The following is a 72,089-nucleotide window of genomic DNA, read 5'->3' as shown; positions in this document are numbered from 1 at the left end:
AACATATAGCACGTTGCTTTCAGCAAGCACTTTCTCATTCCAACTAGCAAGTTACGATGTAGGAACAAGTTTGTATAGGTATATCAAAGATGCCCAGAACTGAGCTAAACTTGGTATGTCTCCAACTCCTAGAAATGACTTCATGCCCCATCTCCCTTACTTCTAGCTAGTAAGGATCACATAATTTCTAACAGAGTTTTGACACAGATTCCCAATTCGGGCATTCAGAACATATAGCACGTTGCTTTATTCAAGCACTTTCTCATTCCAACTAGCAAGTTACTATCTAGGAACAAGTTTGTATAGGACTTTCAAAGATCCCCAGAACTGAGCTAAAGTGGGTATATCTCCAACTCCTAGAAATAACTTCATGCCCCATCTCCCTTACTTCCAGCTAGTAAGGATCACATAATTCCTAACAAAGATTTGACACAGATTCCCAATTCGGGCATTCAGAACATACAGCACGTTGCTGTAAGCAAGCACTTTCTCATTCCAACTAGCAAGTTACTATGTAGACACAAGTTGGTATAGGCATTTCAAAGATCCCCAGAACTGAGCTAAAGTGGGAATGTTTCCAACTCCTAGAAATAACTTCATGCCCCATCTACCTTACTTCAAGCTACTAAGGATCACATAATTCCTAACAAAGTTTTGACACAGAGTCCCAATTCGGGTATTCAGATCATATAGCACGTTGCATTAAGCAAGCACTTTCTCATTCCAAGTTGCAGGTTTCTATGAAGGAACAGGTTTGCATAGGACGTTCAAAGAAAACCAGAACTTAGTTTAAGTGGGTATGTCACCAACTTCTAGAAATAACTTCATGTACCATCGCCCTTACTTTCAGCTAGTAAGGATCACATAATTCCTAACAAAGTTTTGACAGAGATTCCCAATTCGGGCATTCAGAACATATAGCAGCAAGCACTTTCTCTCTCCAAGTAGCAAGTTACTATGTAGGAACAAGTTTGTATAGGACTTTAAATGATGCCCAGAACTGAGCTAAACTTGGTATGTCTCCAACTCCTAGAAATAACTTCATGTCCCATCTCCCTCACTTCCAGCTACTCATTCCAACTAGCAAGTTGTTCCAGCTGGTAAACATCACATAATTCCTAGCAAAGTTTCGACACAGATTCCCAATTCTGGCATTCAGATCATATAGCACGTTGCTGTAAGCAAGCACGTTCTCATTCCAAGTTGCAAGTTACTATGTAGGAACATGTTTGTATAGGACTTTCAAAGATCCCCAGAACTGAGCGAAACTTGATATGTCTCCAACTCCTAGAAATAACTTCATGCCCCATCTCCCTTACTTCCAGCTAGTAAGGATCACATAATTCCTAACAAATTTTTGACACAGATTCCCAATTCGAGCATTCAGAACATATAGCACGTTGCTGTAAGCAAGGACTTTCTCATTCCAACTAGCAAGTTACTATCTAGGAACAAGCTTGTGAAGGACTTCAAAGAACCCCAGAACTGAGCTAAAGTGGGTATGACTCCAACTCCTAGAAATAACTTCATGCCCCATCTCCCTTACTTCCAGCTAGTAAAGATCACATAATTCCTAACAAAGTTTTGACACAGATTCCCAATTCGGGCATTCAGAACATATAGCACGTTGCTTTAAGCAAGCACTTTCTCATTCCAACAAGCAAGTTACCATCTAGGAACAAGTTTGTGAAGGACTTTCAAAGATCCCTAGAACTGAGGTAAAGTGGGTATGTCTCAAACTCCTAGAAACAACGTCATGCCACATCTCCCTTACTTCCAGCTAGTAAGGGTCACATAATTCCTAACAAAGTTTTCACACAGATTCCCAATTCGGGCATTCAGAACATATAGCACGTTGCTTTAAGCAAGCACTTTCTCATTCCAACAAGCAAGTTACTATGTAGGAACAAGTTTTTATAGGTATTTCAAAGAAGCCCAGAACTAAGCTAAACTTGGTATGTCTCCAACTGCTAGAAATAACTTCATGCCCCATCTCCCTCACTTCCAGCTACTAAGGCTCACATAATTCCTAACAAAGTTTTGACACAGATTCCCAATTCGGGCATTCAGAACATATAGCACGTTCTTTTAAGCAAGCACTTTCCCATTCCAACTAGCATGTTACTATCTAGGAACAAGTTTGTGTAGGACTTTCAAATATCCCCAGAACTTAGCTAAAGTGAGTATGTTTCCAACTCCTATAAATAACTTCATGCCCCATCTCCCTTACTTCCAGCTAGTAAGGATCACATAATTCCTAACAAAGTTTTGACACAGATTCCCAATTAGGGCATTCAGAACATAAGACGTTGCTTTAAGCAAGCACTTTCTCATTCCAAGTAGCAAGTTACTTTGTAGGAACAAGTTTGTATAGGTATTTCAAAGAAGCCGAGAACTGAGCTAAACTTGGTATGTCTTCAACTCCTAGAAATAAATTCATGCCCCATCTCCCTTACTTCCAGCTAGTAAGGATCACATAATACCTAACAAAGTTTTGACACAGATTCCCAATTCGGACATTCAGAACATATAGCAGGTTGCTTTAAGCAAGTACTTTCTCATTCCAACTAGCAAGTTACTATGTAGGAACAAGTTTGTATATGTAATTCAAAGAAGCCCAGAACTCAGCTAAACTTGGTATGTCTCCAACTCCTAGAAATAACTTCCTGCCCCATCTCGCTTACTTTCAGCTAGTAAGGATGACATAATTCCTAACAAAGTTTTGACAGAGATTCCAAATTCGGGCATTCAGAACATATAGCACGTTGCTTTGAGCAAGCACTTTCTCATTCCAACTAGCAAGTTACTAGGAAGGAACAAGTTTGTATAGGAATTTCAAAGAAGCCCAGAACTGAGCTAAACTTGGTATGTCTCCAACTCCTAGAAATAACATCATGTCCCATCTCCCTTACTTCCAGCTAGTAAGGATCACATAATTCCTAACAAGTTTTGACACAGATTCCCAATTCGGGAATTCAGAACATAAAGCACGTTGCTTTAAGCAAGCACTTTCTCATTCCAACTAGCAAGTTACTATGTAGGAACAAGTTTGTATAGGTATTTCAAAGATGCCCAGAACTGAGATAAACTTGGTATGTCTCCAACTCCTAGAAATAACGTCATGTCCCATCTCCCTCACTTCCAGCTACTAGGGATCACATAATTCCTAACAAAGTTTTGACACAGAGTCCCAATTCCGGCATTCAGAACATATAGCACGTTGCTTTACGCAAGCACTTTCTCATTCCAAGTAGCAAGTTACTATGTAGGAACAAGTTTGTATAGGTATTTCAAAGAAGCCCAGAATTGAGCGAAACTTGGTATGTCTCCAACTCCTAGAAATAACTTCATGCCCCATCTCCCTCACTTCCAGCTAGTAAGGATCACATAATTCCTAACAATGATTTGACACAGATTCCCAATTTGGGCATTCAGAACATATAGCACGTTGCTTTAAGCAAGCACTTTCTCATTCCAAGTAGCAAGTTACTATGTAGGAACAAGTTTGTATAGGTAATTCAAAGAAGCCCAGAACTGAGCTAAACTTGGTATGTCTCCAACTCCTAGAAATAACTTCATGCCCCATCTCCCTTATTTCCAGCTAGTAAGGTTGACATAATTCCTAACAAAGTTTTGACACAGAATCCCAATTCGGGCATTCAGAACATATAGCACGTTGCTTTAAGCAAGCTCTTTCTCATTCCAAGAAGCAAGTTACTATGCAGGAACCAGATTGCATAGGTATTTCCAAGATGCCCCTTACTGAGCTAAAATGGGTATGTCTCCAACTCCTAGAAATAACTTCATGCCCCATCTCCCTTACTTCCAGCTAGTAAGGATCACATAATTCCTAACAAAGATTCGACACAGATTCCCAATTGGGGAATTCAGAACATATAGCACGTTGCTTTCAGCAAGCACTTTCTCATTCCAACTAGCAAGTTACGATGTAGGAACAAGTTTGTATAGGTATATCAAAGATGCCCAGAACTGAGCTAAACTTGGTATGTCTCCAACTCCTAGAAATGACTTCATGCCCCATCTCCCTTACTTCTAGCTAGTAAGGATCACATAATTTCTAACAGAGTTTTGACACAGATTCCCAATTCGGGCATTCAGAACATATAGCACGTTGCTTTATTCAAGCACTTTCTCATTCCAACTAGCAAGTTACTATCTAGGAACAAGTTTGTATAGGACTTTCAAAGATCCCCAGAACTGAGCTAAAGTGGGTATATCTCCAACTCCTAGAAATAACTTCATGCCCCATCTCCCTTACTTCCAGCTAGTAAGGATCACATAATTCCTAACAAAGATTTGACACAGATTCCCAATTCGGGCATTCAGAACATACAGCACGTTGCTGTAAGCAAGCACTTTCTCATTCCAACTAGCAAGTTACTATGTAGACACAAGTTGGTATAGGCATTTCAAAGATCCCCAGAACTGAGCTAAAGTGGGAATGTTTCCAACTCCTAGAAATAACTTCATGCCCCATCTACCTTACTTCAAGCTACTAAGGATCACATAATTCCTAACAAAGTTTTGACACAGAGTCCCAATTCGGGTATTCAGATCATATAGCACGTTGCATTAAGCAAGCACTTTCTCATTCCAAGTTGCAGGTTTCTATGAAGGAACAGGTTTGCATAGGACGTTCAAAGAAAACCAGAACTTAGTTTAAGTGGGTATGTCACCAACTTCTAGAAATAACTTCATGTACCATCGCCCTTACTTTCAGCTAGTAAGGATCACATAATTCCTAACAAAGTTTTGACAGAGATTCCCAATTCGGGCATTCAGAACATATAGCAGCAAGCACTTTCTCTCTCCAAGTAGCAAGTTACTATGTAGGAACAAGTTTGTATAGGACTTTAAATGATGCCCAGAACTGAGCTAAACTTGGTATGTCTCCAACTCCTAGAAATAACTTCATGTCCCATCTCCCTCACTTCCAGCTACTCATTCCAACTAGCAAGTTGTTCCAGCTGGTAAACATCACATAATTCCTAGCAAAGTTTCGACACAGATTCCCAATTCTGGCATTCAGATCATATAGCACGTTGCTGTAAGCAAGCACGTTCTCATTCCAAGTTGCAAGTTACTATGTAGGAACATGTTTGTATAGGACTTTCAAAGATCCCCAGAACTGAGCGAAACTTGATATGTCTCCAACTCCTAGAAATAACTTCATGCCCCATCTCCCTTACTTCCAGCTAGTAAGGATCACATAATTCCTAACAAATTTTTGACACAGATTCCCAATTCGAGCATTCAGAACATATAGCACGTTGCTGTAAGCAAGGACTTTCTCATTCCAACTAGCAAGTTACTATCTAGGAACAAGCTTGTGAAGGACTTCAAAGAACCCCAGAACTGAGCTAAAGTGGGTATGACTCCAACTCCTAGAAATAACTTCATGCCCCATCTCCCTTACTTCCAGCTAGTAAAGATCACATAATTCCTAACAAAGTTTTGACACAGATTCCCAATTCGGGCATTCAGAACATATAGCACGTTGCTTTAAGCAAGCACTTTCTCATTCCAACAAGCAAGTTACCATCTAGGAACAAGTTTGTGAAGGACTTTCAAAGATCCCTAGAACTGAGGTAAAGTGGGTATGTCTCAAACTCCTAGAAACAACGTCATGCCACATCTCCCTTACTTCCAGCTAGTAAGGGTCACATAATTCGTAACAAAGTTTTCACACAGATTCCCAATTCGGGCATTCAGAACATATAGCACGTTGCTTTAAGCAAGCACTTTCTCATTCCAACAAGCAAGTTACTATGTAGGAACAAGTTTTTATAGGTATTTCAAAGAAGCCCAGAACTAAGCTAAACTTGGTATGTCTCCAACTGCTAGAAATAACTTCATGCCCCATCTCCCTCACTTCCAGCTACTAAGGCTCACATAATTCCTAACAAAGTTTTGACACAGATTCCCAATTCGGGCATTCAGAACATATAGCACGTTCTTTTAAGCAAGCACTTTCCCATTCCAACTAGCATGTTACTATCTAGGAACAAGTTTGTGTAGGACTTTCAAATATCCCCAGAACTTAGCTAAAGTGAGTATGTTTCCAACTCCTATAAATAACTTCATGCCCCATCTCCCTTACTTCCAGCTAGTAAGGATCACATAATTCCTAACAAAGTTTTGACACAGATTCCCAATTAGGGCATTCAGAACATAAGACGTTGCTTTAAGCAAGCACTTTCTCATTCCAAGTAGCAAGTTACTTGGTAGGAACAAGTTTGTATAGGTATTTCAAAGAAGCCGAGAACTGAGCTAAACTTGGTATGTCTTCAACTCCTAGAAATAAATTCATGCCCCATCTCCCTTACTTCCAGCTAGTAAGGATCACATAATACCTAACAAAGTTTTGACACAGATTTCCAATTCGGACATTCAGAACATATAGCAGGTTGCTTTAAGCAAGTACTTTCTCATTACAAGAAGCAAGTTACTATGTAGGAACAAGTTTGTATAGGTATTTCAAAGATGCCCAGAACTGAGCTAAAATTGGTATGTCTCTAACTCCTAGAAATAATTTCATGCCCCATCTCCCTTACTTCCAGCTAGTAAGGATCACATAATTCCTAACAAAGTTTCGACAAAGATTCCCAATTCTGGCATTCAGAACATATAGCACGTTGCTGTAAGCAAGCACATTCTCATTCCAAGTTGCAAGTTACTATGTAGTAACAAGTTTGTATAGGACTTTCAAAGTCCCCAGAACTGAGCTAAACTTGGTATGTCTCCAACTCCTAGAAATAACATCATGCCCCATCTCCCTTACTTCCAGCTAGTAAAGATCACATAATTCCTAACAAAGTATTGACACAGATTCCCAATTCGGGCATTCAGAACATATAGCACGTTGCTGTAAGCAAGCACTTTCTCATTCCAAGTAGCAAGTTACTATGTAGGAACAAGTTTGTATAGGACTTTCAAAGATGCCCAGAACTGAGCTAAACTTGGTATGTCTCCAACTCCTAGAAATAACTTCATGCCCCATCTCCTTTATTTCCACCTAGTAAGGATCACATAATTCCTAACAAAGTTTTGACACAGATTCCCAAATCGGGCATTAAGAACATATAGCACGTTGCTTTAAGGAAGCATTTGCTCATTCCAACTACCAAGTTACTATGTAGGAACAAGTTTGTATAGGTATTTCAAAGATGCCCATAACTGAGCTCAACTTGGTATGTCTCCAACTCCTAGAAATAACTTCATGCCCCATCTCCCTTACTTCCAGCTAGTAAGGATCACATAATTCCTAACAAAGTTTTGACACAGATTCCCAATTCGGGCATTCAGAATATATAGCACGTTGCTGTAAGCAAGAACTTTCTCATTCCAACTAGCAAGTTACTATCTAGAAACAAGTTGGTATAGGACTTTCAATGATCCCCAGAACTGAGCTAAAGTGCGTGTGTTTCCAACTCCTAGAAATAACTTCATGCCTCATCTCCCTTACTTCCAGCTAGTAAGGATCACATAATTCCTAACAAAGTTTTGACACAGATTCCCAATTCGGACATTCAGAACATATAGCATATTGCTTTAAGCAAGCACTTTCTGATTCCAAGTAGCAAGTTTCTGTGTAGGAACAAGTTTGTATAGGTATTTCAATGATGCCCAGAACTAAGCTAAACTTGGTATGTCTCCAACTCCTAGAAATAACTTCATGCCCCATCTCCCTTACCTTCAGCTAGTAAGGATCACATAATTCCTAACAAAGTTTTGACACAGAGTCCCAATTCGGGTATTCAGAACATTTAGGACGTTGCATTAAGCAAGCACTTTCTCATTCCAAGTTGCAGGTTACTATGAAGGAACAGGTTTGTATAGGACGTTCAAAGATCACCAGAACTTAGTTAAAGTGGGTATGTCTCCAACTTCTAGAAATAACTTCATGTCCCATCGCCCTTACTTTCAGCTAGTAAGGATCACATAATTCCTAACAAAGTTTTGACAGAGATTCCCAATTCGGGCATTCAGAACATATAGCAGCAAGCACTTTCTCATTCCAAGTTGCAAGTTACTATGTAGGAACAAGTTTGTATAGGTATTTCAAAGATGCCCAGAACTGAGCTAAACTTGGTATGTCTCCAACTCCTAGAAATAACTTCATGCCACATCACCCTTACTTCCAGCTGGTAAACATCACATAATTCCTAGCAAAGTTTCGACACAGATTCCCAATTCTTGCATTCAGAACATATAGCACGTTGCATTAAGCAAGCACTTTCTCATTCCAAGTAGCAAGTTACTATGTAGGAACAAGTTTGTATAGGTATTTCAAAGAGGCCCATAACTGAGCTAAACTTGGTATGTCACCAACTCCTAGAAATAACTTCATGCCCCAATTCCCTTACTTCCAGCTAGTAAGGATCACATAATTCCTAACAAAGTTTCGACACAGATTCCCAATTCTGGCATTCAGATCATATAGCACGTTGCTGTAAGCAAGCACGTTCTCATTCCAAGTTGCAAGTTACTATGTAGGAACATGTTTGTATAGGACTTTCAAAGATCCCCAGAACTGAGCTAAAGTGGGTATGTCTCCAACTCCTAGAAATAACTTCATGCCCCATCTCCCTTACTTCCAGCTAGTAAGCATAACATAATTCCTAGCAAAGTTTTGACTAGATTCCCAATTCGGGCATTCAGTACATATAGCACGTTGCTTTAAGCAAGCACTTTCTCATTCCAAGATGCAAGTTACTATCTAGGAACAAGTTTATGTAGGACTTTCAAAGAGACCCAGAACTTAGCTAAAGTGGGTATGTCTCCAACTCCTAGAAATAACTTCATGCCCCAGCTCCCTTACTACCAGCTAGTAAGGATCGCATAATTCCTAACAAAGTTTTGACAAGATTCCCAATTCGGGCATTCAGAACATATACCAGGTTGCTTTAAGCAAGCACTTTCTTTGTCCAAGTAGCATGTTACTATGTAGGAACAAGTTTGTATAGGAGTTTCAAAGATCCCCAGAATAGAGCTAAAGTGGGTATGTCTCCAAATCTTATAAATAACTTCATGCCCCATCTCCCTTACTTCCAGCTGGTAAGGATCACATAATTCCTAACAAAGTTTTGTCACAGATGCCCAATTCGGGCATTCAGAACATATAGCACGTTGCTGTAAGCAAGCACTTTATCATTCCAAGATGCAAGTTACTATGTAGGAACAAGTGTGTATAGGACTTTCAAAGATTCCCAGAATGGAGCTAGAGTGAGCATGTTTCCAACTCCTAGAAATAACTTCATGCCCCATCTCCCTTACTTCCAGCTAGTAAGGATCGCATAATTCCTAACAAAGTTTTGACAACATTCCCAATTCGGGCATTCAGAACATATAGCCCGTTGCTGAAAGCAAGCACTTTCTCATTCCAACTAGGAAGTTACTATCTAGGAACCAGTTTATGTAGGACTTTCAAAGATCCCCAGAACTGAGCTAAAGTGGGTATGTCTCCAACTCCTAGAAATAACTTCAGGCCCCATATCCCTTACTTCCCTCTAGAAAGGATCACATAATTCCTAACAAAGTTTTGACACAGATTCCCAATTCGGGCATTAAGAACATATAGCACGTTGCTGTAAGCAAGCACTTTCTCATTCAAAGTTGCAAGTTACTATCTACGAACAAGTTTGTATAGGACTTTCAAATATCCCCAGAACTGAGCTAAAGTGGGTATGTCTCCAACTCCTAGAAATAACTTCATGCCCCATCTCCCTTACTTACAGAAAGTAAGGATCACATAATTTCTAACAAAGTATTGACACAGAATCCCAATTCGGGCATTCAGAACATATAGCACGTTGCTTTAAGCAAGCACTTTCTCATTCCAAGTAGCAAGTTACTATGTAGATACAAGTGTGTATAGGACTTTCAAAGATCCCCAGAACTGAGCTAAAGTGGGTATGTCTCCAACTCCTAGAAATAACTTCATGCCCCATCTCCCTTACTTCCAGCTAGTAAGGATCACATAATTCCTAACGAAGTTTTGACACAGAATACCAATAAGGGCATTCAGAACATATAGCACGTTGCTTTAAGCAAGCACTTTCTCATTCCAACTAGCAAGATACTATCTAGGAACATGTTTGTGAAGGACTTTCAAACATCCCTAGAACTGAGCTAAAGTGGTTATGTCTCCAACTCCTAGAAATAACTTCATGCCCCATCTCCCTTACTTCCAGCTGTTAAGGATGACATAATTCCTAACGAACTTTTGACACAGATTCCCAATTCGGGCATTCAGAACATATGGCACGTTGCTGTAAGCAAGCACTTTCTCATTCAAAGCTGCAAGTTTCTATCTACAAACAAGTGTGTATAGGACTTTCAAAGATCCCCAGAACTGAGCTAAAGTGGGTATGTCTCCAACTCCTACAAATAACTTCATGCCCCGTCTCCCTTACTTCCAGCTAGTAAGGATCACATAATTCCTAACAAAGATTTGACACAGAATCCCAATTGGGGAGTTCAGAACATATAGCACGTCGCTATAAGAAAGCACTTTCTCATTCCAACTAGCAAGTTACTATCTAGGAACAAGTTTATTAAGGACTTTCAAAGATCCCTAGAACTGAGCTAAAGTGGTTATGTCTCAAACTCCTAGAAATAACTTCATGCCCCATCTCCCTTACTTCCTGCTATTAAGGATCACATAATTCCTAACAAAATTTTGACACAGATTCACAATTCGGGCATTCAGAACATATAGCACGCTGCTTTAAGCAAGCACTTTCTCATTCCAACTAGCAAGTTACTATGTAGGAACAAGTTTGCATAGGACTTTCAAAGATCCCCTGACCTGAGCTAAAGTTGGTATGTCTCCCACTCCTAGAAATAACTTCATGTCCCATCTACCTTACATCCAGCTAGTAAGGATCACATAATTCCTAACAAAGATTTGACACAGATTCCCAATTCGTGCATTCAGAACATATAGCACGTTGCTCTACACAAGCACTTTCTTATTCCAACTTGCTGGTTACTATGTAGGAACAAGTTTGTATAGGACTTTCAAAGATCTCTAGAACTGAGGTAAATTGAGTATATCTCCAACTCCTAGAAATAACTTCATGCCCCAACTCCCTTACTTCCAGCTTGTAAGGATCACATAATTCCTAACAAATTTTTGACACAGATTCCCAATTCAGGCATTCAGAACATAAAGCATGTAGCTTTAAGCAAGCAGTTTCTCATTTCAAGTAGCACGTTACTATCTAGGAACAAGTTTGTATAGAACTCTCAAAGATCCCCAGAACAGAGGTAAAGTGGGTATGTCTCCAACTCCTAGAAATAACTTCATGCCCCATCTCCCTTACTTCCAGCTAGTAAGCATAACATAATTCCTAGCAAAGTTTTGACAAGATTCCCAATTCGGGCATTCAGTACATATAGCACGTTGCTTTAAGCAAGCACTTTCTCATTCCAAGTTGCAAGTTACTATCTAGGAACAAGTTTATGTAGGACTTTCAAAGAGACCCAGAACTTAGCTAAAGCGGGTTGTCTCCAACTCCTAGAAATAACTTCATGCCCCAGCTCCCTTACTACCAGCTAGTAAGGATCGCATAATTCCTAACAAAGTTTTGACAAGATTCCCAATTCGGGCATTCAGAACATATAACAGGTTGCTTTAAGCAAGCACTTTCTTTGTCCAAGTAGCATGTTACTATGTAGGAACAAGTTTGTATAGGAGTTTCAAAGATCCCCAGAATAGAGCTAAAGTGGGTATGTCTCCAACTCTTAAAAATAACATCATGCCCCATCTCCCTTACTTCCAGCTGGTAAGGATCACATAATTCCTAACAAAGTTTTGTCACAGATGCCCAATTCGGGCATTCAGAACATATAGCACGTTGCTGTAAGCAAGCACTTTATCATTCCAAGATGCAAGTTACTATGTAGGAACAAGTGTGTATAGGACTTTCAAAGATTCCCAGAATGGAGCTAGATTGAGCATGTTTCCAACTCCTAGAAATAACTTCATGCCCCATCTCCATTACTTCCAGCTAGTAAGGATCGCATAATTCCTAACAAAGTTTTGACAACATTCCCAATTCGGGCATTCAGAACATATAGCCCGTTGCTGTAAGCAAGCACTTTCTCATTCCAACTAGGAAGTTACTATCTAGGAACAAGTTTATGTAGGACTTTCAAAGATCCCCAGAATTGAGCTAAAGTGGGTATGTCTCCAACTCCTAGAAATAACTTCAGGCCCCATATCCCTTACTTCCCTCTAGAAAGGATCACATAATTCCTAACAAAGTTTTGACACAGATTCCCAATTCGGGCATTAAGAACATATAGCACGTTGCTGTAAGCAAGCACTTTCTCATTCAAAGTTGCAAGTTACTATCTACGAACAAGTTTGTATAGGACTTTCAAATATCCCCAGAACTGAGCTAAAGTGGGTATGTCTCCAACTCCTAGAAATAACTTCATGCCCCATCTCCCTTACTTACAGAAAGTAAGGATCACATAATTTCTAACAAAGTATTGACACAGAATCCCAATTCGGGCATTCAGAACATATAGCACGTTGCTTTAAGCAAGCACTTTCTCATTCCAAGTAGCAAGTTACTATGTAGATACAAGTGTGTATAGGACTTTCAAAGATCCCCAGAACTGAGCTAAAATGGGTATGTCTCCAACTCCTAGAAATAACTTCATGCCCCATCTCCCTTACTTCCAGCTAGTAAGGATCACATAATTCCTAACAAAGTTTTGACACAGATTCCCAATTAGGGCATTCAGAACATATAGCAGGTTTCTTTAAGCAAGCACTTTTTCATTCCAACTAGCAAGTTACTATCTAGGAATAAGTTTGTGAAGGACTTTCAAAGATCCCTAGAACAGAGCAAAAGTGGGTATGTCTCCAACTCCTAGAAATAACTTCATGCCCCATCTCCCTTACTTCCAGCTAGTAAGCATCGCATAATTCCTAACAAAGTTTTGACAACATTCCCAATTCGGGTATTTAGAACATATAGCAAGTTGCTGTAAGCAAGCACTTTCACATACCAACTTGCAGGTTACTATGTAGGAACAAGTTTGTATAGAACTTTCAAAGATCTCCAGATGTGAGCTAAATTGGGTATGTCTCCAACTCCTAGAAATAAATTCATGCCCCATCTCCCTTACTTCCAGCTAGTAAGGATCACATAATTCCTAACAAAGTTTTGACAAGTTTCCTATTCGGGCATTCAGAACATATAGCACGTTGCTTTAAGCAAGCACTTTCTCATTACAACTACGAAGTTACTATCTAGGAACAAGTTTGTGAAGGACTTTCAAAGATCCCCAGAACTGAGCTAAAGTGGGTATGTCTCCAACTTCTAGAAATAACTTCAGGCCCCATCTCCCTTAATTCCCTCTAGTAAGGATCACATATTTCCTAACAAAGTTTTGACACAGATTCCCGATTCGGGCATTCAGAACATATAGCACGTTGCTGTAAGCAAGCACTTTCTCATTCCAAGTTGCAAGCTACTATCTAGGAACAAGTTTGTATAGGACTTTCAAAGATCCCCAGAACTGAGCTAAAGTGGGTATGTTTCCAACTCCTAGAAATAACTTCATGCCCCATCTCCCTTACTTCCAGCTAGTAAGGGTCACATAATTCCTAACAGTTTTTGACACATATTCCCAATTCGGGCATTCAGAACATATAGCACGTTGCTGTAAGCAAGCACTTTCTCATTCCAAGTTGCAAGTTACTATCTAGGAACAAGTTTGTATAGGACTTTCAAACATCCCCAGAACTGAGCTAAAGTGGGTATGTTTCCAACTCCTAGAAATAACTTCGTGCCCCATCTCCCTTACTTCCAGCTAGTAAGGATCACATAATTCCTAACAGTTTTTGACACATATTTTCAATTCGGGCATTCAGAACATATAGCAGGTCGCTTTAAGCACGCACTTTCTCATTCCAACTAGCAAGTTACTATCTAGGAATAAGTTTGTGAAGGACTTTCAAAGATCCCTAGAACTGAGCTAAAGTGGTTATGTCTCCAACTCCTAGAAATAACAACATTCTCCATCTCACTTACTTTCAGCTAGTAAGGATCACATAATTCCTAACAAAGTTTTGTCACAGATTCCCAATTAGGGCATTCAGAATATACAGCAGGTTGCTTTAAGCAAGCACTTTTTCATTCCAACTAGCAAGTTACTATCTAGGAATAAGTTTGTGAAGGACTTTCAAAGATCCCTAGAACAGAGCTAAAGTGGGTATGTCTCCAACTCCTAGAAATATCTTCATGCCCCATCTCCCTTACTTCCAGCTAGTAAGGATCACAGAATTCCTAACAAAGTTTTGACACATATTCCCAATTCAGGCATTCAGAACATATAGCAGGTAGCTCTAAGCAAGCACTTTCTCATTCAAAGTTGCATGTTACTATCTAGAAACAAGTTTGTATAGGACATTCAAAGAACCCCAGAACTGAGATAAAGTGGGTATGTCTCCAACTCCTAGAAATAACTTCATGCCCGATCTCACTTACTTTCAGCTAGTAAGGATCACATAATTCCTAACAAAGTTTTGACACAAATTCCCAATTCGGGCATTAAGAACATATAGCAGGTTGCTTTAAGCAAGCACTTTCTCTTTCCAAGTACCATGTTACTATGTAGGACCAAGTTTGTATGGGACTTTCAAAGATCCCCAGAACAGAGCTAAAGTGGGTATGTCTCCAACTCTTAGAAATAACTTCATGCCCCATCTCCCTTACTTCCAGGTAATAAGGATCACATAATTCCTAACAAAGTTTTGACACAGATTCCCAATTCTGGCATTCAGAACATATAGCACGTTGCTGTAAGCAAGCACTTTCTCATTCCAAGTTTCAAGTTACTATGTAGGAACAAGTGTGTATAGGACTTTCAAAGATTCCCAGAACGGAGCTAGAGTGAGTATGTTTCCAACTCCTAGAAATAACTTCATGCCCCATCTCCCTAACTTCCATCTAGTAAGGATCACATAATTCCTAACAAAGTTTTGACACAGATTCCAAATTCGAGCATTCAGAACATATAGCACGTTGCTTTAAGCAAGCACTTTCTCATACCAAATTGCAATTTGCTATCTAGGAACAAGTTTGTGAAGGACTTTAAAAGATCACTAGAACTGAGCTACAGTGGTTATGTCTCCAACTCTTACAAATAACTTCATGCCCCATCTCCCTTACTTCCAGCTAGTAAGGATCACATAATTCCTAACAAAGTTTTGACACAGATTCCCAATTAGGGCATTCAGAACATATAGCAGGTTTCTTTAAGCAAGCACTTTTTCATTCCAACTAGCAAGTTACTATCTAGGAATAAGTTTGTGAAGGACTTTCAAAGATCCCTAGAACAGAGCTAAAGTGGGTATGTCTCCAACTCCTAGAAATAACTTCATGCCCCATCTCCCTTACTTCCAGCTAGTAAGGATCGCATAATTCCTAACAAAGTTTTGACAACATTCCCAATTCGGGTATTTAGAACATATAGCAAGTTGCTGTAAGCAAGCACTTTCTCATTCCAACTTGCAGGTTACTATGTAGGAACAAGTTTGTATAGAACTTTCAAAGATCTCCAGATGTGAGCTAAATTGGGTATGTCTCCAACTCCTAGAAATAAATTCATGCCCCATCTCCCTTACTTCCAGCTAGTAAGGATCACATAATTCCTAACAAAGTTTTGACAAGTTTCCTATTCGGGCATTCAGAACATATAGCACGTTGCTTTAAGCAAGCACTTTCTCATTACAACTACGAAGTTACTATCTAGGAACAAGTTTGTGAAGGACTTTCAAAGATCCCCAGAACTGAGCTAAAGTGGGTATGTCTCCAACTTCTAGAAATAACTTCAGGCCCCATCTCCCTTACTTCCCTCTAGTAAGGATCACATATTTCCTAACAAAGTTTTGACACAGATTCCCGATTCGGGCATTCAGAACATATAGCACGTTGCTGTAAGCAAGCACTTTCTCATTCCAAGTTGCAAGCTACTATCTAGGAACAAGTTTGTATAGGACTTTCAAAGATCCCCAGAACTGAGCTAAAGTGGGTATGTTTCCAACTCCTAGAAATAACTTCATGCCCCATCTCCCTTACTTCCAGCTAGTAAGGGTCACATAATTCCTAACAGTTTTTGACACATATTCCCAATTCGGGCATTCAGAACATATAGCACGTTGCTGTAAGCAAGCACTTTCTCATTCCAAGTTGCAAGTTACTATCTAGGAACAAGTTTGTATAGGACTTTCAAACATCCCCAGAACTGAGCTAAAGTGGGTATGTTTCCAACTCCTAGAAATAACTTCGTGCCCCATCTCCCTTACTTCCAGCTAGTAGGATCACATAATTCCTAACAGTTTTTGACACATATTTTCAATTCGGGCATTCAGAACATATAGCAGGTCGCTTTAAGCACGCACTTTCTCATTCCAACTAGCAAGTTACTATCTAGGAATAAGTTTGTGAAGGACTTTCAAAGATCCCTAGAACTGAGCTAAAGTGGTTATGTCTCCAACTCCTAGAAATAACATCATTCTCCATCTCACTTACTTTCAGCTAGTAAGGATCACATAATTCCTAACAAAGATTTGACACAGATTCCCAATTAGGGCATTCAGAATATACAGCAGGTTGCTTTAAGCAAGCACTTTTTCATTCCAACTAGCAAGTTACTATCTAGGAATAAGTTTGTGAAGGACTTTCAAAGATCCCTAGAACAGAGCTAAAGTGGGTATGTCTCCAACTCCTAGAAATATCTTCATGCCCCATCTCCCTTACTTCCAGCTAGTAAGGATCACAGAATTCCTAACAAAGTTTTGACACATATTCCCAATTCAGGCATTCAGAACATATAGCAGGTAGCTTTAAGCAAGCACTTTCTCATTCAAAGTTGCATGTTACTATCTAGAAACAAGTTTGTATAGGACATTCAAAGATCCCCAGAACTGAGATAAAGTGGGTATGTCTCCAACTCCTAGAAATAACTTCATGCCCGATCTCACTTACTTTCAGCTAGTAAGGATCACATAATTCCTAACAAAGTTTTGACACAGATTCCCAATTCTGGCATTCAGAACATATAGCACGTTGCTGTAAGCAAGCACTTTCTCATTCCAAGTTTCAAGTTACTATGTAGGAACAAGTGTGTATAGGAATTTCAAAGATTCCCAGAACGGAGCTAGAGTGAGTATGTTTCCAACTCCGAGAAATAACTTCATGCCCCATCTCCCTAACTTCCATCTAGTAAGGATCACATAATTCCTAACAAAGTTTTGACACAGATTCCAAATTCGAGCATTCAGAACACATAGCACGTTGCTTTAAGCAAGCAGTTTCTCATTCCAAATTGCAATTTGCTATCTAGGAACAAGTTTGTGAAGGACTTTAAAAGATCACTAGAACTGAGCTACAGTGGTTATGTCTCCAACTCTTACAAATAACTTCATGCCCCATCTCCCTTACTTCCAGCTAGTAAGGATCACATAACTCCTAACAAAGTTTTGACACAGATTCCCAATTCGGGCATTCAGAACATATAACACGCTGCATTAAACAAGCACTTTCTCATTCCAAGTAGCAAGTTACTATCTAGGAACAAGTTTGTGTAGGACTGTCAATGATCCCCAGAACTGAGATAATGGGGGAATGTCTCCAACTCCTAGAAATAACTTCATGCCCCATCTCCCTTACTTCCAGCTAGTAAGGATCGCATAATTCCTAACAAAGTTTTGACAACATTCCCAATTCGGGCATTCGGAACATATAGCACGTTGCTGTAAGCAAGCACTTTCTCATTCCAAGTTGCAGGTTACTATGTAGGAACAAGTTTGTATAGAACTTTCAAAGATCTCCAGAACTGAGCTAAAGTGGGTATGTCTCCAACTCCTAGAAATAACTTCATGCCCCATCTCCCTTACTTCCAGCTAGTAAGGATCACATAATTCATAAAAAAGTTTTGACACAGATTCCCAATTCGGGCATTCAGAACATATAGCACCTTGCGATAAGCAAGCACTTTCTCATTCCAACTAGCAAGTTACTATCTAGGAACAAGTTTATGTAGGACATTCAAAGATCCCCAGAACTGAGCTAAAGTGGGTATGTCTCCAACTCCTAGAAATATTTTCATGCCCCATCTCCCTTACTTCCAACTAGTAAGGATCACATATTTCCTAACAAAGTTTTGACATAGTTTCCCGATTCGGGCATTCAGAACATATAGCACGTTGCTCTAAGCAAGCACTTTCTCACTCCAAGTTGCAAGTTACTATCTAGGAACAAGTTTGTATAGGACTTTCAAAGATCCCCAGAACTGATCTAAAGTGGGTATGTTTCCAACTCCTAGAAATAACTTCATGCCCCATCTCCCTTACTTCCAGCTAGTAAGGATCACAGAATTCCTAACAAAGTTTTGACACAGATTCCCAATTCAGGCAATCAGAACATATAGCAGGTTGCTTTAAGCAAGCATTTTCTCATTCCAACTAGCAAGTTACTTTTTAGGAATAAGTTTGTGAAGGACTTTCAAAGATCCCTAGAACTGAGCTAAAGTGGTTATGTCTCCAACTCCTAGAAATAACTTCATTCCCCATCTCACTTACTTCCAGCTAGTAAGGATCACAAAATTCCTAACAAAGTTTTGACACAGATTCCCAATTCGGGCATTCAGAACATATAGCAGGTTCCTTTAAGCAAGCACTTTTTCATTCCAACTAGCAAGTTACTGTCTAGGAATAAGTTTGTGAAGGACTTTCAAAGATCCCTAGAACAGTGCTAAACTTGGTATGTCTCCAACTCCTAGAAATAACTTCATACCCCATCTCCCTTACTTCCAGCTAGTAAGGATCACATAACTCCTAACAAAGTTTTGACACAGATTCCCAATTCGGGCATTCAGAACATATAACACGCTACTTTAAACAAGCACTTTCTCATTCCAAGCAGCAAGTTACTATCTAGGAACAAGTTTGTATAGGACTTTCAAAGATCCCCAGAACTGAGCTAAAGTGGGTATATCAGCAACTCTTAGGAATAACTTCATGCCCCATCTCCCTTACTTCCAGCTAGCAAGGATCACATAATTCTTAACAAAGTTTTTACAAGATACCCAATTCGGACATTAAGAACATATAGCAGGTTGCTGTAAGCAAGCACTTTCTCACTCAAAATTGCAAGATACTATCTAGGAACAAGTTTGTATAGGACTTTCAAAGATCCCCAGAACTGAGCTAAAGTGGGTATATCTCCAACTCCTAGAAATAACTTCATGCCCCATCTCCCTTACTTCCAACTAGTAAGGATCACATAATTCCTAACAAAGTTTTGACACAGATTCCCAATTCGGACTTTCAGAACATATAACACGCTGCTTTAAAGAAGCACTTTCTCATTCCCACAAGCAAGTTAATATCTAGGAACAAGTTTGTGTAGGACTGTCAATGATCCCCAGAACTGAGCTAAAGGGGGAATGTCTCCAACTCCTAGAAATAACTTCACGACCCATCTCTCTTACTTGGAGCTAGTAAGGAACACATATTTCCTAACAAAGTTTTGACAAGATTCCCAATTCGGGCATTCAGAACATATAGCACGTTGCTTTAAGCAAGCACTTTCTCATTCCAAGTAGCAAGTTACTATCTAGGAACAAGTTTGTATAGGACTTTCAAATATCCCCAGAACTGAGCTAAAGTTGATATGTCTCCAACTCCTAGAAGTAACATCAGGCCCCATCTCCCTTACTTCCAGCTAGTAAGGATCACATAATTCCTAACAATGTTTTGACACAGATTCCCAATTCGGGCATTCAGAACATATAGCACGTTGCTTTAAGCAAGCAGTTTCTCATTCCATCTAGCAAGTTACTATCTAAGAACTAGTTTGTATAGAAATTTCAAAGACGCCCAGAACTGAGCTAAAGTGGATGTGTTTCCAACTCCTAGAAATAACTTCATGCCCCATCTCCCTTACTTCCAGCTACTAAGGATCACATAATTCCTAACAAATTTTTGAGAAGATTCCCAATTGGGGCATTCAGAACATATAGCACGTCGCTGTAAGCAAGCACTTTCTCATTCAAAGTTTCAACTTACTATCTAGGAACAAGTTTGTATAGGACTTTCAAAGATCCCCAGAACTGAGCTAAAGTGGGTATATCTCCAACTGCTAGAAATAACTTCATGACCCATCTCCCTTACTTCCATCTAGTAAGGATCACATAATTCCTAACAAAGTTTTGACACAGATTCCCATTTGGGCATTCAGAAGATATAGCACGTTGCTTTAAGCAAGCACTTTCTCATTCCAAGTTGCAAGTTACTATGTAGGAACAAGTTTGTATAGGTATTTCAAAGATGCCCAGAACTGAGCTAAATTTGGTGCGTCTCCAACTCTTAGAAATAACTTCATGTCCCATATCCCTTACTTCCAGTTAGTAAGGATCACATAATTCCTAACAAAGTTTTGACACAGTGTCCCAATTCGGGCATTCAGAACATATAGCACGTTGCTTTAAGCAAGCACTTTCTCATTCCAACTAGCAAGTTACTATGTGGGAACAAGTTTGTATAGGTATTTCAAGAAGACCAGAACTGAGATAAAGTGGGTTTGTCCCCAACTCCTAGAAATAACTTCATGCCCCATCTCCCATACATCCAGCTAGTAAGGATCTCATAATTTCTAACAAAGTTTTGACACAGATTCCCAATTCGGGCTTTCAGAACATATAGTACGTTGCTTTAAGCAAGCAGTTTCTCATTCCAAGTAGCATGTTACTATGTAGGAAAAAGTTTGTATAGGCATTTCAAAGAAGCCCAGAACTGAGCTAAACATGGTATGTCTCCAACTCCTAGAAATAACTTCATGCCCCATCTCCCTTACTTCCAGCTAGTAAGGATCACATAATTCCTAACAAAGTTTTGACACAGATTCCCAATTCGGGCATTCAGAACATATAGCACATTGCTTTAAGCAAGCACTTTATCATTCCAACTAGCAAGTTACTATGTAGGAACAAGTTTGTATAGGACTTTCAAAGATTCCCAGAACTGATCTAAAGTGGGTATGTTTCCAACTCCTAGAAATAACTTCATGCCTCATCTCCCTTACTTCAAGCTACTAAGGATCACATATTTCCTAACAAAGTTTTGACAAGATTCCCAATTCTGGCATTCAGAACATATAGCACGTTGCTGTAAGCAAGCACTTTCTCATTCAAAGTTGCAAGTTACTATCTATTAACATGTTTGTATAGGACTTTCAAAGATTCCCAGAACTGAGCTAAAGTGGGTTTGTTTCCAACTCCTACAAATTACTTCATGCCCCATGTCCCTTACTTCCAGCTAGTAAGGGTCACATAATTACTAAGAAAGTTTTGATACAGATTCCCAATTCGGGCATTCAGAACATATAGCACGTTGCTGTAAGCAAGCACTTTCTCATTCCAAGTTGCAGGTTACTATGTAGGAACAAGTTTGTATAGAACTTTCAAAGATCTCCAGAACTGAGCTAAAGTGCGTATGTCTCCAACTCCTAGAAATAACTTCATGCCCCATCTCCCTTACTTCCAGCTGGTAAGGAACACATAATTCATAACAAAGTTTTGACACAGATTCCCAATTCGGGCATTCAGAACATATAGCACCTTGCGATAAGCAAGCACTTTCTCATTCCAACTAGCAAGTTACTATCTAGGAACAAGTTTATGTAGGACTTTCAAAGATCCCGAGAGCTGAGCTAAAGTGGGTATGTCTCCAACTCCTAGAAATATTTTCATGCCCCATCTCCCTTACTTCCAGCTAGTAAGGATCACATATTTCCTAACAAAGTTTTGACACAGTTTCCCGTTTCGGGCATTCAGAACATATAGCACGTTGCTCTAAGCAAGCACTTTCTCACTCCAAGTTGCAAGTTACTGTCTAGGAACAAGTTTGTATAGGACTTTCAAAGATCCCCAGAACTGATCTAAAGTGGGTATGTTTCCAACTCCTAGAAATAACTTCATGCCCCATCTCCCTTACTTCCAGCTAGTAAGGATCACAGAATTCCTAACAAAGTTTTGACGCATATTCCCAATTCAGGCATTCAGAACATATAGCAGGTAGCTTTAAGCAAACACTTTCTCATTCTAAGTTGCAAGTTACTATCTAGGAACAAGTTTGTATAGGACATTCAAAGATCCCCAGAACTGAGCTAAAGTGGGTATGTCTCCAACTCCTAGAAATAACTTCATGCCCGATCTCACTTACTTCCAGCTAGTAAGGATCACATAATTCCTAACAAAGTTTTGACACTGATTCCCAATTCAGGCAATCAGAACATATAGCAGGTTGCTTTAAGCAAGCATTTTCTCATTCCAACTAGCAAGTTACTTTTTAGGAATAAGTTTGTGAAGGACTTTCAAAGATCCCTAGAACTGAGCTAAAGTGGTTATGTCTCCAACTCCTAGAAATAACTTCATTCCCCATCTCACTTACTTCCAGCTAGTAAGGATAACATAATTCCTAACAAAGTTTTGACACAGATTCCCAATTCGGGCATTCAGAACATATAGCAGGTTCCTTTAAGGAAGCACTTTTTCATTCCAACTAGCAAGTTACTGTCTAGGAATAAGTTTGTGAAGGACTTTCAAAGATCCCCAGAACAGGGCTAACCTTGGTATGTCTCCAACTCCTAGAAATAACTTCATGCCCCATCTCCCTTACGTCCAGCTAGTAAGGATCACATAATTCCTAACAAAGTTTTGACACAGAGTCCCAATTCGTGCATTCAGAACCTATAGCACAGTGCTTTAAGCAAGCACTTTCTCATTCCAACTTGCAGGTTACTATATAGGAACAGGTTTGTATAGGACGTTCAAGGATCACCAGAACTTAGTTAAAGTGGGTATGTCTCGAACTCCTAGAAATAACTTCATGCCCCATCTCCCTTACTTCCAGCTGGAAAGGATCACATAATTCTTAACAATGTTTTGACACAGATTCCCAATTCGGGCATTCAGAATATATAGCGCGTTGCGATAAGCAAGCATTTTCTCATTCCATCTAGCAAGTTACTATCTAGGAACTAGTTTGTATAGCATTTTCAAAGACGCTCAGAACTGAGCTAAAGTGGGTATATCTCCAACTGCTAGAAATAACATCATGCCCCATCCCCCTTACTTCCAGCTAATAAGGATCACATAATTCCTAACATACATTTGACACATATTCCCAATTCGGGCATTCAGAACATATAGCAGGTTCCATTAAGCAAGCACTTTCTCATTCCAAGTACCAAGTTACTATGTAGGAACAAGTTTATGTAGGACATTCAAAGATCCCCAGAACTGTGCTAAAGTGGGTATGTCTCCAACTTCTAGAAATAACTTCATACCCCATCTCCCTTACTTCCAGCTAGTAAGGATCACATAATTCCTAACAAACTTTTGACAAGATTCCCAATTCGGGCATTGAGAACATATAGCACATTGCTGTAAGCAAGCACTTTCTCATTCAAAGTTGCAAGTTATTATATAGGAACAAGTTTGTATAGGACGTTCAAAGATCCCCAGAACTGAGCTAAAGTGGGTATGTCTCCAACTCTTAGAAATAACTTCGTGCCCCATCTCACTTACTTTTAGCTAGTAAGGATCACATAATTCCTAACAAAGCTTTGACACAGATTCCCAATTCGGGCATTCAGAATATATAGTACGTTGCTTTAATCAAGCACTTTCTCATTCCAGCTAGCAAGTTACTATCTAGGAACAAGTTTGTGAAGGACTTTCAAAGAACCCCAGAACTGAGCTAAAGTGAGTATGTCTCCAAACCTAGAAATAACTTCATGCCCCATCTCCCTTACTTCTAGCTAGTAAGGATCACAAAATTCCTAACAAAGTTTTGACACAGATTCCCAATTTGGGCATTCAGAACATATAGCACGTTGCTGTAAGCAAGCATTTTCTCATTCAAAGTTGCAACTTACTATCTAGGAACAAGTTTGTATAGGACTTTCAAAGATCCACAGAACTGAGCTAAAGTGGGTATATCTCCAACTCCTATAAATAACTTCATGCCTCATCTCCCTTACTTCCAGCTAGTAAGGATCACATAATTCATAACAAAGTTTCGACAAAGATTCCCTATTCGTGCATTCACAACATACAGCACGTTGATTTAAGCAAGCACTTTCTCATTCCAAGTAGCAAGTTACTATGTAGGAACAAGTTTGTATAGGACTTTCAAAGATACCCAGAACTCATCTAAAGTGGGTATGTTTCCAACTCCTAGAAATAACTTCATGCCTCATCTCCCTTACTTCCAGCTAGTAAGGATCACATAATTCCTAACAAAGTTCTGACAAGATTCCCAATTCGGGCATTCAGAACATATAGCAGGTTGCTGTAAGCAAGCACTTTCTCATTCCAAGTAGCACGTTACTATGTAGGAACAAGTTTGTATAGGTATTTCAAAGATGCCCAGAACTGAGCTAAACTTGGTATGTCTCCAAATGCTAGAAATAACTTCATGTCCCATCTCCCTCACTACCAGCTACTAAGGATCACATAATTCCTAACAAAGTTTTAACTCAGAATCCCAATTCAGGCATTCAGAACATATAGCACATTGCTTTAAGCAAGCACTTTCTCATTCCAAGTAGCACGTTACTATGTAGGAACAAGTTTGTATAGGTATTTCAAAGAAGCCCAGAACTGAATTAAACTTGGTGTGTCTCCAACTCCTAGAAATAACTTCATGTCCCATCTCCCTTACTTTCAGCTAGTAAGGATCACATAATTCCTAACAAAGTTTTGACAAGATTCCCAATTCGGAAATTCAGAACATATAGCAGGTTGCTGTAAGCAAGCACTTTCTCACGCAAAATTACAAGTTACTATCTAGGAAGAAGTTTGTATAGCACTTTCAATGATCCCCGGAACTGAGCTAAAGTGGGTGTATATCCAACTCCTAGAAATAACTTCATGCCCCATCTCCCTTACTTCCAGCTAGTAAGGATCACATAATTCCTAACAAAGTTTTTACACAGAGTCCCAAATCGGGCATTCAGAACATATAGCACGTTGCTTTAAGCAAGCACTTTCTCATTCCCAGTTGCAGGTTATTATGTAGGAACAGGTTTGTATAGGACGTTCAAAGATCACCAGAACTTAGTTTAAGTGGGTATGTCTCCAACTCCTAGAGATAACTACATGCCCTATCTCCCTTAATTCCAGCTAGTAAGGATCACATAATTCCTAACAAAGTTTTGACACACATTCCCAATTCGGGCATTTAGAACATATAGCACGTTGCTTTAAGCAAGCTCTTTCTCATTCGAAGTAGCAAGTTACTATGTAGGAACAAGTTTGTATAGGACTTTCAAAGATCCCCAGAACTGATCTAAAGTGGGTATGTTTCCAACTCCTAGAAATAACTTCATGCCCCATCTCCCTTACTTCCAGCTAGTAAGGATCACATAATTCCTAACAAAGTTTTGACACAGAGTCCCAAATCGGGCATTCAGAACATATAGCACGTTGCTTTAAGCAAGCACTTTCTCATTCCCAGTTGCAGGTTATTATGTAGGAAGAGGTTTGTATAGGACGTTCAAAGATCACCAGAACTTAGTTTAAGTGGGTATGTCTCCAACTCCTAGAGATAACTTCATGCCCCATCTCCCTTAATTACAGCTAGTAAGGATCACATAATTCCTAACAAAGTTTTGACACACATTCCCAATTCGGGCATTTAGAACATATAGCACGTTGCTTTAAGCAAGCTCTTTCTCATTCGAAGTAGCAAGTTACTATGTAGGAACAAGTTTGTATAGGACTTTCAAAGATCCCCAGAACTGATCTAAAGTGGGTATGTTTCCAACTCCTAGAAATAACTTCATACCTCATCTCCCTTACTTCCAGCTAGTAAGGATCACATAATTCCTAACAAAGTTTTGACAAGATTCCCAATTCGGGCATTCAGAACATATAGCACGTTGCAGTAAGCAAGCACTTTCTCATTCCAAGTAGCACCTTACTATGTAGGAACAAGTTTGTATAGGAATTTCAAAGATGCCCAGAACTGAGCTAAACTTGGTATGTCTTCAACTCCTAGAAATAACTTCATATCCCATCTCCCTCACTACTAGCTACTAAGGATCACATAATTCCTAACAAAGTTTTGACACAGATTCCCAATTCAGGCATTCAGAACATATAGCACATTGCTTTAAGCAAGCATTTTCTCATTCCAAGTAGCATGTTACTATGTAGGAACAAGTTTGTATAGGTATTTCAAAGATGCCCAGAACTGAGCTAAACTTGGTGTGTCTCCAACTCCTACAAATAACTTCATGTCCCATCTCCCTTAATACCAGCTAGTAAGGATTACATATTTCCTAAAAAACTTTTGACACAGATTCCCAATTCGGGCATTCAGAACATATAGCACATTGTTTTAAGCAAGCGCTTTCTCATTCCAACTAGCAAGTTACTATGTAGGAACAAGTTTGTATAGGTATGTAAAAGAAGCCCAGAACTGAGCTAAACTTGGTATGTCTCCAACTCCTAGAATTAACTTCATGCCCCATGTCCCTTACTTCCAGCTAGTAAGGATCACATAATTCCTAACAAAGTTTTGACACAGAGTCCCAATTCGGGCATTCAGAACTTATAGCACGTTGCTTTAAGCAAGCACTTTCTCATTCCACGTTGCAGGTTACTATGTAGGAACAGGATTGTATAGGACGTTCAAAGATCACCAGAACTTAGGTAAAGTGGGTATGTCTCCAACTTCTAGAAATAACATCATGTCCCACCTCCCTTACTTCCAGCTAGTAAGGATCACATAATTCCTAACAAAGTTTTGACACACAGTCCCAATTCGGGCATTCAGAACATGTAGCACATTGCTTAAAGCAATCTCTTTATCATTCCAACTAGCAAGTTACTATCTAGGAACAAGTTTGTATCGGACTTTCAAAGATTCCCAGAACTGATCTAAAGTGGGTATGTTTCCAACTCCTAGAAATAACTTCATGCCCCATCTCCCTTACTTCAGCTACTAAGGATCACATAATTCCTAACAAAGTTTTGACAAGATTCCCAATTCGGACATTCAGAACATATAGCACGTTGCTGTAAGCAAGCACTTTCTCATTCAACGTTGCAAGTTACTATCCAGGAACTAGTTTGTATACGACGTTCAAAGATCCCCAGAACTGATCTAAAGTGGGTATATCTCCAACTCCAAGAAATAACTTCATGCCCCATCTTCCTTAATTCCAGCTAGTAAGGATCACATAATTCCTAACAAAGTTTTGACACAGTGTCCCAATTCGGGCATTCAGAGCATATAGCACGTTGCTTTAAGCAAGCAGTTTCTCATTCCAAGTAGCATGTTACTATGTAGGAAAAAGTTTGTATAGGCATTTCAAAGAAGCCCAGAACTGAGCTAAACTTGGTATGTCTCCAACTCCTAGAAATAACTTCATGGCCCATCTCCCTTACTTCCAGCGAGTAAGGATCACATAATTCCTAACAAAGTTTTGACACACAGTCCCAATTCGGGCCTTCAGATCATATAGCACGTTGCTGTAAGCAAACACTTTCTCATTCCAACTAGCAAGATACTATCTAGGAACAAGTTTGTGTAGAACTTTCAAAGATCCCCAGAATAGAGCTAAAGTGGGTATGTCCCCAACTCCTAGAAATAACTTCATGCCCCCTCTCCCTTACTTCCATCTTGTAAGGATCACATAATTCCTAAAAAATTTTTGACACATATTCCCAATTCGGGCATTCGGATCATATAGCCCGCTGCTTTAAGCAAGCATTTTCTCATTCCAACTAGCAAGATACTATCTAGGATCAAGGTTGTGTTGGACTTTCAAACTTCCCCAGAACTGAACTAAAGTGGGTATGTCTCCAACTCCTAGAAATAACTTCATGCCCCATCTCCCTTACTTCCAGCTAGTAAGGATCTCATAATTCCTAACAAAGTTTTGACACAGATTCCCAATTCGGGCATTCAGAACATATAGTACGTTGCTTTAAGCAAGCACGTTCTCATTCCAAGTAGCATGTTACTATGTAGGAAAAAGTTTGTATAGGCATTTCAAAGAAGCCCAGAACTGAGCTAAACTTGGTATGTCTCCAACTCCTAAAAATAACTTCATGCCCAATCTCCCTTACTTCCAGCTAGTAAGGATCACATAATTCCTAACAAAGATTTGACACAGATTCCCAAGTCGGGCATTCAGAACATATAACACGCTGCTTTCAGCAAGCACTTTCTCATTCCAACCAGCAAGTTACTATCTAGGAACAAGTTTGTGCAGGACTTTCAAAGATCCCCGGAACTGAACTAAAGTGGGTAAGTCTCCGATTCCTAGAAATAACTTCAGGCCCCATCTCCCTTACTTCCAGTTAGTAAGGATCACATAATTCCTAACAAAGTTTTGACAAGATTCCCAATTCGGGCATTCAGAACATATAGCACGTTGCTGTAAGCAAGCACTTTCTCATTCAAAGTTGCAAGTTACTATCTAGGAACAAGTTTGTATAGGACTTTCAAAGATCCCCAGAACTGAACTAAAGTGGGTATATCTCCAACTCCTAGAAATAACTTCATGCCCCATCTCCCTTACTTCCAGCTAGTAAGGATCACATAATTCCTAACAAAGTTTTGACACAGATTCCCAATTAGGGCATTCAGAACATATAGCACGTTGCTGTAAGCAAGCACTTTCTCATTCAAAGTTGCAAGTTACTATGTAGGAACAAGTTTGTATAGGACTTTCAAAGAGCCCCAGAACTGAACTAAAGTGGGTATGTCTCCGACTCCTAGAAATAACTTCATGCCCCATCTCCCTTACTTCCAGCTAGTAAGGATCACATAATTTCTAACAAAGTTTTGACAAGATTCCCAATTCGGGCATTAAGAACATATAGCACGTTGCTGTAAGCAAGCACTTTCTCATTCAAAGTTGCAAGTTGCTATCTAGGAACATGTTTGTATAGGACTTTCAAAGATCCCCAGAACTGAGCTAAAGTGGGTATGTTTCCAACTCCTAGAAATAACTTCATGCCCCATCTCACTTACTTCCAGCTAGTAAGGGTCACATAATTCCTAACAAAGTTTTGACACAGATTCCCAATTCGGGCATTCAGAACATATAGCAGGTAGCTTTAAGCAAGCACTTTCTCATTCAAAGTTGCAAGTTACTATTTAGGAACAAGTTTGTATAGAACTTTCAAAGATCCACAGAACTGAGCTAAAGTGGGTATGTCTCCAACTCCTAGAAGTAACTTCATGCCCCATCGCACTTACTTTCAGCTAGTAAGGATCACAGAATTCCTAACAAATTTTGGACACAGATTCCCAATTCGGGCATTCAGAATATATAGCACGTTGCTTTAATCAAGCGCTTTCTCATTCCAACTATCAAGTTACTATCTAGGAACAAGTTTGTATAGGAATTTCGAGATCCCCAGAACTGAGCTAAAGTGGGTATGTCTCCAACTCCTAGAAATAACTTCATGCCCCATCTCCCTTACTTCCAGCTAGTAAGGATCACATAATTCCTAACAAAATTTTGACGCAAATTCCCAATTCGGGCATTCAGAACATATAGCACGTTGCTTTAAGCAAGCGCTTTCTCATTCAAAGTTGCAAGTTACTATCAAGGAACAAGTTTGTATAGGACTTTCAAAGATAACCAGAACTGAGGTAAAGTGGGTATGTCTCCAACTCCTAGAAGTAACTTCATGCCCCATCTCACTTACTTTAAGCTAGTAAGGATCACATAATTCCTAACAAAGTTCTGACACAGATTCCCAATTCGGGCATTCAGAATATATAGCACGTTGCTTTAATCAAGCACTTTCTCATTCCAACTATCAAGTTACTATCTAGCAACAAGTTTGTGTAGTACTTTCAAAGATAGCCAGAACTGAGCTAAACTTTGTATGTCTCCAACTCCTAGAAATAACTTCATGCCCCACCTCCCTCACTTCCAGCTAATAAGGATCACATATTTCCTAACAAAGTTTTGACACAGATTCCCAATTCCGGCATTCAGAACATATAGCACGCTGCTTTAAGCAAGCACTTTCTCATTCCAACTAGCAAGTTACTATCTAGGAACCAGTTCGTGTAGGACTTTCAAAGATCCCCAGAACTGAGCTAAAGTGGGTATGTTTCCAACTCCTAGAAATAACTTCATGCCCAATCCCCCTTACTTCCAGCTAGTAATGATCACATAATTCCTAACAAAGTTTTGACAAGATTCCTAATTCGGGCATTGAGAACATATAGCACGTTGCTTTAAGCAAGCACTTTGTTATTCAAAGTTGCAAGTTACTAAGTAGAAACAAGTTTGCATAGGACTTTCAAAGATCCCCAGAACTGAGCAAAAGTGGGTATGTCTCCAAGTCGTAGAAATAACTTCATGTCCCATCTCCCTTACTTCCAGCTAGTAAGGATCTCATAAATCCTAACAAAGATTTGACACAGATTCCCAATTCGGGCATTCAGAACATATAGTACGTTGCTTTAAGCAAGCAGTTTCTCATTCCAAGTAGCATGTTACTATGTAGGAAAAAGTTTGTATAGGCATTTCAAAGAAGCCCAGAACTGAGCTAAACTTGGTATGTCTCCAACTCCTAGAAATAACTTCATGCCCCATCTCCCTTACTTTCAGCTAGTAAGGATCACATAATTCCTAACAAAGATTTGACACAGATTCCCAATTCGGGCCTTCAGAACATATAACTCGCTGCTTTCAATAAGCACTTTCTCATTCCAATCAGCAAGTTACTATCTAGGAACAAGTTTGTGCAGGACTTTCAAAGATCCCCGGAACTGAACTAAAGTGGTTATGTCTCCAACTCCTAGAAATAACTTCATGCCCCATGTCCCTTACTTTCAGCTTGTAAGGGTCACATAATTCCTAACAAAGTTTTGACACAGATTCCCAATTCGGGCATTCAGAACATATAGCAGGTTGCTTTAAGCAAGCACTTTCTCATTCCACGTTGCAGCTTACTATGTATGAACAGGATTGTATAGGACGTTCAAAGATCACCAGAACTTAGTTAAAGTGGTTATGTCTCCAACTCCTAGAAATAATTTCATGCCCCATCTCCCTTACTTCCAGCTAGTAAGGATCACCTAATTCCTAACAAATTTTTGACACAGATTCCCAATTCGGGCATTCAGAACATATAGCACATTGCCTTAAGCAAGCACTTTATCATTCCAACTAGCAAGTTACTATGTAGGAACAAGTTTGTATAGGATTTTCAAAGATCACCAGAACTGAGCTAAAGTGTGTATGTTTCCAACTGCTAGAAATAACTTCAAGCCCCATCTCCCTTACTTCCAGCTAGTAAGGATCACATAATTCCTAACAAAGTTTTGACACAGGTTCCCAATTCGAGCATTCAGAACATAAAACACGTTGCTTTAAGCAAGCAATTTCTCATTCCAAATAGCAAGTTACTATCTAGGAATAAGTTTGTGGAGAACTTTCAAAGATCCCCAGAACTGAGCTAAAGTGGGTATATCTGCAACTCCTAGGAATAACTTCATGCCCCATCTCCCTTACTTCCAGCTAGCAAGGATCACATAATTCCTAACAAAGTTTTGACAAAATTCCCAATTTCCACATTAAGAACATATAGCAGGTTGCTGTAAGCAAGCACTTTCTCACTCAAAATTGCAAGATACTATCTAGGAACAAGTTTGTGTAAGACATTCAAAGATAGCCAGAACTGAGCTAAACTTGGTATGTCTCCAACTCCTAGAAATAACTTCATGTCCCATCTCCCTAACTTCCAGCTACTGAGGATCAGATAATTCCTAACAAAGTTTTGACACAGATTCCCAATTCCGGCATTCAGAACATATAGCACGCTGCTTTAAGCAAGGACTTTCTCATTCCAACTAGCAAGTTACTATCTAGGAACAAGTTCGTGTAGGACTTTCAAAGATCCCCAGAACTGAGCTAAAGTGGGTATGTTTCCAACTCCTAGAAATAACTTCATGCCCGATCCCCCTTACTTCCAGCTAGTAAGGATCACATAATTCTTAACAAAGTTTTGACAAGATTCCTAATTCCGGCATTGAGAACATATCGCACGTTGCTTTAAGCAAGCACTTTCTTGTTCAAAGTTGCAAGTTACTAAGTAGGAACAAGTTTGCATAGGACTTTCAAAGATCCCCAGAACTGAGCTAAAGTGGGTATGTCTCCAACTCGTAGATATAACTTCATGTCCCATCTCCCTTACTTCCCGCTAGTAAGGATCACATAATTCCTAACAAAATTTTGACACAGATTCCCAATTCGGGCATTCAGAACATATAGAACGTTGCTTTAAGCAAGCACTTTCTCATTCCAAGTAGCAAGTTACTATGTAGGAACAAGTTTGTGAAGGACTTTCAAAGATCCCCAGAACTGAGCTAAAGTGGTAATGTCTCCAACTCCTAGAAATAATTTCATGCCCCATCTCCCTTACTTCCAGCTAGTAAGGATCACATAATTCCTAACAAAGTTTTGACACAGATTCCCATTTCGGGCATTCAGAATATATAGTACGTTAGTTTAATCAAGTGCTTTCTCATTCCAACTAGCAAGTTACTATCTATGAACAAGTTTGTATAGGACTTTCAAAGATCCCCAGAACTGACAAAAGTGGGTATGTTTCCAACTCCTAGAAATAACTTCATGCTCCATCTCCCTTACTTCCAGCTAGTAAGGATCACATAATTCCTAACAAAGTTTTGTCAAGATTCCCAATTCGGACATTCAGAGCATATAGCACGTTGTTGTAAGGAAGCACTTTCTCATTTAAACTAGCAAGTTACTATATAGGAACCACTTTGTTAGGACTTCAAACATAAGCAGAACTGTGCTAAAGTGGGTATGTCTCCAACACCTAGAAATAACTTCATGCCCCATCTCCCTTACTTCCAGCTAGTAAAGATCACATAATTCCTAAGAAAGTTTTGAAAAGATTCCCAATTCGGGCATTCAGAACATATAGCACGTTGCTGTAAGCAAGCACTTTCTCATTCAACGTTGCAAGTTACTATCCAGGAACAAGTTTGTATAGGACGTTCAAAGATCCCCGGAACTGAACTAAAGTGGGTATGTCTCCAACTCCAAGAAATAACTTCATGCCCCATCTTCCTTAACTCCTGCTAGTAAGGATCACATAATTCCTAACAAAGTTTTGACACAGTGTCCCAATTCGGGCATTTAGAACATATAGCACGTTGCTTTAAGCAAGCAGTTTCTCATTCCAAGTAGCATGTTTCTATGTAGGAAAAAGTTTGTATAGGCATTTCAAAGATCCCCAGAACTGAGCTAAACTTGGTATATCTCCAACTCCTAGTAATAACTTCATGCCCCATGTCCCTTACTTCCAGCTAGTAAGGATCACATAATTCCTAACAAAGTTTTGACACAGATTCCCAATTAGGGCATTCAGAACATATAGCACGTTGCTTTAAGCAAGCACTATCTCATTCAAACTAGCAAGTTACTACACAGGAACCACTTTATAAAGGACTTCAAAGATACCCAGAACTGTGCTAAAGTGGGTATGTCTCCAACTCCTAGAAATAACTTCATGCCCCATCTCCCTTACTTCCAGCTAGTAAGGATCACATAATTACTAAGAAAGTTTTGACACAGATTCCCAATTCGGGCATTCAGAACATATAGCACGTTGCTTTAAGCAAGCACTTTCTCAATCCAGTAGCAAGTTACTATGTAGGAACAAGTTTGTGAAGGACTTTCAAAGATCCCCAGAACTGAGCTAAAGTGGTTATGTCTCCAACTCCTAGAAATAATTTCATGCCCCATCTCCCTTACTTCCAGCTAGTAAGGATCACATAATTCCTAACAAATTTGTGACACAGATTCCCAATTCGGGCATTCAGAACATATAGCACATTGCCTTAAGCAAGCACTTTATCATTCCAACTAGCAAGTTACTATGTAGGAACAAGTTTGTATAGGATTTTCAAAGATCACCAGAACTGAGCTAAAGTGGGTATGTTTCCAACTGCTAGAAATAACTTCAAGCCCCATCTCCCTTACTTCCAGCTAGTAAGGATCACATAATTCCTAACAAAGTTTTGACACAGGTTCCCAATTCGAGCATTCAGAACATAAAACACGTTGCTTTAAGCAAGCAATTTCTCATTCCAAATAGCAAGTTATTATCTAGGAATAAGTTTGTGGAGAACTTTCAAAGATCCCCAGAACTGAGCTAAAGTGGGTATATCTGCAACTCCTAGGAATAACTTCATGCCCCATCTCCCTTACTTCCAGCTAGCAAGGATCACATAATTCCTAACAAAGTTTTGACAAAATTCCCAATTTCGACATTAAGAACATATAGCAGGTTGCTGTAAGCAAGCACTTTCTCACTCAAAATTGCAAGATACTATCTAGGAACAAGTTTGTGTAAGACATTCAAAGATAGCCAGAACTGAGCTAAACTTGGTATGTCTCCAACTCCTAGAAATAACTTCATGTCCCATCTCCCTAACTTCCAGCTACTGAGGATCAGATAATTCCTAACAAAGTTTTGACACAGATTCCCAATTCCGGCATTCAGAACATATAGCACGCTGCTTTAAGCAAGCACTTTCTCATTCCAACTAGCAAGTTACTATCTAGGAACAAGTTCGTGTAGGACTTTCAAAGATCCCCAGAACTGAGCTAAAGTGGGTATGTTTCCAACTCCTAGAAATAACTTCATGCCCGATCCCCCTTACTTCCAGCTAGTAAGGATCACATAATTCTTAACAAAGTTTTGACAAGATTCCTAATTCCGGCATTGAGAACATATCGCACGTTGCTTTAAGCAAGCACTTTCTTGTTCAAAGTTGCAAGTTACTAAGTAGGAACAAGTTTGCATAGGACTTTCAAAGATCCCCAGAACTGAGCTAAAGTGGGTATGTCTCCAACTCGTAGATATAACTTCATGTCCCATCTCCCTTACTTCCCGCTAGTAAGGATCACATAATTCCTAACAAAATTTTGACACAGATTCCCAATTCGGGCATTCAGAACATATAGAACGTTGCTTTAAGCAAGCACTTTCTCATTCCAAGTAGCAAGTTACTATGTAGGAACAAGTTTGTGAAGGACTTTCAAAGATCCCCAGAACTGAGCTAAAGTGGTAATGTCTCCAACTCCTAGAAATAATTTCATGCCCCATCTCCCTTACTTCCAGCTAGTAAGGATCACATAATTCCTAACAAAGTTTTGACACAGATTCCCATTTCGGGCATTCAGAATATATAGTACGTTAGTTTAATCAAGTGCTTTCTCATTCCAACTAGCAAGTTACTATCTATGAACAAGTTTGTATAGGACTTTCAAAGATCCCCAGAACTGACAAAAGTGGGTATGTTTCCAACTCCTAGAAATAACTTCATGCTCCATCTCCCTTACTTCCAGCTAGTAAGGATCACATAATTCCTAACAAAGTTTTGTCAAGATTCCCAATTCGGACATTCGGAGCATATAGCACGTTGTTGTAAGGAAGCACTTTCTCATTTAAACTAGCAAGTTACTATATAGGAACCACTTTGTTAGGACTTCAAACATAAGCAGAACTGTGCTAAAGTGGGTATGTCTCCAACACCTAGAAATAACTTCATGCCCCATCTCCCTTACTTCCAGCTAGTAAAGATCACATAATTCCTAAGAAAGTTTTGAAAAGATTCCCAATTCGGGCATTCAGAACATATAGCACGTTGCTGTAAGCAAGCACTTTCTCATTCAACGTTGCAAGTTACTATCCAGGAACAAGTTTGTATAGGACGTTCAAAGATCCCCGGAACTGAACTAAAGTGGGTATGTCTCCAACTCCAAGAAATAACTTCATGCCCCATCTTCCTTAACTCCTGCTAGTAAGGATCACATAATTCCTAACAAAGTTTTGACACAGTGTCCCAATTCGGGCATTTAGAACATATAGCACGTTGCTTTAAGCAAGCAGTTTTTCATTCCAAGTAGCATGTTTCTATGTAGGAAAAAGTTTGTATAGGCATTTCAAAGATCCCCAGAACTGAGCTAAACTTGGTATATCTCCAACTCCTAGTAATAACTTCATGCCCCATGTCCCTTACTTCCAGCTAGTAAGGATCACATAATTCCTAACAAAGTTTTGACACAGATTCCCAATTAGGGCATTCAGAACATATAGCACGTTGCTTTAAGCAAGCACTATCTCATTCAAACTAGCAAGTTACTACACAGGAACCACTTTATAAAGGACTTCAAAGATACCCAGAACTGTGCTAAAGTGGGTATGTCTCCAACTCCCAGAAATAACTTCATGCCCCATCTCCCTTACTTCCAGCTAGTAAGGATCACATAATTACTAAGAAAGTTTTGACACAGATTCCCAATTCGGGCATTCAGAACATATAGCACGTTGCTTTAAGCAAGCACTTTCTCATTCCAGTAGCAAGTTACTATGTAGGAACAAGTTTGTGAAGGACTTTCAAAGATCCCCAGAACTGAGCTAAAGTGGTTATGTCTCCAACTCCTAGAAATAATTTCATGCCCCATCTCCCTTACTTCCAGCTAGTAAGGATCACATAATTCCTAACAAATTTGTGACACAGATTCCCAATTCGGGCATTCAGAACATATAGCACATTGCCTTAAGCAAGCACTTTATCATTCCAACTAGCAAGTTACTATGTAGGAACAAGTTTGTATAGGATTTTCAAAGATCACCAGAACTGAGCTAAAGTGGGTATGTTTCCAACTGCTAGAAATAACTTCAAGCCCCATCTCCCTTACTTCCAGCTAGTAAGGATCACATAATTCCTAACAAAGTTTTGACACAGGTTCCCAATTCGAGCATTCAGAACATAAAACACGTTGCTTTAAGCAAGCAATTTCTCATTCCAAATAGCAAGTTACTATCTAGGAATAAGTTTGTGGAGAACTTTCAAAGATCCCCAGAACTGAGCTAAAGTGGGTATATCTGCAACTCCTAGGAATAACTTCATGCCCCATCTCCCTTACTTCCAGCTAGCAAGGATCACATAATTCCTAACAAAGTTTTGACAAAATTCCCAATTTCGACATTAAGAACATATAGCAGGTTGCTGTAAGCAAGCACTTTCTCACTCAAAATTGCAAGATACTATCTAGGAACAAGTTTGTGTAAGACATTCAAAGATAGCCAGAACTGAGCTAAACTTGGTATGTCTCCAACTCCTAGAAATAACTTCATGTCCCATCTCCCTAACTTCCAGCTACTGAGGATCAGATAATTCCTAACAAAGTTTTGACACAGATTCCCAATTCCGGCATTCAGAACATATAGCACGCTGCTTTAAGCAAGCACTTTCTCATTCCAACTAGCAAGTTACTATCTAGGAACAAGTTCGTGTAGGACTTTCAAAGATCCCCAGAACTGAGCTAAAGTGGGTATGTTTCCAACTCCTAGAAATAACTTCATGCCCGATCCCCCTTACTTCCAGCTAGTAAGGATCACATAATTCTTAACAAAGTTTTGACAAGATTCCTAATTCCGGCATTGAGAACATATCGCACGTTGCTTTAAGCAAGCACTTTCTTGTTCAAAGTTGCAAGTTACTAAGTAGGAACAAGTTTGCATAGGACTTTCAAAGATCCCCAGAACTGAGCTAAAGTGGGTATGTCTGCAACTCCTAGAAATAACTTCTTGTCCCATCTCCCTTACTTCCAGCTAGTAAGGATCACATAATTCCTAACAAAATTTTAACAAGATTCCCAATTCGGGCATTCAAAACATATAGCACGTTGCTGTAAGCAAGCACTTTCCCATTCCAAGTTGCAGGTTACTGTGTAGGAACAAGTTTGTATAGGACGTTCAAAGATCCCCAGAACTGAGCTAAAGTGGGTATGTCTCCAACTCCTAGAAATAACTTCATGCCCCATCTCCCTTACTTCCAGCTGTAAAGGATCACATAATTCCTAACAATGTTTTGACACAGATTCCCAATTCGGGCATTCAGAACACATAGCGCGTTGCGATAAGCAAGCAGTTTCTCATTCCATCTAGCAAGTTACTATCTAGGAACTAGTTTGTATAGCATTTTCAAAGACGCCCAGAACTGAGCTAAAGTGGGTATATCTCCAACTGCTAGAAATAACTTCATGCCCCATCACCCTTACTTCCAGCTAATAAGGATCACATAATTCCTAACATACATTTGACACATATTCCCAATTCGGGCATTCAGAACATATAGCAGGTTCCTTTAAGCAAGCACTTTCTCATTCCAAGTACCAAGTTACTATGTAGGAACAAGTTTATGTAGGACATTCAAAGATCCCCAGAACTGAGCTAAAGTGGGTATGTCTCCAACTTCTAGAAATAACTTCTTACCCCATCTCCCTTACTTCCAGCTAGTAAGGATCACATAATTCCTAACAAAGTTTTGACCAGATTCCCAATTCGGGCATTGAGAACATATAGCACATTGCTGTAAGCAAGCACTTTCTCATTCAAAGTTGCAAGTTATTATATAAGAACTAGTTTGTATAGGACGTTCAAAAATCCCCAGAACTGAGCTAAAGTGGGTATGTCTCCAACTCTTAGAAATAACTTCATGCCCCATCTCACTTACTTTTAGCTAGTAAGGATCACACAATTCCTAACAATGTTTTGACACAGATTACCAATTCAGGCATTCAGAACATATAGCACGTTGCTTTAAGCAAGCACTTTCTCATTCCAAGTAGCAAGTTACTATGTAGGAACAAGTTTGTATAGGACTTTCAAAGATCCCCAGAACTGAGCTAAAGTGGGTATGTCTCCAAACCTAGAAATAACTTCAAGCCCCATCTCCTTTACTTCTAGCTACTGAGGATCACAAAATTCCTAACAAAGTTTTGACACAGATTCCCAATTTGGGCATTCAGAACATACAGCACGTTGCTGTAAGCAAGCATTTTCTCATTCAAAGTTCCAAGTTACCATCTAGGAACAAGTTTGTATAGGACGTTCAAAGATCCCCAGAACTGAGCTAAAGTGGGTATATCTCCAACTCCTCAAAATAACTTCATGCCCCATCTCCCTTGCTTCCAGCTAGTAAGGATCACATAATTCCTAACAAAGTTTTGACACAGAATCCCAATTCGGGCATTCAGAACATATAGCAAGTTGCTTTAAGCAAGCACTTTCTCATTTCAAGTAGCACGTTACTATGTAGGAACAAGTTTGTATAGGTATTTCAAAGATGCCCAGAACTGAGCTAAACTTAGTATGTCTGCGACTCCTAGAAATAACTTCATGTCCCATCTCCCTCACTTCCAGCTACTAAGGATCACATAATTCCTAACAAAGTTTTGACACAGATTCCCAATTCGGGCATTCAGAACATATAGCACATTGCTTTAAGCAAGCACTTTCTCATTCCAACTAGCAAGTTACTATCCAGGAACAAGTTTGTATAGGACATTCAAAGATCCCCAGAACTGATCTAAAGTGGGTATGTTTCCAAATCCTAGAAATAACTTCATCCCTCATCTCCCTTACTTCCAGCTAGTAAGGATCACATAATCCTAACACAGTTTTGACAAGATTCCCAATTCGGGCCTTCAGAACATATAGCACGTTGCTGTAAGCAAGCACTTTCTCATTCCAAGTAGCAAGTTACTATGTAAGAACAAGTTTGTATAGGTATTTCAAAGATGCTCAGAACTGAGCTAAACTTGGTATGTCTCCAACTCCTAGAAATAACTTCATGCCCCATCTCCCTTACTTCCAGCTAGTAAGGATCACATAATTCCTAAGAAAGTTTCGACACAGATTCCCAATTCGGGCATTCAGAACATATAGCACGTTGCTTTAAGCAAGCACTTTCTCATTCCAAGTAGCAAGTTACTATGTAGGAACAAGTTTGTATAGGTATTTCAAAGATACCCAGAACTCAGCTAAACTTGGTATGTCTCCAACTCCTACAAATAACTTCATGTCCAATCTCCCTCACTTGCAGCTACAAAGGATCACATAATTCCTAACAAAGTTTTGACACAGATTCCCAATTCCGGCATTCAGAACATATAGCACATTAATTTAAGCAAGCACTTTCTCATTCCAACTAGCAAGTTAGTATCCAGGAACAAGTTGGTATAGGAATTTCAAAGATCCCCAGAACTGATCTAAAGTAGGTATGTTTCCAACTCCTAGAAATAACTTCATGCCTCATCTCCCTTACTTCCAGCTAGTAAGGATCACATAATTCCTAACAAAGTTTTGACAAAATTCCCAATTCGGGCATTCAGAACATATAGCACGCTGCTGTAAGCAAACACTTTCTCATTCAACGTTGCAAGTTACTATCCAGGAACTAGTTTGTGTACGACGTTCCAAGATCCCCAGAGCTGAGCTAAAGTGGGTATGTCTCAAACTCCAAGAAATAACTTCATGCCCCATCTCCCTTAATTCCAGCTAGTAAGGATCACATAATTCTTAACAAAGTTTTGACACACAGTCCCAATTCGGGCATTCAGAACATGTAGCACGTTGCTTTAAGCAAGCACTTTCTCATTCCAACTAGCAAGTTACTATGTAGGAACAAGTTTGTATAGGTATTTCAAAGATGCCCAGAACTGAGCTAAACTTGGTATGTCTCCAACTCCTAGAAATAACTTCATGTCCCATCTCCCTCACTTCCAGCTACTAAGGATCACATAATTCCTAAAAAAGTTTTGAAACAGATTCCCTATTCGGGCATTCAGAACATATAGCACATTGGTTTAAACAAGCACTTTCTCATTCCAACCAGCAAGTTACTATCCAGGAACAAGTTTGTATAGGACTTTCAAATATCCCCAGAACTGATCTAAAGTGGGTATGTTTCCAACTGCTAGAAATAACTTCACGCCTCATCTCCCTTACTTCCAGCAAGTAAGGATCACATAATTCCTAACAAAGTTTTGACAAGATTCCCAATTCGGGCATTCAGAACATATAGCACGTTGCTGGAAGCAAGAACTTTCTCATTCAAAGTTGCAAATTACTATCTAGGAACGAGTTTGTATAGGACTTTCAAAGATCCCCAGAACTGAGCTAAAGTGGGTATATCTCCAACTCCAAGAAATAACTTCATGCCCCATCTCCATTACTTCCAGCTAGTAAGGATCACATAATTGCTAACAAACTTTTGACACAGATTCCCAATTCGAGCATTCAGAACATATAGCAGGTTGCTTTAAGCAAGCACTTTCTCATTCCAAGTTGCAAGTTACTATGTAGGAACAAGTTTGTATAGCACTTTCAAAGATCCCAGAACTGAGCTAAAGTGGTTATGTCTCCAACTCCTGGAAATAACTTCATGCCCCATCTCCCTTACTTCCAGCTAGTAAGGATCACATAATTCCTAACAAAGATTTGACAAGGATTCCCGATTAGTGCATTAGAACATATAGCACGTTGCTTTAGGCAAGCACTTTCCCATTCCAACTAGCAAGTTACGATGTAGGAACAAGTTTGTATAGGTATTTCAAAGATGCCCGGAACTGAGCTAAACTTGGTATGTCTCCAACTACTAGAAATAACTTCATGCCCCATCTCCCTTACTTCCAGCTAGTAAGGATCACATAATTCCTAACAAAGTTTTGAGACAGATTCCCAATTCGGGCATTCAGAACATATAGCACCTTGCTTTAAGCAAGCACTTTTTCATTCCAAGTAGCAAGTTACTATGTAGGAACAAGTTTGTATAGGTATTTTAAAGAAGCCCAGAACTAAGCTAAACTTGGTATGTCTCCAACTGCTAGAAATAACTTCATGCCCCATCTCTGTCACTTCCAGCTAGTAAGGATCACATAATTCCTAACAAAGTTTTGACACAGATTCCCAATTCGGGCATTCAGAACATATAGCACATTGCTTTCAGCAAGCACTTTCTCATTCCAAGTAGCAAGTTACTATGTAGGAACAAGTTTGTATAGGTATTTCAAAGATGCCAAGAACTGAGCTAAAGTGGGTATGTCTCCAACTCCTAGAAATAACTTCATGCCCCATCTCCCTTACTTCCAGCTAGTAAGGATCACATACTTCCTAACAAAGTTTTGACACAGATTCCCAATTCGGGCAATCAGAACATATAGCACGTTGCTTAAACAAGCACTTTCTCATTCCAACTAGCAAGTTACTATCTAGGAACAAGTTTGTATAGGTATTTCAAAGATGCCCAGAACTGAGCTAAAGTGGGAATGTCTCCAACTCCAAGAAATAACTACATGCCCCATCTCCCTTACTTCCAGCTAGTAAGTATCACATTATTCCTAACAAATTTTTGACACAGATTCCCAATTCGGGCATTCAGAACATATAGCACGTTGATTTAAGCAAACACTTTCTCATTCCAAGTAGCAAGTTACTATGTAGGAACAAGTTTGTATAGGTATTTCAAAGATGCCCAGAACTGAGCTAATCTTGGTGTGTCTCCTACTCCTAGAAATATCTTCATGTCCCATCTCCCTTACTTCCAGCAAGTAAGGATCACATAATTCCTAACAAAGTTTTGACACACATTCCCAGTTCGGGCGTTCAGAACATATAGCACATTGCTTTAGGCAAGCACTTTCTCATTCCAACTAGTACGTTACTATCCAGGAACAAGTTTGTACAGGACTTTCAAGATCCCCAGAACTGATCTAAAGTGGGTATGTTTCCAAATCCTAGAAATAACTTCATGCCTCATCTCCCTTACTTCCAGCCAGTAAGGGTCACATAATTCCTAACAAAGTTTTGACAAGATTCCCAATTCGGGCATTCAGAACATATAGCACGTTGCTGTAAGCAAGCACTTTCTCATTCCAAATAGCAAGTTACTATGTAGGAACAAGTTTGTATAGGTATTTCAAAGATGCCCAGAACTGAGCTAAACTTGGTATGTCTCCAACTCTTAGAAATAACTTCATACCCCATCTCCCTTACTTCCAGCTAGTAAGGATCACATAATTCCTAACAAAGTTCGACACAGATTCCCAATTCGGGCATTCAGAACATATAGCACGTTGCTTTAAGCAAGCACTTTCTCATTCCAAGTAGCAAGTTACTATGTAGGAACAAGTTTGTATAGGACTTTCAAAGATGCCCAGAACTGAGCAAAAGTGGTTATGTCTCCAACTCCTAGAAATAACTTCATTCCCCATCTCCCTTACTTTCAGCTAGTAAGGATCACATAATTCCTTACAAAGTTTTGACACACATTCCAAATTCGGGCATTCAGAACATATAGCACGTTGCTTTAAGCAAGCAATTGCTCGTTCCAACTAGCAAGTTACTATCTAGGAACAAGTTTGTATAGGTATTTTAAAGATGCCAAGAACTGAGCTAAAATGGTATGTCTCCAACTCCTAGAAATAACTCCATGCCCCATCTCCCTTACTTCCAGCAAGTAAGAATCACATAATTTCTAACATAGTTTTGAGACAGAATCCCAATTCGGGCATTCAGAACATATAGCACTTTGTTTAAAGCACGCACTTTCTCATTCCAAGTAGCAAGTTACTATGTAGGAACAAGGTTGTATAGGTATTTCAAAGATGACCAGAACTGAGCTAAACTTGGTATGTCTCCAACTCCTAGATATAACTTCATGCCCCCTCTCCCTCACTTCCAACTACTAAGGATCACATAATTCCTAACAAGTTTTAACACAGATTCCCAATTCCGGCATTGAGAACATATAGCACTTTGCTTTAAGCAAGCACTTTCTCATTCCAAGTAGCAAGTTACTATGTAGGAACAAGTTTTTATAGGTATTTCAAAGAAGCCCAGAACGAAACTAAACTTGGTATGTCTCCAACTCCTAGAAATAACTTCATGCCCCATCTCCCTCACTTACATCTAGTAAGGTTCACATAATTCCTAACAAAGTTTCGACACAGATTCCCAATTCGGGCATTCACAACATATAGCACGTTGCTTTAAGCAAGCACTTTCTCATTCCAACTAGCAAGTTACTATGTAGGAACAAGTTTGTATAGGTATTTCAAAGAAGCCCAGAACTGAGCTAAACCTGCTATGACTCCAACTCCTAGCAATAACTTCATGCCCCATCTCCCTTTCTTCCAGCTAGTAAGGATCACATAATTCCTAACAAAGTTTTGACACAGATTCCCAGTTCGGGCATTCAGAACATATAGCTCATTGCTTTAAGCAAGCACTTTCTCATTCCAACTAGTACGTTACTATCCAGGAACAAGTTTGTATAGGACTTTCAAAGATCCCCAGAACTGATCGAAAGTGGGTATGTTTCCAAATCCTAGAAATAACTTCATGCCTCATCTCCCTCACTTCCAACTACTAAGGATCACATAATTCCTAACAAAGTTTTGACACAGATTCCCAATTCGGGCATTCAGAACATATAGCACGTTGCTTTAAGCAAGCACTTTCTCATTAAAAGTAGCAAGTTACCATGTAGGAACAAGTTTGTATAGGTATTTCAAAGAAGCCCAGAACTGAGCTAAACTTGGTATGACTCCAACTCCTAGCAATAACTTCATGCTCCATCTCCCTTACTTCCAGCTAGTAAGGATCACATAATTCCTAACAAAGTTTTGACACAGATCCCCAGTTCGGGCATTCAGAACATATAGCACATTGCTTTAAGCAAGCACTTTCTCATTCCAACTAGTACGTTACTATCCAAGAACAAGTTTGAATGGGACTTTTAAAGATCCCCAGAACTGATCTAAAGTGGGTATGTTCCCAAATCCTAGAAATAACTTCATGCCTCATCTCCCTTACTTCCAGCTAGTAAGGATCACATAATTCCTAACAAAGTTTTGACAAGATTCCCAATTCGGGCATTCAGAACGTATAGCACGTTGCTGTAAGCAAGCACTTTCTCATTCCAAATTGCAAGTTACTATGTAGGAACAAGTTTGTATAGGTATTTCAAAGATGCCCAGAACTGAGCTAAACTTGGTATGTCTCCAACTCTTAGAAATAACTTCATGCCCCATCTCCCTTACTTCCAGCTAGTAAGGATCACATAATTCCTAACAAAGTTTCGACACAGATTCCCAATTCGGGCATTCAGAACATTTAGCACGTTGCTTTAAGCAAGCACTTTCTCATTCCAAATAGCAAGCTTCTATGTAGGAACAAGTTTGTATAGGTATTTCAAAGATGCCCAGAACTGAGCTAAACTTGGTATGTCTCCAACTCTTAGAAATAACTTCATGCCCCATCTCCCTTACTTCCAGCTAGTAAGGATTACATAATTCCTAACAAAGTTTCGACACTGATTCCCAATTCGGGCATTCAGAACATATAGCACGTTGCTTTAAGCAAGCACTTTCTCATTCCAAGTAGCAAGTTACTATGTAGGAACAAGTTTGTATAGGACATTCAAAGATGCCCAGAACTGAGCTAAAGTGGTTATGTCTCCAACTCCTAGAAATAACTTCATGCCCCATCTCCCTTACATTCAGCTAGTAAGGATCACATAATTCCTTACAAAGTTTTGACACACAATCCAAATTCGGGCATTCAGAATCTATAGCACGTTGTTTTAAGCAAGCACTTTATCATTCCAACTAGCAAGTTACTATCTAGGAACAAGTTTGTATAGGTATTTTAAAGATGCCCAGAACTGAGCTAAATTGGTATGTCTCCAACTCCTAGAAATAACTCCATGCCCCATCTCCCTTACTTCCAGCAAGTAAGGATCACATAATTTCTAACATAGTTTTGACACAGAATCCCAATTCGGGCATTCAGAACATAATACTTTGTTTAAAGCACGCATTTTCTCATTCCAAGTAGCAAGATACTATGTAGGAACAAGGTTGTATAGGTATTTCAACGATGCCCAGAACTGAGCTAAACTTGGTATGTCTCCAACTCCTAGATATAACTTCATGCCCCATCTCCCTCACTTCCAACTACTAAGGATCACATAATTCCTAACAAAGTTTGACACAGATTCCCAATTCCGGCATTGAGAACATATAGCACGTTGCTTTAAGCAAGCACTTTCTCATTCCAAGTAGCAAGTTACTATGTAGGAACAAGTTTTTATAGGTATTTCAAAGAAGCCCAGAACCAAACTAAACTTGGTATGTCTCCAACTCCTAGAAATAACTTCATGCCCCATCTCCCTCACTTCCATCTAGTAAGGATCACATAATTCCTAACAAAGTTTCGACACAGATTCCCAATTCGGGCATTCAGAACATATAGCACGTTGCTTTAAGCAAGCACTTTCTCATTCCAAGTAGCAAGTTACTATGTAGGAACAAGTTTGTATAGGTATTTTAAAGAAGCCGAGAACTGAGCTAAACTTGGTATGTCTCCAACTCCTGGAAATAACTTCATGCCCCATCTCCCTTACTTCCAGCTAGTAAGGATCACATAATTCCTAACAAAGTTTTGACACAGATTCCCAATTCGGACATTCAGAACATCTTGCACGTTGCTTTAAGCAAGCACTTTCTCATTCCAAGTAGCAAGTTACTATGTAGGAACAAGTTTGTATAGGTATTTCAAAGAAGCCCAGAACTGAGCTAATCTTGGTATGACTCCAACTCCTAGCAATAACTTCATGCCCCATCTCCCTTACTTCGAGCTAGTAAGGATCACATAATTCCTAACAAAGTTTGGACACAGATTCCCAGTTCGGGCATTCAGAACATATACCACGTTGCTTTAAGCAAGGTCTTTCTCATTCCAACTAGCAAGTTACTATCTAGAAACAAGTTTATAGGACTTTCAAAGATCCACAAAACTGAGCTAAAGTGGGTATGTCTCCAACTCCCAGAAATAACTTCTTGCCCCATCTCCCTTACTACCAACTAGTAAGGATCACATAATTCCTAACAAAGTTTTGACACAGATTCCCAACTCGGGAGTTCAGAACATATAGCAAGTTGCTTTAAGCCGGCACTTTCTCATTCCAGGTTGCCGGTTACTATGTAGGAACAAGTTTGTATAGGACTTTCAAAGATACCCAGAACTGAGCTAAAGTGAGTATTTCTCCAACTCCAAGAAATAACTTCATGCCCCATCTCCCTTACTTCCAGCTAGTAAGAATCACATAATTCCTAACAAAGTTTTGACACAGATTCCCAATTCGGGCATTCAGAACATATAGCACGTTGCTGTAAGCAAGCACTTTCTCAAACCAAGGAGCAATTTACTATGGAGGAACAAGTTTGTATAGGACTTTCAAAGATGCCCAGAACTGAGCTAAAGTGGGTATGTCTCCAATTCCTAGAAATAACATCATGCCCCATCTCCCTTACTTCCAGCTAGTGAGGATCACATAATTCCTAACAAAATTTTGACACAGATTCCCAATTCGGGCATTCAGAACATATAGCACGTTGCTTTCAGCAAGCACTTTCTCATTCCAAATTGCAGGTTACTATCTAGGAACAAGTTTGTATAGGACTTTCAAAGATTCCCAGAACAGAGCTAAAGTGGGTATGTCTCCAACTCCTAGAAATAGCTTCATGCCCCATCTCCCTGACTTCCAGCTAGTAAGGATCTCATAATTCCTAACAAAGTTTTGACACAGATTCCCAAGTCGGGCATTCAGAACATATATCACCTTGCTTTAAGCAAGCACTTTCTCAAATCAAGGAGCAAGTTACTATGTAGGAACAAATCGTATAGGACTTTCAAAGATCCCCCGAACTGAGCTAAAATGGGTATGTTTCCAACTCCTAGAAATAACTTCATGCCCCATCTCTCTTACTTCCAGCTAGTAAAGATCACATAATTCCTAACAAAGTTTTGACACAGATTCCCAATTCCGGCATTCAGAACATATAGCACGTTGCTTTAATCAAGCAGTTTCTGATTCCAACTAGCAAGTTACTATCTAGGAACAAGTTTGTATAGGACTTTCAAAGATCCCTAGAACTAAGCTAATGTGGGTATGTCTCCAACTCCTAGAAATAACTTCATGCCCCATCTCCCTTTCTTCCAGCTAGTAAGAATCACATAATTCCTAACAAAGTTTTGACACAGATTCCCAATTAGGGCATTCAGAATATATAGCACGTTGCTTTAAGCCAGCACTTTCTCATTCGAAGTAGCAAGTTACTATGTAGGAACAAGTTTGTATAAAACTTTCAAAGATCCCCAGAACTGAGCTAAAGTGAGTATGTCTCCAACTCCTAGAAGTAATTTCATGCCCCATCTCCCTTACTTCCAGCTAGTAAGGATCTCATAATTCCTAACAAAGTTTTGACACAGATTCCCAATTCGGGCATTCAGAATGTATAGCACGTTGCTCTAAGCAAGCACTTTCTCATTTGAAGTAGCAAGTGCCTATGTAGGAACAAGTTTGTATAGGACTTTCAAAGATCCCCTGAACTGAGCTAAAGTGGGTATATCTCCAACTCCTAGAAATAACTTCATGCCCCATCTCCCTTACTTCCAGCTAGTAAGGATCACATAATTCCTAACAAAGTTTTGACACAGATTCCCAATTCCGTCATTAAGAACATATAGCACATTGCTGTAAGCAAGCACTTTCTCATTCAAAGTTGCAAGTTACTATGTAAGAACAAGTTTGTATAGGACTTTCAAAGATCCCCACAACTGAGCTACAGTGGATATGTCTCCAACTCCTAGAAATAACTTCATGCCCCATCTCGCTTACTTCCAGCTAGTAAGGATCACATAATTCCTAACAAAGTTTTGACACAGATTCCCAATTCGGGCATTCAGAAAATATAGCACGTTCCTTTATGCAAGCACTTTCTCATTCCAAGTTGTAAGTTACTATCTATGAACAAGTTTGTATAGGACTTTCAAAGATTCCCAGAACTGAGCTAAAGTGGGTATGTCTCCAACTCCTAGCAATAACTTCATGCTCCATCTCACTTACTCCCAGCTAGTAACGATCACATAATTCCTAACAAAGATTTGACACAGATTCCCAATACGAGCATTCAGAACATATAGCAGGTTGCTTTAAGCAAGCACTTTCTCCTTCGAAGTAGCAAGTTACTATGTAGGAACAAGTTTGTATAGGACTTTCAAAGATTTCCAGAACTGAGCTAAAATGGGCATGTCTCCAACTCCTAGAAATAACTTGATGCCCCATCTCCCTTACTTCCAGCTAGTAAAGATCACAAAATTTCTAACAAAGATTTGACACAGATTACCCATTCGGGCATTCACAACATATAGCACGTTGCTTTCTGTAAGCACTTTCTCAAACCAAGGAGCAAGTTACTATCTAGGAACAAGTTTGTATAGGACTTTCAAAGATTCCCAGAACCGAGCTAAAGTGGGTATTTCTCCAACTCCTAGAAATAACTTCATGACCCATCTCCCTGACTTCCAGCTAGTAAGGATCTCATAATTCCTAACAAAGTTTTGACACAGATTCCAAATACGGGCATTCAGAACATATAGCACGTTGCTTTAAGCAATCACTTTCTCATTCTAACTAGCAAGTTACAATCTAGGAACAAATTTGTATAGGACTTTCAAAGATCACCAGAACTGACCTAAAGTGGGTATGTCTCCAACTCCTAGAAATAACTTCATGCCCCATCTCCCTTACTTCCAGCTAGTAAAGATCACAAAATTCCTAATAAAGATTTGACACAGATTCCCTTTTCTGGCATTCAGAATATATAGCACTTTGCTTTAAGCAAGCTCTTTCTCATTCCAACTAGCAAGCTACTATCTAGGAACAAGTTTATAGGACTTACAAAGATCCACAAACTGAGCTAAAGTGGGTATGTCTCCAACTCCCAGAAATAACTTCTTGCCCCATCTCCCTTACTACCAACTGGTAAGGATCACATAATTCCTAACAAAGTTTTGAAACAGATTCCCAACTCGGGCGTTCACAACATATAGCAAGTTGCTTTAAGACAGCACTTTCTCATTCCAAGTTGCAGGTTACTATGTAGGAACAAGTTTGTATAGAACTTTCAAAGATCCCCAGAACTGAGCTAAAGTGGGTATGTCTCCAACTCCCAGTAATAACTTCATGCCCCATCTCCCTTACTTCGAGCTAGTAAGGATCACATAATTCCTAACAAAATTTTGACACAGATTCCCATTTTGGACACTCAGAACATATTACACGTTTCTTTAATCAAGCACTTTCTCATTCCAAGTAGCAAATTACAATCTAGGAACAAGTTTGTATAGGACTTTCAAAGATCCCCAGAACTGAGCTAAAGTGGGTATGTCTCCAACTCCTAGAAATAACTTCATGCCCCATCTCCCTTACTTCCAGCTAGTAAGAGTCACATAATTCCTATCAATGTTTTGACACAGATTCCCAATTCGGACATTCAGAACATATAGCACGTTGCTTTAAGCAAGCACTTTTTCATTCCTAGTTGTAAGCTGCTGGGTAGAAACAAGTTTGTATAGGACTTGCAATGATTTCCAGAACTGAGCTAAGGTGGGTATGTCTCTATCTCCTAGAAATAACTTCATGCCCCATCTCCCTAACTTCCACCTAGTAAGGATCACCTATTTCCTAAATAAGATTTGGCACAGATTCCCTTTTTGGGCATTGAGAGGAAATAGCCCGTTCCTTTGAAGAAACACATTCTGATTCCAAATTGCAAGTTGCTGTGTAGCAGTAAGTTTGTATAGGCCTTGCATAGATGCCCACAGCTGGGAAAAACTGGGTATGACTCCAACTCCTGGAAATAACTTCATGCCCCTTCTCCCTTACTTCCAGCTAGTAAGGATCACATAAATCCTAAAGAAGATTTGGAACAGATTCATGTTTGGTTCATTGAGACAAATAGCATGTCGTTTTGAAGAAGCACTTTCTGATTCCATTTGCAAGTTGCTATCTAAGAACAAGTTTGTTTAGGACTTTCAAATATTCCCAGAACTGAGCTAAAGTGGGTATGTCTCCAACTCCTAGAAATAACTTCATGCCCCGTCTCCCTTACATCCAGCTAGTAAGGATCACATAATTCCTAACCAAGATTTGACACAGATTCCCAATTCGGACATTCAGAACATATAGCACATTACTTTCAGCAAGCACGTTCTCATTTAAAGTGCCAGCTGCTGTGTAGACACAAGTTTGTATAGGACTTAGAATGATGGCCAGAACTGAGCTAATGTGCGTATTTCTCTATTTCCTATAAATAATTTCATGCCCCATCTCACTTACTTCCATCTAGCAAGGATCACATATTTCCTAAACAAGATTTGGCACATATTCCCTTTTTGCACATTGAGAAGAAATAGCCTGTTCCTTTGAACAAACACATTCTGATTCCAAATTGCAAGTTGCTGTTTAGCAATCAGTTTGTATGGGACTTGCAAAGACGCCCACAGCTGAGAAAATCTGGGTATGACTCCAACGTCAGGAAATCACTTCATGCCCCATCTCCCTTACTTCCAGCTAGTAAGGATCTCATAAATCCGAAAGAATATTTGGAACGATTCAAGTTTGTGGCATTGAGAGGAAATAGCACGTTCCTTTGAAGAAGCACTTTCTGATTCCAAGTTGCAAAATGCTATCTAGCAACAAGGTTGTATAGGACTTCCAAAGATTCCCAGAACTGAGCTACAATGGGTATGTCTCCACTCCTACAAAAAACTTCATGCCCCATCTCCCTTACTTCCACCTAATAAAGATCACATATTCCTAAAAAAGGAAGTAAGGGAGATCGGGCATGAAGTTATTTCTAGGAGTTGGAGACATTCTCACTCTAGTTCCGTCCTGGGAAGATTTGCAAGTCCTATACAAACTTGTTGCTAGACAGCAACTTGTAACTTGGACTCAGAACGTGCTTCTTCAAAGGAAATTGCTATTTATCTTCATTGCACCAAACATGAATCTGTTCCAAAACTTCTTTAGGATGTATGTGATCCTTACTAGATGAAGTAAGGGAGAAGGGGCATGATGTTATTTCCAGGATTTGGAGTCAGACCCAGTTTTTCTCTACTGTGGGCATCTTGGAAGTCCTATACAAACTTATTGCTAGAAGGCAACTTGCATCTTGGAATCAGAATGTGTTTCTTCAAAGGAACGGGCTCTTTCTTTTCAATGCCCCAATTAGAAATCTGTTACAAATCTTGTTTAAGATTTATGTGATCCTTACTAGATGGAAGTAAGTGAGATGGGGCTTGAAGTTATTTCTAGGAGATAGAGACATACCCGCTTTAGCTCAGTTCTGGCAATCTTTGCAAGGCCTATACAAACTTGTTTCTACACAGCAGCTTGCCACTTGCAATGAGACTGTGCTTGCTCAAAGCAACGTGCTACTCATTCCCAATGCCCTAATTGGGAATCTCTGTCACAATTTTTTACGAATTATGTGATCCTTACTAGATGGAAGTAAGGGAGATTAGGCATGAAGTTATTTCTAGGATTTGGCGACATTCCCACGCTAGCTCAGTTCTGGGAATCTTTGCAAGTCCTATACAAACTTGTTGCTAGACAGCAACTTGCAACTTGGAATCAGAACGTGCTTCTCCAAAGAACGTGCTATTTCTCTTCAGTGCCCCAAATATGAATCTGTTCTAAAATTTCTTTAGGATTTATGTTATCCTTACTAGCTGGAAGTAAGAGAGATGGGGCATGTTGTTATTTCCAGGAGTTGGAATCATACCCCGTTTTTGTCAGCTGTGGGCATCTTGGAAGTCTTATACAAACTTATTGCTAGAAGGCAACTTGCAACTTTGAATCAGAATGTGTTTAGACCTGCGAAAAAGGCAGGTCTTTTAGCCAGAGAAGGCAAATTACCCGAGAGTGTGTATCCTGGCGACTGCGCCAAAACTGACGGGAGAAGAGGGAGAATCTCCCTCTGCGCTTTTCCTTTAGGTTCTTATGGCTGGCCAAATAATTACCAAGACAGGTTAGCAGGAGAAAATATTAACATGTTTAATAACATGTATACATGGGAGAAAGCAGGGACACTGCGTTTCTCAACACAATAGCAGAAATTCTCGTCTTAAATACCATGTTCAGCCAATGACAAAGGAGGACTTTGGGGGTGGAGGGAGTCAGTTAAAGGAGATTACCACTAAAGCACAGTAAACCAGAGTACGGTTATTATGCAGCTTTAAGGCCTCAACTTCCACATTGATAAGCCTTTAGAAATGAGGCCATCCTGCTCTCTTCTCAAAACAGAGATGGATATACCTTTACAAAGGGGATATCCCGTATAAATGTAAATGATTGTCTGGTAACTCCTGGAAGGGTCATACGGAGAATGTGGCCAAAGAGACAGAACGTCTGATAAGAGAGGCTTGTTGGTGCCTTTCCTATTGCAACATTTACCCTAGGTTATCTTTACATGCATCATGATAGATCTGGTCCAGAAAGGAACCACCATGTCAAATCCGTTAGGCAGTTAGTGGGGGAGGTCAAATGTCCCTAGATAAAATAACCAAGGTAAAGAAAGAGATTTCAGGGTGGCCAAATCTTAGGCTCCCTCAAAAACCTAAAATTTGGGTTTACATGCTGTCTGAAAGAGTTGTAACCCAACTTTTCTCCACTACAGATTTGAGCAGCTTTTAAATATCTAGGTATACAAAAGGATTAGAAAGGAAAATAGATCCAACTGAAAGGAATTTCGGATGGAACAATGAAATGATGCTGAAGTAAGCCAGCGCACTGAAAAGAGTTTCAGCAAGACCTGCAGTCTCTAAAGGCAGTGGGCAATGTATCCATCAGGTTTCAAGTAGAAAGGGAAATGGGAACAATTGTCTGTCATCTCATGTCCAGGAGATGACAAGCAACAGTCTCTCAGAGAAGAAAAAGATTTCTTTCCAACCGGTCGAACCAGCCACCTGGGCCAGGCCCCTTTCAAGTGGACGAGTTCCAGAGGAGAGAGCCCCGGGGCCTGCCGCCAAGTTTCCTGGGGCGTGTGCTGGGCCCCCTCAGAGGACCGAGCAGCCTGGCAGCCTGTGTGCCAGAGCTGAGATCTGGCGGCCTCCCACACCCGGTTCCCTGTCCTGCCCCGTCCTCCCGAGGGAGGCCGATGGTCCTGGCAGTGGCGAGTGGGGTGGGGCTGGCTGTGAAGCTTTCCTGGGATGCCCCGGGAGAGGGCGCCGGGGGATGGGCTGCCCCTGGCCAGGTCTGAGGCCCTGACCCAGCTCAGGGCTGGCTGTCGGGGGCGGAGAGAGAAGCCCCTCCGCCTCTTCCCTGAAGCTTCTTATGGCTGGCCAAATCCTTCACAAGACAGGTTCGCTGGAGAAAATAATACCCAGCTTAAGAACACGTGTACAGGGGAGAAACCCGCGAAACTGAGTCTCTCAACACAATGGCAGAGATTCTCCTCCTATCTCCAGCTGCAGACAAAGGAGGATGTTGGGGGTGCGGTTTGGGCATGTGAGACTGGAGAAGACAATTGTCATGGAGAGGGACATGTAGACGATTGGATTGTCTGAACCGGTTCCCCTGCAGTGGGGTCAGGCCCGGAAGGGACAGCACGGAGGTGACCATGAAGGGGCCTCTCTGTGGTGTGGCAGGCCCCGGGGGGCCTTGCCTGGGGATGGGGATGGAGGGGGGGAAGTGGGATGGCCTGTGAGTTGGCAGCAGTGGTGGATGCAGATACTCAGAGGTCAGGGATCTCTCACTCTTTCCCTGTCTGTCTGTCTGTCTGTCTATCTCTCTCTGTCTCTCTCTCTCTCTCTTTCTCTCTCGGGGACCTGAGGAGAAGAGGTGGGCGAGCCCTGCCCACCTCGCCTACCTGCCTTCCTCTCCCCTGGCCCCTTCTTTCTCCGGCTGCTTGGAGTGCCCTGTGGGCTTGGGTTCAACCCCTGAGGCCAAGGGCGCATGCGCCACCCGCCACCGCCGGGGCCTAGGGCGGGCCTCGGGGGTCCTCAGTGAAGGCCCCGCCCGCCCGCCCGCCCGCCAGGCCAGTCCCAGCTGAAGAAGGAACGCCAACGCCCTGCTGGACTTGGCTTCAGCTGTTGTCTCCCTCCCATCCCCCACTTGCAATCAGCTGGCCGGCCGCTTCCCTTCTTTGGAAGCGGTGGTCTGGACCTGGTGGCCAAAGGCCGACTGGGGTGCCAGGTCAAGGCTCTGCCTCGGCCAGCTGCTTTTGCCCGGGCCTCATGTCTTCCTGGAAAGGCAAAACCACGGCCTCACCCCACGCCCGCCCCTGTCGACTCCAGCCAGGTGGAGGAAAGGCTCTGTGGAATCAGAAGGGCCGAGACAGGCTTATGGCCAAGCAGTGAGTGAGGCCCCAGCAGGCCGCCGGCTTGGGGAGCCACTGCCACACTGCCACACGGGCAGGCCCTTCCGGCGACGGGTCCCAGCATCATCTCTGGAGTCGGGAGGGCCTGGCCTTCCTAGTGCCCAGGCCACGGCTCTGAGGAGAAATCCGCGTTGGAGGGCACGCGTGAGGCCCTCGGCCTGAGGGCGCTGGTGCCACGCCGGGGGCGACTGGAAGGCTGGCTCGGCTCGCCTGCTTTGTCCAAAGGAGGCTGGCCAACCAGCCCAACCGGCCACCTGGGCCAGGCCCCTTTCAAGTGGACAAGATCCGGGGGAAAGGGCCCTGGGGCCTGCCGCCAAGTCTCCTGGGGCGTGTGCTGGGCCCCCTCAGAGGAGGGAGCCACCTGGCAACCTGTGTGCCAGACCTTAGATCTGGCGGCCTGCCACACCCGGCTCCCTGCCCTGCCCACGCCTGCCTCCATCCACTCCACGGAGGACGATGGTGTTGGCAGTGCGAGCGGAGATAGTCGTTAGAGACTTCACTTGGAGTTGTAGTCCAAGAGCATAACAGAAGAGCACTGAGCTTGGGCTCGGCCATTTATCCGCTTTGTAACCTGGCTGAGTTTTCTAGCCACTGTACCCAGTCTCTTCATCTAGCAAATGGTGCAAAGAACAACATTGACTACGTCGGGATGCTTTCAGGGTCATGTGAGTTAAGATATGTTCCAGCACAGAGTTTACATTCAGGGTGCAGTCCTTGGCTCAGTAGAAGTGTTCGCTGCTGTTCTTATAATTATCATTATTTCACGTCCTTATCTTCCTCGTGAGTTCCCTGTCAAACCAACCACGATCCACGGTGTCAGCAGTTTGATTCCAGGTTCCTGCTTCAAGGCCTGCAGAGGGAACCTCGTGCTCATAACCTCCTGTTTTTCTCCCAGTCTCTGGAGGGATGCATTGACCTCTAGCTTGTCTGCACTGAGGCACGGAATGGGGTCCCACACCCAACCCTGCGTCTCCTCCTTTTCATATCTGATGCTTTGGGAAGACTGCTTACTGTTCACTCGGTGGACTATACTCCCTGACATGAGCAACGCACGGGAGAGAGGCGGTAGGAAACACTGATCCATGTGGGGCTCTGAGTTGACCATAACACAGAGTACAGTTGATCAAGGGCCGAGGTAGAGTTCCTTAAGGCAAAGATCTGCCGAGATGAGGGTGTTCGAATGTGACGCCGCCTGAAAATAAAGCAAACACATAAAAGCATATGTAGTGGTCAAAGGGAAAGCACGCCACTAAAAGAATTGATCCCATGAAATACACTATTCTATTTGTTTATGTATCAAATGACGGATAGGAAAGAGCCAGGCGTAGAGATAGTAGACTTGATCAATGTCATAGAGAATTCTTTTAACAGTTGTTCATGCCTTGTGTTTTACATCATTGATTAGGGGAGTATTTTCATCTTTTCCTTTCCTAGTGTCTCCATCTTTCTCAACTTTTCCAGGAGACATATTTACATTATCCTCTAAAATTTTAGGGAAATTTTAAAAAAGTTATGACACATTGGAAGTTGTTGATTTTGTATATGGGAGGAGCACTAGATTGCAAGTGAATTAGTGATCATTAGAGTTTTAGTTTGGTAAAAGATGGTAGTTGGAATTGATACCAGGATGTTTGTAACCCAGTTTTTACTTCATTATTTGATGTAGTTTTCCAAATGCCAGAGCCGGTCATTTTTAATGTAATAACTTGTCTCATTTTAGAATATGTGTTCTTGGAGAGGGTGATGCAGGTAAGTAGAAAACAATTTAATGTAGTGACTTGTTTTTCCCCAATGGATCTCTTATAAGCCCAACAGCCATATAGCATTCTTTTGTCCAAATGACCTGATGGCACTTTCTTAACTTTTCTTGCTGTGACTCTAGCAATCTAGGGTCACACCACCTTCTCTCTCCTAGTCATGCTTTCAGTTCTAAGAGTGATATTGTCAATAGTACAGTGAGCAATTGGCACACACTCTACTCTTTTCTTACATATATATATATATATATATATACGTGTGGGTGTCTATATTTCTCAACTGCAAACTTTGGTAACATAATTGTTAAGGTGTGAACTATTTGCAGTGCACTTAACAACTGATGGCTACACATGATTGTGTAGTGACATCATGGTTAAAACCCTTCTTTGCAACATGTGGCCCCTTTCAGTTTTATTTTCAAGGAAAGGGTTCAATGACTTTTTTCTTTTGGAAGAAGAAAGACTTGCCATTCCATCTTAGAAAATCGAGAACTGGTTTTTTGCCTTTTTTCTTTTTTTTGTCTTCAGCTCCTCGTCCTACTAGTTACTAATTCACATGTCCAGTCACTTCAGATTCATGGTGCTAACCCTTTGCCTTGTTCAAGGCTCTGACTTTAATTATTCCATAATCCCTTCTGTGAAGGAGGTTTCTCTCCACGCTCATCTAGCGAGGAAGGAACCGACCCTCCTTTATGTGAACTTGGAGACAGAGGCCAAGGTGAAGCCTCGGTGCCCCTCCACACCACTGAGCTGCAGAAGGGCTGCAGAGTCCTGTGAATCTTTGGCTGCCCTCCTGGCTCCCTCCGGAGTTGGCATTGTCTGCACGGAGGAGCCCAGCTCCTTACAATCGAATTGTTGAAGTCTCCTGAAGCCGGCTGAAGGATAAGACTGGCCGGAAAGGACATCAGCAAGCAGTGTGCTCCAAAAGTGGGTGGCAGAAACACTCAGAAGAAGAAAACCTCTCCGTTTCTCTTGTTTTCTCTTTATCTTCTCTCCCTTCCTTTTCCTTTCCTTAGATGGTACAGAGCCTGTCCACCCCCCACGGTGGTTGTTTTTCTCCTCAGAGCCCCAGGACAGAGCTGTATCTCTTAGTTGTAGGTCAACCCATGGGGGTTCTTTGCCTGGAGTCCCACGGCAGTTTATTCACATCTCTTTCATTCAAATGATTTCAGTAGTGTAATTTATCTGTTTAGGCATATCTGTCTTCCTTGCAGACCCCCAACATTTCAAGACCTTTGGGCACATAGTAGATACTTAAGTACTTGAGTGAATCCGTGAAGATCTTTTGTTGAATACGATCTAAATAAATACAATACCTGCTCAGCACACGAATGCAGGCACTTGAGAGAGAGTTTGGTGTCTGCTGAAGCAGGCTGTGGACCAGCTTAGGGGCTCAGTGCCAAAGTGACCCAATAGATTTAGACAAAATGAACGAGATAATTAACTTCAATTTTACAATTCACGGAGAACAGGAGCAGGATATCTAGGTGTGAATCAGGACTTGATCATTCTTGTTGCATCTTTGGAAAACCCAGCCCTTTTTCTTTCTTTGGATATTTGACTCATCCCAAGCAGCTGCCTTATTGGTATTTATGGGAAGATCAAATTGAAAAGAAAACCCAAAATAGTATTATGGCTAGCCTTAGGGAATGTCTTTATAATATAAAAGAACAAAAGTCGTAGTTAGAGCAAAGATTGAAAGTCAAATTTACTGATAATTCCCTGTCTCCTCCCTCCTACACTCTCTTATATCCCCAACTCCCTGTCCCTGACTCCCAAGAATATCTTTTGGATTTCTGGGTCCCTGGCCCAAATCCTCCCCATCAAGACTTATCTCCTCAGTCACGTCCTCAGCCTGTTCCCTTAGGTCCCAGGACTCCAACTTCTCCGCAGTTCATCCAGCTGCCTCTTTTATCTTCTCTCACTGTTGAAGATTTACAGGGGGCGCTTAGGCCTGACCTCCAAGCAAGGGGCATACAGGTTACTTGTGTAAATGTTATAAAACAAGAAATAAATTTAGTAGAAACACCCAGGAAGGGCAAGAAGGTTCGTTTTGCTGTGTCTTACAACTCCTCCTACTTTCCAGGGATCTGTAATCAGGGTCTGTCAGCTTCAGACATTCCTATGCAGTATCCACTGCGGATGTATCCTGGACCTCCGCTGCAGAGAATTCATGTCCCCTGGACAGCAGCTGATCTTTTAAATTATAGAACTCTCCTGCCTCCATTGCCAGAAGACTCTACTAAATTTAGAGAAGAATTAGAAAGATTAGTGGCTATTCATAGCCCCACCCACCGAGACCTTGATGGCTGCTAAGGGGCGTTCTTCCATCCCATGACTACACTGTAGTTATCAGACAGGCCAGACGGCCCCCTAGCAAAACCCCCCTCATAGAGGAAATACATGGCCAGACCCTCTCCCAGACCCTCCTGCAGATGACCAGGAAGTGGCACAGCTACAGGCTGATATTCAAGGTTTAATAGGAGCGATTCTAGAGGCGTTTCCTCCTAAAGTTAATCGGTCAAAAATTGAATTATGCACTCAGAACGAGGGGGAACAACATAAAGCTTTTGTTGAACGGTTTACTCAGACTTTCCAAAGGCACACTGCATTGAATCTGGAAGCTCCAGAGCATAAGAATCTCCTAATTTCTGCTTTAGTTGGAAATTTTCTTCCTGATATAAAGAAACAAATTCAAAACAGTGTGGTTGTTTGGGCAGGGCAACCATTAAGTGTAATAATGGAGGCTGCTACACAATTCTTTGAAAATTCTCAGAAAGAAAGCAAAAAAAATAAAAATAATTAAAGACAACTCTTCTTGCTTTGCAAATTGAATCTTTTGAAAAGCAAAAATTCAACCCTGAAAGTAAACTAAAGCCCACTCAGAGGTCTCCCTATTTGCCTTCAGACAATTATGGGTATTGCAAGAAACCAAGGCATTGGAAAAGGGCGTGTGCCGCTCTTAAGAGAAGGGAAAGTTTTGTGGGAGATCGGGATTTGGCCACCCTGAAATCTATCTCTTTACCTTGGTTGTTTTCTCTAGGGACATTTGACCTCCCCCACTAACTTCCTAAAGAATTTGACATGGTGGCTCCTTCCTGGAACAGATCTATCATGATGGTTGTAAAGATAACGTAGGGTAAATGTTACAATAGGAAAGGCACCAACAAGCCCCTCTTATCAGAAGTTCTGTCTCTCTGGCCACATTCTCTGGATGACCCTGCGAAGAGTTGCCAGATAATCATTTACATTTATAAGGGAAATCTCCATTTGTAAAGGTATCTCCCTCTCTGTTTGGAGAAGAGAGGGGGATGAGCTCATTTCTAGTGACTTATCAATGTAGAAGGTGAGGCCTTGAGCTACATAATAAACCTTACTCTTGTTTACTGTGCTTTAGTGGTAATCTCCTGTAACTGACTCCCCCCACCCCCAAAATCCTCCTTTGTCATTGGCTGAAAATGATATTTAAGACGAGAATTTCTGCTATTGTGTTGAAAACGCAGTGTCCCTGCTTTCTTCCATGTATACATGTTATTAAACTTGGTATTATTTTCTCCTGCTAACCTGTCTTGTTGATTATTTGGCCAGCCAGAAGAACCTTAAGGGAAAGGGCAGAGGGAGATTCTCTCTCTTCCCCCGACAGTTTTGGCATAGTCGCCAGGAGCCACACTGGTTGGCAAGTTGCCTTCTCTGGCTGGAAGACCTGCCTTCTCCCTGGACTACTGCAGATGATTAGATACGGGAAAGCCTGACGAAAGCCGGCAAAAGGTAAGACTTCTTACCATGTCAGCCTCCTGGAATCTCTTTCTGCGGAGTTCGGCAGAAGGAAATGGTGAGAATTTTTTCTCTTTCTAAATTTAGATTGGCAGGAAGAAATATTTGGGAAACTAGTTTCTTGGGCTTTTAGTGACTCGTGGTTTAAATTTGGTAGAGTACTCTTGGTTTTGATCTTGATCCCTTTTCCTCCCAGAGTAGTCTCTGTCTTGTTCTGTGTCCTGAGAAAACTTGGCTTTGTGACCAGTGAAAATCTTCTCCTTGGTCTCCACCATACGGAAGGTACATTTACCGGGGTGCACCTTGGTGGCCAGTCGAGTAGACTGGGGTTCCGAACTGTCTCTTTGTCCGGCTGTGCCAAGTTCTCAGGAGAGTTTGTCATAAAGGGCCCAGTCCATAAGGGCTTTTGTCGTCTTTACCTTCGTTGCTTGTTAGTGCTGGAAAAATCCCATTCCAGTATCGCCTGCCCGGTGTCACAGATTAGCGGGTCTGTGACTAGAGGCGTCCCACACTATTGTGGGAGACCGGAGACACCATCCTTACCGCCTGTGTAACGAAGGTCTTTACTTTCTCTGAATATCTTTGGGAGTAAATTCTGTGGATCACGGGGGCTACATCATCTGCGCCCTCACCAGGGACGCCTCTTGCGTCCATGGTAGATTTATTCTAAGCGTGGAAAGTTACCTCTGGGTCTTTCTTTAAAAAGGCTTATTGGTTCGAGTCACTATTAGAATAAATATACAAATGAAGATCCTACTCGTCAATGGCCAGACGACGGATCCTTTAAATTGGAAAAACTTCTAAATTGGGGGAAAAAATTTTTTTGAGAGCTCTCACATAATTGTTTAATGGTACCTAAGAAAAAAGGCTAAAAAAAGGAAAAAAAAATTTGACTAGCCTTAAGACCTTGACTCAGGTTACAATTGAATTAAAAACATGTAAAAGTGTAAGTGTTAATAAGATTATAAAGGTTGGCATGTTTGAGCTAATTTTATATAAAGAGGTTACATCAACTTTGCCTGAGTATGTTTTAAAATGTCTTACTGGGAATGCTTCCCTTGTCCAAAATTATAAGACCAAGACCTATTGATAAAAATCTTAATGATAACTATGTTTAGAGTTATAAGAGGTGATGAAATTTACATAAAATTTTGCAGAAAAAAATTGATGTTATTTCTATTAGAGAACTGGTTAACAAAAATAGTAATTTAAATGATGGCTAATTTTATCTGAAGTCTTATGAAGTCTTATAGGCAATCTAAATAATTATTGAGAACAAATAAATAGTTGTGGAAAAGATAAATGTTAGATAAACTTTAAACAATAATTATGTGTTATGGTGGTTACAGCTTCCAACCTCTTTTTGGTCACTTAAAACTTTAGAGTTTTGCTAAAATTTATGATAAAAAATTCTCTGAGTATCATCATTTCCAAATAAGATAAAATATTAGACATTGATTGCTAAATGTACATTTGTCTACTTTTGGCTTTTCATTACAGGAAAACTAAAAGGTGTTTTGGGTCTATTGGTAAACATGTGTTTTATTAAAAGATTGTACTATAAAGTAACATGTTTATAAAAGTTATGAAGTGTTTATAAATTTTCCAAGCCACAAGATACTAATGTAAAAGAAAGTTTATAATTGTTTAGTTTTTATTTACAAATTAAGGTTTCTAAAGGTTAAAATTTCTAATTAATATATGTGATTAAAGCTACTAAAAAAATTTTAAAAAATATGTCTGTGTACAAAGAAAGTAAGATGTATAAAAAAGGTACAAAGAATAAAAATATTTTGTTTGGTTAAAAAAAATAAATTTGTCCTCAAGTACTAGAAGGGAAAAAAAAGACATGGGACAAATTCTGAATATAATAAAAAGTTATAAAAGGTTTGTGGAAAAAAATTCTAAAAAAAGAGTTTTTGTATGGTCAAGTTGGCTAAGATTGAAATAAATTTAATTAAGTAAATGAGTTTTAATAGCAGAAGTAAGCTGGTGCAAAATTAAAATTTCTCGTAAAAAGATAATTTGCTTAAACTTGATAAAGAGGTTATAAAAGATTTTTCTTTACCTTTGAGTAAGTCTACCTAAAAAAAAAAAAAAAAAACTGTTAAAATAATTTCCTGTGTTCAAAAGACTGAGGTCTCTCTATTAAGGCTTTTTGGACTATTAATGCTCTGTTTGTTTTGACTTTTTGCATTTTTGACAAGCTCCCCAAAATTCATATCTTAAATAAAGTCTTTATTTTTACTTTTTTTCTTTGAGAATTTTCAAAGGGCACTGGAACTTCTCAAAGAAATTTGTTCTCTTCCTCTCAGGGGAAAGTTACTAAACTTATTAGGCTTAGTCAGTATGTTAAATTACATAAAAAACATTGTCAGACAAGTGATGATAAGCCTGCTTAGGTGCTATTAGGTGGGCAAATGTTATTGACATAGGTGTTTTAAAATTGGATAACATTACTAAAATTCTGATCTGTCCTGGTTATCAGTCATAATTCTGGTTATTATTATTTTAAAGTGTTGTATGTCACAAAATTAACCAAATTTCTTTGTCAATTGCCATTTTGAGGTCTTGTTGTTTACAGACTTATTTCTTTGCTCTAATGCTTTTACAAAATGTTTCATCATAAAAAAATTCATAAAAAGGACTCTGATATTTACACTAGAATACAGGTTTCTGACAAACTTTCTGATCATAAAACTGAATTTGGTAAAAAAAAAAATACAGAAATCTGATGGAGAAACTGACTTCCTGAAGCTACTAACAAAAAGATTAAGATCAAGAATAGATTACAAAGGACTAAATGTACTGATAAAGATGATTATAATTTTTATGATTTTTCATTTGAAGTATTGCTGAATTTTTAATGTTTTGTTTTTTCAGATTTAAAGAAAACATTTTCTCTTTTCTCCTGATCTAGCTATGACTTATAGCAATTTGGTAGATGACATTTTTGTAAGTAAAATTAAAATATTTATCTTTTTCTCTCTACCTGATCCCTCGAATTTAAAAACTCTTAGTAAGTGAATATTGTTGTTTTCATGGCAATATAGTTATTTGCATAAGTTCAATAAGAATCTGTTCTCCTTATAACAGGACACAATTAGAAACACTGGGTCTATTACCAAGATTGTGACTGGAACATCATATTTGCAATATAACCATACAGCTCTTGAGGAATGAAGATTGGACTTTATGGAATAAAGCCACGTGGAAATATTGGCCTGGTACATTTATGTTCCAAGCAGCACTTACCAGGATAAGTAAAGAATGTCACTTATCTGGCAGGTACAAGGAACCTCAAAATATTTGGGGGAAACCTCGGAAGAGAAGAATTCACCCAAATCTATAGATATTACAGGCAAAGTCTGATGACAAAATCCTTGGCTTGGCTTTCCTGGCCTCGAGAGACCTTTAAAGTTCAATCTGAGATTCCTTATAAAAAGTTCCAGCAAAGCAGATTTAAAAGAGCCTATGTGATCAATTGCTATTCTTGCTGTACTTATGTAAATAATTGGGCCAACTCTATTAGAACTAGACTTATTTTGCAAACTAGTTAGTTTTAATTTGTCTATCTTTGATAAAAATGAGGGTGATTTTAGAGAGAAAAATTATGTTTCAGTAAAAACTATAGTATACATTTGCGGATATTAGATCCTAGTTTTGTTAATTGTCTTTTGAGGTTTTTGTTTTATATCTGTTGACGAAACTGGATCCTGATTTCTTCTAGTCCCCTAAAATATCTGCCTACAGATGTCCAAACTAACGTTTTCGATTTTTTCCATCATTTTCATTTGAAATCACTGAAAACTGAACCTGCCCTTTTTCCTGAAGCCTTACAAACTGAAGCTGATGGACTTGATACAAACTTAAGAGATTACTTGATGACATCATCAGAGACATTTTAAACTGCAAAAGATGCTTTGACGCTGACATCTAAAATTCTTCTTCACTGGCGGTCCTCTGAACTCAAAAACTGCTTTACAACTTACTCTAACCATTACCCTTGTTTTTCTTTCGTTTACACAGAAATGCTTCTATTAAATACTTGATTGCTTGCTTCCACAATTAGGCGTAACCTTGAGAGCCCACCTGCATCACCATCTTCCAAAAGGAACTTAATTGAACTGATCTATTATCAGGACTAAAAAATGTGTTCAGTGAGATAAAACAATCTACCAACTCAGCTTCTGGACTATGAAACTTCTTTAAGTTTCAAAAAGATTGTGAAACTTATAGTTTCAAAGGCGGGACTGTGGGAGATCAGGATTTGGCCACCCTGAAATCTATCTCTTTACCTTGGTTGTTTTCTCTAGGGACATTTGACCTCCCCCACTAACTTCCTAAAGAGTTTGACATGGTGGCTCCTTCCTGGAACAGATCTATCATGATGGTTGTAAAGATAACGTAGGGTAAATGTTACAATAGGAAAGGCACCAACAAGCCCCTCTTATCAGAAGTTCTGTCTCTCTGGCCACATTCTCTGGATGACCCTGCGAAGAGTTGCCAGACAATCATTTACATTTACAAGGGAAATCTCCATTTGTAAAGGTATCTCCCTCTCTGTTTGGAGAAGAGAGGGGGATGAGCTCATTTCTAGTGACTTATCAATGTAGAAGGTGAGGCCTTAAGCTACATAATAAACCTTACTCTTGTTTACTGTGCTTTAGTGGTAATCTCCTGTAACTGACTCCCCCCACCCCCAAAATCCTCCTTTGTCATTGGCTGAAAATGATATTTAAGACGAGAATTTCTGCTATTGTGTTGAGAAACGCAGTGTCCCTGCTTTCTCCCATGTATACATGTTATTAAACTTGATATTATTTTCTCCTGCTAACCTGTCTGGTTGATTATTTGGCCAGCCAGAAGAACCTTAAGGGAAAGGGCAGAGGGAGATTCTCTCTCTTCCCCTGACAGTTTAAAAAATGTTCCCGCTTGACCCCAGCACCACCAAAAGGCTCATTTTTCTCTACCTGAGGGGTATTTCTTCCTCAAATGATGGGGTCAGCCGATCCTTAGTCTCACTCCTGAGCCTACAGTTAAACTTAAAATAGAGGTTCGAAAACTGGATTTCTTAATTGACACTGGTGCAACATTCTCTACTATCCGTTCAAAGGATTTATCTCTACCTGTTACCTCTGATTCTATCAAGCTGTTAGAGTCTCTGGACAGCCTATTTCACTGCCCATATCTAAGCCCACTCCAATATATTTAGGACCCCTTAACACTCATCATGCTTTTTTAGTTTCTGACTGTTCACCAGCAAACCTCTTTGGCCGAGATTTGTTATGTAAATTCAATGCCACTATAAATTGTAATGAAAAAGGTGTTTTTATCTCCTTGCCTTCTGACCAAGCCCCAAGTCTCCTACTTTCCATGATGGAAACTTGTCCTGATTTAAATCCTTCTGAGGAAGATCAGTCTTTAAAGAATGTCCCAACCAGTCTTTGGGCTACACAGGCAAATGAGGTACTATTGTTGCTTAGTGCTGAGCCCGTGCACGTTACTTGGAAAAAAAATAAACCGTTTCCATCAGTAGCCCAATACCCGCTCTCCAGAGATGCCGAGCGAGGAATTCAACCCATAATAGACTCCCTTTTGCAACAGGGTGTACTAGCTTTTACTTCCTTGCCCTGTAACACTCCAATCTTGCCAGTAAAAAAGGAAGGCAAATTTGACTCAGACGGGAACCAAATCTATAGATTTGTACAAGACCTCAGAGCCATAAACTCTTTTGTAATTCCTCGGCATCCTGTGGTCCCTAATCCAGCTGTCATCCTGACCTCAATACCTGCTGATGCAGCCTGCTTTACAGTAGTTGATCTCTGCTCAGCTTTCTTTTCAATCCCATTACACACTGACTCACAATTTCTTTTCACATTTACATTTAAAGGGAGACAATTTACATGGACTCGAATACCTCAGGGATATTGTGAGTCCCCCTCAATATTTTCCCAGGTCGTGAAAGCTGACTTGGATTCTGTAGTCTTTACTCAAAGCTCCACTCTTGTTCAATATGTTGATGACCTTTTACTCTGTAATCCAACTAAGCAGGGGGCTCTTACAGATTCTCTCATTCTCCTGAAAGCCCTAGCTGAACGAGACCATAAAGCCTCCAGGTTTAAACTTCAGTGGGTGCAAATGACTGTTACCTACTTAGGGCATGAGATATCTCAAGGCATTCAAAAGCTAACCCCCAAACGCCTTGAGTCAATTATATCCATCCATCTCCCCAAAACAAAGAAACAGCTACGTAAATTTCTAGGAGCTGCTGGTTACTGCTGCCAATGGATTCCTAATTTTGCAGCCCTTGCTAAACCTCTGTATTCTCTTCTCCCAGATATCACCCCAGAGCCTATTTCCTGGCCCTCAGAGGCATTAAACTCCTTAGAGGCATTAAAAATATCTTTGTCCATGCCTCCAGCTCTTGGCTTACCTAATTTTGACAAGCCTTTTCATCTATACTGTCATGAAAATAATGAAATTGCTACAGGCATTCTAGGGCAATCTTTTGCCTCTCAAATACGTCCTATAGCATATTTCTCATGCCAACTAGACCCTGTGGCATCAGGCATGCCCCCATGCTTACGTGCGGTGGCTGCAGCTGCCACCCTGATTGATAAGGCCAGTACTCTTACATTAGGCTCTCCCATTCACCTCTATGTCCCACATTCTGTGTCAGCTATTTTGCAAGTTCATAGGACACAACACCTCTCTACACGGCGACAGACCACCTATGAGCAGGCTCTTTTAACTAACCCTTCCATCATCTTACATCGTTGCAACACTTTAAATCCAGCTACTTTACTGCCCCTTCCTGATGATGGAGAGCCCCACTCCATTCCATATGATTGCCTTGCAACTATAGAAATGGTCTCAAAGCCATGAGAGGATCTCTCAGACATCCCTTTAGAAAATCCAGACTTACTTCTGTTTTGTGACGGCTCCTGTAAACGAAATTCCTGGGGAACCATAATAACTGGTTATGCCATAGTTTCCCCACATGAAACTCTTGAAGCTTATTCTTGGCCCACCATAAGATCAGCCCAAGCTGCTGAACTCATAGCTCTTACTAGGGCCTGCACATTAACAAAAGAAAAAACTGCCACTATTTACACAGACTCCAAATATGCTTTTGGAGTCTGCCATGTTGTTGGCACAATTTGGAAATCCCATAGATTCTTAACCTCTGCAAGAACTCCTATTGCTAATGGACACTTAATTACAGCCTTATTACAAGCTATTCACTTTCCTTCAAAAATTGCCATTGTTCATTGTTCAGCCCATACTAAGGAGACCGATGTCATATCTTTAGGGAATGACAGGGCTGACAGAGCTGCTAAACATGCAGCTCACTATATACCCCCTTATCCGTTTTCCACCCAATTTTTAAACCTGCCTTTATCCCTGACTGATGTTATTAACTATCAGGCAAATGCCCCACAATCTGAAAAAGACAATTGGATACAAAAGGGTGCCACACAATTATCAGATGGATTATACATTGGACCAAATGGACTTCCAGCAGCTCCTTTTCTTTTGACTTTTTGGCTTGCACTTATCTCCCACCAAATGGGACATATGTGCAAACGGGGGATAGCTAAAGAACTAAAAGACAATTGGTTTTACCCTGGCATCCATAAAATTTCTGACCAAATCACCTCCCAGTGCACAACTTGCAAATCTTACCAAGTTTCTGGGAGAAATCGGTGTAATCCAGGAAGTCCTCCCAGGCCCACGCTGCCTTTTGCAGCACTCCAAATGGATTTTATGGACTTGCCCTCAGCTTTAGGTTACTCTCACTGTTTGGTTATTGTCTGCATGTTTAGTAGATGGACTGAATGCTATCTGACCAGACATGCAGATGCCACAACAGTGGTAAAGAAATTAATAACTGAAGTTATTCCTCGCTTTGACATTCCTTTATGGATTGAACCAGACCAAGGAACTTACAGCAGAGATAAACCACTTGCTTGCAAAAACTCTGGGGTATTCATTAAAATTTCATACCCCATATCACCCTCAGTCATCAGGGCAAGTGGAACATAAAAATCTAGATATAAAAAGAACTCTAGGAAAAGTCTGTCAAGAAACTGGACTTAAATGGCCAGAATCTCTGCCCTTGGCCCTTATGAAGATTCAAAATACTCCAAACAAAAAGCATGGACTGACTCATTTGAAATAGTTTTTGGATGTCCGATGCCTACTGGCGTCTCTAAACCTTCAATTCCTGGATTAAATGACTATTATGGGAACTTAAGTGAACAATTTGATGCTATGACTAGTTATATACAAAAATTAACTAGTATACTTGAAGCATATCGTCAACAGGTAAAAAAGGCATGGCCACCACCTTCTGACAAGCCTTGCCATCCCTTTCGACCAGCAGACCGGGTGTACATCAAGGTCTTTAGAAGAAAACACGCACTGTCACCTCGCTGGGAAGGACCTTATGAAGCCTTACTGACGACCTGCACTGCCATCAAAATAAAAAAAAAATCTTCCTGGATCCATGCAAGCCACACCAAAATAGACCCAGAACATCACTCTCAAGACAACTGAGAGATAATCCCCACAGGTGACCTTAAACTAAGGATTTCGAAGGCCAAAACCCAGGCCCCAGAAGCAGCCGACATCACGAAGTAGACAGCTTTTCCCAAGATCACGGATCAAGAAAACCTACTTTGACCCATTTCCTCCCCCTTGCTTTAAAACTCAGGATATATATACACACTCACACACACAAACTATTAGTGGATATATATATATATATATTTTTTTTTTTTAATCATTTATTAGAAAGCTGACTGGAGAGTGCTTGTCTCTATCTGTCCCTCTTCCCCTCTCTAAGTCTCTGCTATGGGCTCTTTTCCAATCTGTGTCTTGCTTTTACTAACCCTCTCTTTTTCAACAGGTCGGGCACAGACCAAACATCCCCTTATGCCAGTTTACCAAGCCCTAGCCACACTAACTAATCAATCTGACTGTTGGTTATGTCAACAGCTAGATAGTGCAAAAGAACCTGAACTAGTCTTTGTTCCTGCTGATATGAACACCTGGTGGACTAAGTATGGAAAATGGATGAATAACAGACTACGATATCCGCAACAAGGGAAACTTCACTCTGCTTCGTCTCCTGGTGAGTCACTTGGGCCCCAGAAAGACTACTTAAAATGTCAAAGATTATCCCTTGCCCAAGTACAAGCAATAAGTGAAAGTTTTTCCCTCTGCATTGAAAGTAAACATGGTGCTGGACCTTTCCTGGGTGACATACCGAGACAATATTGCAGTCAAACTGTGTGGTTTGATTCCGCAGGTGGCATCTTCAGAACTCTCAAGGGAATTGTAAGTGACTCTATCACTACTCCCTCTGGCACAAACATTTGCCAAATCACCAAGTGCTCTGGATGGCTTACGAGCCACCCGTGTGCAACTTGGGGTATCGCAGCTATCCGCATGGTTAAGCTGCCCAATGCCACAGACTATATATGGGTGGATCAAAGATCTGGACTCACCTGGTCAGGTGACAAGACCAGGCTTTATAGCTGCCAAAATCAGACTGCAGGCCTCCTGTATCAGCTATTCTGCAATCTGTTCTGTTCTCGCAGACTGACAGGAGCTCATGGGAAATGGAGATGTTTAGGTAGTAACAGTGCAAGTGGCACAGATCATGAAATAGTCCAGATCCTGGGAACTACAGAATCAATTCTAACCTTGTCTTTAAACTACACTGGTCTTTTCATTTTATGCGGCAACAAAGTGTATAAAGGATTCCCATCTAATTGGTCAGGACGATGCGGACTTGGATACCTGGCTCCTTCTGTCACCAAACACTCCACCTTAAATGCCAGCCAAATTACAAACCTGGGTTTGTTTGTTCATAAGATTGTGCCACATAAACGTGTCAGTCGAGAAATCGTGGAAAATCCACTTGTATATCACAACTCCAAGTTCTTTTCAGCCTTGAGAGTCCTATTCCCCAGCTTTGGAGACTGTGAGTTGGAAAAAGCAATCTTAAATCTCTCTATGGTAATGGAGCAAGAGTTCAACACCACCATGCAAACCTTAAACATACTCCAGTCAGAGATTAACAGCCTAGCATCTGTGGTGCCCCAAAATTGACGTGCTCTGGATGTACTCACTGCCCAGCAAGGAGGAGCATGTGCAATCATTGGAGAAAAATGTTGCTTTTATGTGAATCAAACAGGTCAAGTAATATCTAACTTAAATCTATTAAAAGAGAAGATTGACATTTTTCATCAGATAAACGAAGCTCACACATTTTATTGGACTGACTTATTTCCAGGATTGGGGGACTGGTTTAATGGAGTGTGGGGAAATGTGCTCCGATTTGTTCTTTTCTGCTTGTTCATCCTCATCCTAATCTGCGTTCTTTTCTCTCTTTGCAGACTTCTTATCACTCAGATACTAACACGATTTCTCTCTCCACAGTTACCAGCTAAGCTTTTAATATGTGAAACTTCTAGGGAAGTTTCAGAGGAGGGAACTGATGGTGCTCAGGGCAAGCTACCCCAGGAAGCACCGCTCTGGTATACGGATTATTTCCAGCTGAAGACAATAAGGACTCAGAGAACTCAGGAAGAATGTAAAAGGTGAGGCCTTAAAACTGCATAATAAATCTTACTCTTGTTTACAGTGCTTTAGTGATAATCTCCTGTAACTAACACTCCCACCCCCAACATCCTCCTTGTCTTTGGTTGGACACGGTATTTAAGACGAGAATCTGCTATTGTGTTGAGAAACGCAGTGTCCCTGCTTTCTCCCATGTATAGATGTTATTAAACTTGGTATTATTTTCTCCTGCTACCCTGTCTTGTTAATTATTTAGTCAGTCATAAGAACCTTAAGGAAAAGGGCAGAAGGAGATTCCCCCTCTTCCCCTGACAGTGGTGATGCAGGTGGGCTCTCAAGGTTACGCCTATATTGTGGAAGCAAGCAATCAAGTATTTAATGGAAGCATTTCTATGTAAACGAAAGAAAAACAAGGTTAATGGTTGGAGCAATTTGTAAAGCAGTTTCTGAGTATAGGGGACAGCTAGTTAAGAAGATTTTTAGATGTCAGCATCAAAGCATCTTTTGCAGTTTAAAATGTCTCTGATGATGTCATCGGGTAACCTCTTAAGTTTGTATCAAGTCCATCAGCTTCAGTTTGTAAGGCTTCAGGAAAAAGGGCAGGTTCAGTTTTCAGTGATATCAAATGAAAATGATGGAAAAAATCAAAAACGTTAATTTGGACATCTGTAGGCAGATATTTTAGACTAGAAGAAATCAGGATCCAGTCCAGTCAACAGATATAAAACAAAAACCTTAACAGACAATTAACAAAACT

Source organism: Diceros bicornis, chromosome 41 (genome assembly GCF_020826845.1).
Source record: "Diceros bicornis minor isolate mBicDic1 chromosome 41, mDicBic1.mat.cur, whole genome shotgun sequence".
In the NCBI taxonomy this organism is placed as follows: domain Eukaryota; kingdom Metazoa; phylum Chordata; class Mammalia; order Perissodactyla; family Rhinocerotidae; genus Diceros; species Diceros bicornis.
The sequence above is the reverse complement of the archived record's forward strand: the minus strand, read 5'-3'. Positions refer to the sequence as shown.